Genomic DNA, 72,089 nt, shown 5'->3' with positions numbered 1-72,089 from the left:
TCAAAGCGTGTAGCATTAGACCATGGTTTAGTTCACAGGCAGTCTTCATTTTGTAAAAACCTAAAAAAATAAAAATTCAGAATGGGGGGGGAAGACTAGTTCTTTAGGGTCTGCTAGGGAAAGACCATACGTGTTCCATTTTCGAGAACTACACGAAAACAGACAATCTAACTCTAACAAAAATACATATTATCCTTTAAAGACTTGATTCTCCCCACACTTAGTTAGCTATGGTGTCGAAATTGTGAGTAACTTCGTTGTCGACTTCCATCGGACCATGTATGTAATGTTTAACTCTGTGACCATTAACTTTAAATTCAATCCCATTTGAATTTATTAATTCTATCGTTCCGTATGGGAAAACTCTTTTGACTATGAATGGTCCAGACCATCTTGATTTCAATTTTCCAGGAAATAGCTTGAATCGTGAATTGAAAAGAAGAACTCTGTCTCCTTCTTTAAATTCTTTTGAACTTCTGATTCTTTTATCATGCCATTTCTTCGTTCTTTCTTTATAGATTAACGAATTTTCGTATGCTTCATGTCTTAATTCTTCTAATTCGTTTAGTTGACTTAATCGTAGACGTCCGGCTTCATGTAAATCAAGATTACATGTCTTCAAAGCCCAAAATGCTTTGTGTTCAATTTCTACTGGAAGATGACATGCTTTTCCATAAACAAGTCTAAAAGGTGTGGTTCCAATTGGAGTTTTGTAGGCTGTTCTAAAAGCCCAGAGTGCATCCTCCAATTTAATGGACCATTCCTTTGGATTTGATCCTACGGTTTTCTCTAGAATACGTTTTAAAGCTCGGTTGGTATTTTCAACTTGTCCACTTGTTTGTGGATGATATGCGGTGGAGATTTTATGAGTTACTCCATATCTTTTAAGAACTTTCTCAAGTTGATTATTACAGAAATGAGTACCCCGATCACTTATTAAAGCTTTCGGTGTTCCAAACCTTGCAAAAAGACGTTTTAAAAAGTTGACTACAACTCGTGCATCGTTAGTTGGGAGAGCTTGTGCTTCCGCCCATTTAGATACATAATCAATGGCTACGAGTATATATAGATTATTATGAGATTTTGGAAATGGACCCATAAAGTCAATACCCCAAATGTCAAATACTTCACATACTTGGATGACATTTTGTGGCATTTCATCGCGTTGACTTATTTTTCCGGCCCTTTGACATGCATCACAGGATTTGCAAAGAAGGTGTGAGTCTTTGTAAATTGTAGGCCAATAGAATCCAGCTTCATAAACTTTTCTTGCTGTTAGTTGAGGCCCATAATGCCCTCCTGTTGGTCCTGTGTGACAATGGTTTAAAATTTTACTAGCTTCATCTCCAAATACACATCGGCGTATTATTCCATCGGGACAACTTTTAAACAGATGTGGATCTTCCCAGAAATAGTGTTTTATATCACTGAAGAATTTCTTTCGTCTTTGGTACGATAATCCTTTTTCAAGGAATCCACAAACTAAGTAGTTTGCATAGTCTGCAAACCATGGGATTTCTTTATAATCTATCTTCAATAGATATTCATCAGGAAAGTTGTCTTGTATGGCCGATTCATTTAGAACTTCTAATTCGGGATTTTCAAGACGAGAAAGATGATCAGCGGCGAGATTTTCTGCTCCTCTTTTATCTCGGATTTCAATATCAAACTCTTGTAAGAGTAAGATCCAACGGATTAATCTTGGTTTAGCATCTTGTTTTGAAAATAGGTATCTAAGAGCAGAATGGTCGGTATAGACCACCGTTTTTGCTAGAACGAGATATGATCGAAATTTGTCAAAAGCAAAGACAATAGCAAGGAGTTCTTTTTCAGTAGTTGTATAGTTCGTTTGTGCTCCTTGTAACGTCTTACTAGCATAATATATAGGTTGAAATCGTTTTTCAATCCTTTGTCCTAAAACGGCTCCCATTGCAAAATCACTTGCATCGCACATTAGTTCAAATGGTAGATTCCAATTTGGTGTTATCATGATTGGTGCATTAGTGAGTTTTTCTTTAAGAATATTAAAAGATTTGATACATTCATCTGAAAAGATGAATGGCGCATCCTTTTCTAGGAGTTTATTCATAGGAGTGGCAATTTTAGAAAAATCTTTTATGAAACGTCGGTAAAAACCGGCATGCCCTAGAAAACTCCTAACTCCTCTAACATTGGTGGGATGTGGAAGTTTAGCAATTACATCTACTTTAGCTCTATCCACTTCAATTCCTTCTTTTGAAATTTTATGTCCAAGAACGATGCCTTCTTTAACCATGAAATGGCATTTCTCCCAATTAAGTACTAGATTTGATTTTTCGCATCTAATTAGCATTCGTTCCAGATTAACTAGACATGATTTAAATGTATCACCGAAGACTGAAAAGTCATCCATGAATACTTCCATGCATTCTTCTATCATGTCATGAAAAATCGCCATCATACACCTTTGAAAGGTTGCAGGGGCGTTACAAAGTCCAAATGGCATTCTTTTGTAAGCAAAAGTACCATAAGGGCACGTGAATGTGGTTTTCTCTTGATCTTCGGGTGCTATTGGAATTTGAAAATATCCGGAAAATCCATCTAGAAAACAATAGTAACTATTTCCGGCTAATCTTTCCAACATTTGATCTATGAAAGGTAAGGGAAAGTGATCTTTTCTGGTGGCGTCATTTAATTTTCTATAATCAATACATACACGCCATCCTGTTACAGTCCTAGTAGGAATAAGCTCATTTTTCTCATTTGTGATGACAGTCATGCCACCCTTCTTAGGTACGCATTGAACTGGGCTTACCCATGGACTATCAGAGATTGGATATATCAAACCTGCATCTAGCAGTTTAATAATCTCTTTCTTAACTACATCTTGCATATTAGGATTTAGTCTTCGTTGGCGTTGCACATACGTTTTATGACCTTCTTCCATAAGGATTTTATGTGTGCAATACGAAGGACTTATTCCTTTAATATCATGAATCTTCCATGCAATGGCTGGTTTATGAGATTTCAACACAGAAATGAGTTGTGATTTCTCATTTTCAGTAAGAGAAGACGATATTATTACAGGTAATTCAGATTCACCATGTAAATAAGCGTATTCCAAATGGTTTGGAAGTGGCTTTAACTCTAATTTCGGAGGTTCTTCTATCGATGATTTATATCGATATCTGTCTTCTTCTTTTAGCATTTGAATTTCTTCTGTTGTTGGTTCATATCCATTAGCTATAAGTGTAGCTAACATTTCAGCTTCATCAATTGGTTCATTACCTTCTCCTAAAGAACATTCTCCTGTTCCTTGTAATTCTGGAAATTCTTCTAATAATTCTGCATGTGCATCTATAGTTTGAATATAATAACATGTATCATCTGCAGATTGTGGTTGTTGCATTTCTCTATCAACTGAAAAGGTAACACTCTCATCCTCTATACTTAGGGTCAGTTTCTTACCGAACACGTCTATCATTGCTTTAGCCGTGTTTAAGAATGGTCTTCCTAATATGAGAGGAACTTGAGAATCTTCTTCCATGTCCAAAACAACAAAATCTACTGGAAATACTAAAGTACCAACTTTAACTAGCATGTTCTCCATTATCCCTCTAGGATATTTTATTGATCTATCGGCTAGTTGTATGCTTATTCTGGTTGGTTTCAATTCTCCAAGGTCTAGTTTAGCGTATAGTGAATACGGCATTAGATTTATACTAGCACCTAAATCTGCTAATGCTTCTATTGAACTAAGACTACCCAGAAAACATGGAATTGTGAAACTTCCTGGATCAGATAGTTTTTCTGGTATCTTATTCAACAGCACTGCTGAACAATTTGCATTCATAGTGACAGCCGAGAGTTCTTCCATTTTCTTTCTATTCGTGATTAGATCTTTCAAGAATTTAGCATATCTTGGCATTCCTGAAATCACATCAATGAAAGGAAGATTTACATTTATCTGTTTAAACATATCCAAGAATTTGGATTGCTCGGCTTCAAGTTTTTCCTTCTTCATTTTACTCGGGTAAGGAAGTGGTGGTTGGTATGGTTTAACATAAGGTTTATCCTTAACTGTGTTATCTTCATTAACCTTCTCAACTACCGGTTCTTTTTCCTTATCTTGATCAGGTTGTGGTTCTTGTGGAGTAGGAATAGTTTCATCAGAAGTTACAGGTATTTCAGGTGGTTTAAGTGTTGTACCACTTCTTGTGGTAATAGCTTTAGCTGTTTCATTCCGGGGGTTAGCATTTGTATCGCTAGGTAGACTTCCCGGTTTTCTTTCACCTATTAACCTTGCTAGGTTACTTACTTCTTGTTCCAGATTTTGAATAGAAGCTTGTTGATTTCTAAATGCTTGAGCATTTTGTTCATTGGTTTGTTTCTGAGATGTGAAAAACTGCGTTTGAGTTTCAACTAGCTTCGTCATCATATCTTCTAAATTCGGCTTTTTATCATCGGTTTGTTGCGGTGGTTTGTTTTGAAAATTCGGTCTTTGCTGATTGTAAGTATTGTTGGATACTTGTTGATTGCTAGGACCTTGTTGGTTGTTGTATGGAATATTTCGGTTATAATTCTGGTTTTGATTGTAAATCGGTCTTGGCGGTTGATAATTATTCTGATAATTATTTCCAGGCCTTTGGTTTATGTATGAAATATTCTCTCTTTGTTCCATTGTTAATTCAATACTGAGACAATCTTTTGTCAAATGTGGTCCTCCACACTGCTCACAACTAATTCGTATAGCATGAATATCTTTAGTCATCTTTTCCATTCGTCTCTCGAAAGCATCTATCTTTGCGGAAATGGAATCTAAGTCATGGCTAGAATCGGCTCTAGCTGCTTTAGATGATCTAATGATATCTTTTTCTTGGTGCCACTCATGTGAGTGGGAAGCAGTATTATCAATAATTTTGTAAGCATCAGTTTCGGTTTTCTTCATAATAGAACCACCAGCTGCTATATCTATGTCTTTTCTTGTAGTGATGTCGCATCCTCGGTAAAATATTTGTACTATTTGACAGGTGTCTAAACCATGTTGCGGACATCCTCTTAGTAACTTTCCATATCTTGTCCACGCCTCATATAGAGTTTCATTTGGCTTCTGTGTGAACGTAACAATTTCTGCTTGAAGTCTTACGGCTTTAGATGCAGGAAAGAATTGTTTAAGAAATTTGTCAATTAAAACATCCCATGTATCGATCGCCCCTTCAGGTAACGATTCCAACCAATCTTTGGCTTCTCCCTTTAAAGTCCAGGGAAATAACATGAGATATATCTGTTCATCCTCCACTTCTCGTATTTTAAATAGTGTGCAGATCCTATTAAAGGTACGTAGATGTTCATTTGGATCTTCCTTCGGCGCACCACTAAATTGGCATTGATTAGTCACCATGTGTAGAATTTGTCCTTTGATTTCATAATCTGGCGCATTAATGTCTGGATGAGTAATTGCGTGACCTTGGCCAGTGCGTTTAGCTCTCATTCGGTCTTCCATACTTAAAGGTTCCAGGTTCTCCATAATTGAATTTGTTGAATCGGTATCACTAGATGATTCTGATTTAATAGTTCGTTCCTCAACAATCTCTGTTTGAATGATTGGTGGTTCCGGAGGAAAGTTTAGTGGTTCAGGATCTACGAACCGTTCATGAATATTTTCTGGATTCTCAATTGTGAGGTCGGGTTCAAAAAATGGATTATCGGAAATTTGAACTGAAGTACTTGGTCGACTGGATGACGATTCTAAAGAAAAATCAACGGCGGTTATATTTGTTAAACGATGTCTTGATCGAGTTACAGGTGGTGAACGTACAAAAGGTGATGAACGTCTTGCTCGGTGCATTCACTGAATATCCTATTAGTTTTAAAAAGGAAAGAAAAATTATAATAAGTTATCCAATCAATAGACTTTTCTGATTTTGCCCACGTTTCGAATAGCCAAAAGATGCAGCAGAGGGGCAGGATTCGTTTGGTCTCAATATAATTGAGGACTGTTTGGCTCCAATAACCCGGTCCACGTACAAATCCAACTATTACTACGAACCAGAAAATTTTGATGTCTATTAATTTAACTACTTAAAATAAATTTTCGTAATTTTAAGAAATTTAGATAAGAAGTAGAATAAAAATCTATGTCCTAAAACTAGAATAGCGAGAAATAAGAGAGAAAAAGAGTTCGTCGAAAAAGGTCGAAAAATAAAAAATGGTTGAAAAATAAAAGGTGACGGAAAAATAAAAGAAACTTATAAAAACTTAAAAATACTTAACTAACCTAACCTTATTACTACAACTAACTTAAAATTATAATCGCAAATTGAAATTACTAATTGGAATGATAATTGGTACATAGTAAAAGATCTAAAAATATTAAAGCTTACAGGAAAAACTAAATCCCAAATGGAAATAACTTAAAAAGAAACTAAAACTTAAAAAGGCGTCGCAAAATTCTAAAGCACCTAAATCTTAGTCTAAAGAAAAAGCACTTAAGGAATTTTACGGCAAAGCCTAAAAATCTAGGAGTAAAAATAACTATAGCAAAAACTAAGTTTAAAATTAATTATGAGCTAAAAATATAAATATTACGCTACAACGATTAAAAAGGGACAAAATATAAAAGTTATAAAAAGTTATATAAAAAAAATACAATTTTTATTAAAATATTATTTTTATATTAATTATATTAAAGTATTAAGTTTTAAATATAATAAAACTAATTAAAAGTAATTAATTAAACTAAAAACTTAATTAATAATAATAAAAATCAAATTAGGGTTTAATTATAATAATAATATATTATACTCCGTAATAAATGCGTTATTAGGGTTTGTTTGTGGCCCTGTCAGACCCCTCATGCGAGTCGCATGATTTAAGAGGGTGGGTTATGCGAGTCGCATGACTGAACTGGACCGGTTCAATTGACAGGTTCAATTTGACAGGTCACGTAATATTTAATATTTATTTTCTTTTTTTTTCTGTTTTATATTTAAAATATAAATATATATATAATAAAAATAAAACTTAATTTTAAAAACTAAAAATAAACTTAAAATACTTTATAATTTTGTAAAAATAAAAGAAAAACTTAAAAAAAAATATATTTAAAATACTTTTTTTTTTCGATTTTAAAAGCTTTTTTTTTTATATATTTTTTTATTTTTTAAAAATATAAATTTTACCAAAACTAATTATAACTTAAAAATTAAAAATATGGCGTTTCGCTTCGGCGTTCCCCGGCAGCGGCGCCAAAAATACTTGATGTCAAAGCAGAGGGGTATAAAATACTATTAAATTTTAGCAGAAAATACTATTAAATACGATACAATTTTACACAAGATATTTATTTATTTATAGAATGGATATACTTAAACCTTGCTACAACACTTATAGGCAGTGTACCTAATCGTACAGTAGTGTAGTTTTTAGTAAGTCCGGTTCGTTCCACAGGGAAATCTTTAAACAAAGCTCAACGCTATATTAGTTTACTTTTATAAAAATACAAATATATATATAAGTGATATTATTATTATAAAGGGGGGTTTTTACCGTTTAATGACCGGTTTGTCGATTTTAAAACTTTAGTCGCAGTTAAAACCTAATGTAAAATATAAAATAAATACAAGACTTTAAATTAAAGCGTAAAGTAAATAACGATAATGAAATTGCGAATAATAAAAATGCGATAAAATTAAATTGCGATAATTAAAAGTACGATAATTAAAAGTGCGATTAAATAACAATAAAAGTGCGATAATTAGAAGTGCAATTAAATATAAAATAAAGGAAATAAAATATGAAATAAAAGAATTATGCTTATTTAAACTTCCGTAATCATGATGTTTGACGTGTTGATTTTAGTTTTATGCCCTTGGGTTAATTGTCCTTTGTCCTGGATTATTCAATATGTCCGTCTGGTTTTTGTCCATAACAGTCCATCAGTCATAAATATAAATTGCAAGTGTCCTTGACAAATTATTATTATACCCGAAGTTAAATATTCCAACTAATTGGGGATTCGAATTTGTAACAAGGTTTTAATACTTTGTTTAATGAATACACCAGGTTATCGACTGCGTGTAAACCAAGGTTTTACTACTTTGTTAACAATTACACCAATTACCCTTGAATGTAATTTCACCCCTGTTTTAATTATTCTAGTGGCTATTAATCCATTCCCGTGTCTGGTTAAATGAACGATTATTCGTACATATAAATACCCCGCCCATCGTGTCCGATCGAGTGTATATGGTAATTTACAAACTTACAATACCGCTTATTTTACATAAAGCATGAAATATAGCACACAATAACTTTGATACAATATAGTTGTGAAGACAATTCTAGCTAGTACACAAGTCGTTCAGCAAAGGCAATAAAGACACGTAATTCATACGTCCAGAAACAAGTCATGCATTCTGGTTTTACTAGGACTACTTCCCATCCTTGGTCTTGTGCAACATAACCGTTATGGCCGTTGATAAGACAGCGTGTTGTAACGTCATTGATAATGCTAAAAACGAACATATATTTCATAGCATTATTCCTCAAGAAAGACAAGCTTTTAGTTGCAATTGTTCTATTTACAAGTGATATTCGTTTAAATAATAAAAGGTGAAGACAAAAGACAGATTCGACGATTTGAAGACGCAAACGACCAAAAAGCTCAAAAGTACAAAAGACAATCAAAAAGGTTCCAATTATTGATAAGAAACGTCTCGAAATTACAAAAGTACAAGATTCAAAACGCAAAGTACAAGATATTAAATTGTACGCGAGGACGTTCGAAAATCCGGAACCGGGACCAAAGTCAACTCTTAACGCTCGACGCAACGGACTAAAAATTACAAGTTAACTATGTATATAAATATAATATAATATATAATTAATTATATTAATTATATATATATATTATATATATATATTAAAAACCGTCGGCAGCAAGAAACTCCAAGGGTGTGAGCTGTAAATACATCTCCGCGACTCGCGGAGTTTTAAGGGCATTTTGCCGCGAGTCGCGGAGCCTCAATTTTCAACTCTGGCTATAAAGCCAACCGAATTCTGATCAAATTTCATATCTTTTTCTTCCTCTTCATACGTAAAACTTATATATATATATATATATAATTTATATTTTAATTTTAATTTTAATTCTAATAATAAGGGTATGTTAGCGAATGTTGTAAGGGTGTAAGTCGAAATTCTGTCCGTGTAACGCTACGCTATTTTTAATCATTGTAAGTTATGTTCAACCTTTTTATATTAATGTCTCGTAGCTAAGTTATTATTATGCTTATTTAAAACGAAGTAATCATGATGTTGGGCTAATTACTAAAATTGGGTAATTGGGTTTTGTACCATAATTGGGGTTTGGATAAAAGAACGACACTTGTGGAAATTAGATTATGGGCTATTAATGAGCTTTATATTTGTTTAACTAAATGAAAGTTTGTTAATGTTAATATAAAGATTTACAATTGGGCGTCCCTATAAATTACCATATACACTCGATCGGACACGATGGGAGGGGTATTTATATGTACGAATAATCGTTCATTTAACCGGACACGGGAATGGATTAATAGCCACTAGAATAATTAAAACAGGGGTGAAATTACATTCAAGGGTAATTGGTGTAATTGTTAACAAAGTAGTAAAACCTTGGTTTACACGCAGTCGATAACCTGGTGTATTCATTAAACAAAGTATTAAAACCTTGTTACAATTCGAATCCCCAATTAGTTGGAATATTTAACTTCGGGTATAATAATAATTTGACAAGGACACTTGCAATTTATATTTATGACTGATGGACTGTTATGGACAAAAACCAGACGGACATATTGAATAATCCAGGACAAAGGACAATTAACCCATGGGAATAAAACTAAAATCAACACGTCAAACATCATGATTACGGAAGTTTAAATAAGCATAATTCTTTTATATCATATTTAATTTCCTTTATTTTATATTTAATTGCACTTCTAATTATCGCATTTTATTAATTGTTAATTTATTTTATCGCACTTTTAATTATCGTACTTTTTAATTATCGCAATTTTATTTTATCGCATTTTTATTATTCGCAATTTCATTATCGTTATTTACTTTACGCTTTAATTTAAGTCTTGTATTTATTTTATATTTTACATTAGGTTTTAACTGCGACTAAAGTTTTAAAATCGACAAACCGGTCATTAAACGGTAAAAACCCCCCTTTATAATAATAATATTACTTATATATATATTTGTATTTTTATAAAAGTAAACTAATATAGCGTTGAGCTTTGTTTAAAGATTTCCCTGTGGAACGAACCGGACTTACTAAAAACTACACTACTGTACGATTAGGTACACTGCCTATAAGTGTTGTAGCAAGGTTTAAGTATATCCATTCTATAAATAAATAAATATCTTGTGTAAAATTGTATCGTATTTAATAGTGTTTCCTGCTAAAATTAATAACTATTTTATATACACCTCGCTTCACATCAAGTATTTTTGGCGCCGCTGCCGGGGATCATCTTAAAAGCCGGAAGCGCAACGCTAATATAAAAAAAAAAGATTTTTTGTTTACTCTTATTAAAAGTCGTTTTTGTAAAAATACGTTTTAAATATTCAAAAATATAAAAAGAAAAACAAAAATATAAGTATTTTTAAGATTTTGTTAAATATTTAAGTTTTATAAGTTTCTTTATTTTTATTTTAGTTTATAAAAATATAAGTTTATTTTAAAATCTTTTATTTATTTAAAAAAAAAAAAACAGAAAACAGAAAATAAAAAAAAAAATAAATAAAGAAAAACGCGTAAAAAGATAAATCTGTCAGCTCAAATTCTGAACCCCGCGAGTCGCGGGGTTTTCCTCATTAATCACCGCAACTCGCGGAGCCACTCTGACAGGCGACAAGGAAGCCCTAATCGAGCATTAATTACGGGATATTATTAATTATAATTATTATTTAACCTAATTACTATTATTATTATTATTAGTTTTAGTTTTATTTTTACTTTTTATTAATTTATGTATTTTGTTTAATTAGTTTTATTAAAATTGTAAAATTAATAGTTTTATAAAATAAATAATATAAAAATAATATTTTTATAAAAATTGTACTTTTTACAACTTTTTGTATATTTTTATATTTTGTACCTTTTTAATCGTTGTAGTGATGTCAAAGCAGAGGGGTATAAAATACTATTAAATTTTAGCAGAAAATACTATTAAATACGATACAATTTTACACAAGATATTTATTTATTTATAGAATGGATATACTTAAACCTTGCTACAACACTTATAGGCAGTGTACCTAATCGTACAGTAGTGTAGTTTTTAGTAAGTCCGGTTCGTTCCACAGGGAAATCTTTAAACAAAGCTCAACGCTATATTAGTTTACTTTTATAAAAATACAAATATATATATAAGTGATATTATTATTATAAAGGGGGGTTTTTACCGTTTAATGACCGGTTTGTCGATTTTAAAACTTTAGTCGCAGTTAAAACCTAATGTAAAATATAAAATAAATACAAGACTTTAAATTAAAGCGTAAAGTAAATAACGATAATGAAATTGCGAATAATAAAAATGCGATAAAATTAAATTGCGATAATTAAAAGTACGATAATTAAAAGTGCGATTAAATAACAATAAAAGTGCGATAATTAGAAGTGCAATTAAATATAAAATAAAGGAAATAAAATATGAAATAAAAGAATTATGCTTATTTAAACTTCCGTAATCATGATGTTTGACGTGTTGATTTTAGTTTTATGCCCTTGGGTTAATTGTCCTTTGTCCTGGATTATTCAATATGTCCGTCTGGTTTTTGTCCATAACAGTCCATCAGTCATAAATATAAATTGCAAGTGTCCTTGACAAATTATTATTATACCCGAAGTTAAATATTCCAACTAATTGGGGATTCGAATTTGTAACAAGGTTTTAATACTTTGTTTAATGAATACACCAGGTTATCGACTGCGTGTAAACCAAGGTTTTACTACTTTGTTAACAATTACACCAATTACCCTTGAATGTAATTTCACCCATGTTTTAATTATTCTAGTGGCTATTAATCCATTCCCGTGTCTGGTTAAATGAACGATTATTCGTACATATAAATACCCCGCCCATCGTGTCCGATCGAGTGTATATGGTAATTTATAGGGACGCCCAATTGTAAATCTTTATATTAACATTAACAAACTTTCATTTAGTTAAACAAATATAAAGCCCATTAATAGCCCATAGTCTAGTTTCCACAAGTGTCGTTCTTTTGTCCAAACCCCAATTATGGTACAAAGCCCAATTACCCAATTTTAGTAATTAGCCCAACATCATGATTACTTCGTTTTAAATAAGCATAATAATAACTTAGCTACGAGACATTAATGTAAAAAGGTTGAACATAACTTACAATGATTAAAAATAGCGTAGCGTTACACGGACAGAATTTCGACTTACACCCTTACAACATTCGCTAACATACCCTTATTATTAGAATTATAATTAAAATTAAAATATAAATTATAAATATAAATATATTTACGTATGAAGAGGAAGAGAAAAAGATGATTAAAACTCGGCACAAAACTGGCTTTATATAGGACCTGACCAGCAATCTCACTCCATGCGACTCGCATGGATTTGTGCCTTTGGCCATGCGAGTCGCATGGCCACCCTGGATCCAGCCAAATTGCTTTGTTTTCTTCTTGCCGACGTAATATAATAATAATAATATATATAATATATAATTATATATAATTATATATATATTATATTATATTTTTGTGCATAGTAGACTAGATATTTTTGGTCCGTTGCGTCGGGCGTTTCTTCTTGGCTCAGGTCCCGGTTCCGGATTTTCGGACGTCTTCGCGTATTATTTTATATCGCGTACTTTGCGTCTTGTAACTTGTACTCTTGTCATTTTGAGATGTTCCTCATCAATATTTTGAACCTTTTTAGTTGTATCTTGTACTTTTTAGCTCTTTGGACCTTTTTGTCTTCAATTTGTCGAATCTGCCTTTTGTCTTCACTTTTTAATATTTAAACGAATATTGCTTGTAAATCGAACAATTGCAACTAAAAGCTTGTCTTTCTTGAGGAGTAATGCTATGAAATATATGTTCGTTTTTAGCATTATCATGTAGCGTAATATTTGTATTTTTCTCTCATATTCAATTTTAAACTTAGTTTTTGCTATAGTTATTTTTACTCCTAGATTTTTAGGCTTTGCCGTAGAATTCCTTAAGTGCCTTTTCTTTAGACTAAGATTTAGGTGCTTTAGAATTTTGCGACGTCTTTTTAAGTTTTAGTTTCTTTTTAAATTATTTCCATTTGGGATTTAGTTTTTCCTGTAAGCTTTAATATTTTTAGACCTTTTACTATGTACCAATTATCATTCCAATTAGTAATCTCAATTTGCGATTATAATTTTAAGTTAGTTGTAGTAATAAGGTTAGGTTAGTAAAGTATTTTTAAGTTTTTATAAGTTTCTTTTATTTTTCCGTCACCTTTTATTTTTCAACCATATTTTTTCTTTTTCGACCTTTTGCGACGAACTCTTTTTCTCTCTTATTTCTCGCTATTCTAGTTTTTAGGACTTAGAATTTTTTCTACTTCTTATCTAAATTTCTTAAAATTACGAAAATTTATTTTAAGTGGTCAAATTGATAGACATCAAAATTTTCTGGTTCGTAGTAATAGTTGGATTTGTACGTGGACCGGGTTATTGGAGCCAAACAGTACTCAATTATATTGAGACCAAACGAATCCTGCCCCTCTGCTGCATCTTTTGGCTATTCGAAACGTGGGCAAAATCAGAAAAGTCTATTGATTGGATAACTTTTTATAATTTTTCTTTCCTTTTAAAAACTAATAGGATATTCAGTGAATGCACCGAGCAAGACGTTCATCACCTTTTGTACGTTCACCACCTGTAACTCGATCAAGACATCGTTTAACAAATATAACCGCCGTTGATTTTTCTTTAGAATCGTCATCCAGTCGACCAAGTACTTCAGTTCAAATTACCGATAATCCATTTTTTGAACCCAACCTCACAATTGAGAATCCATAGAATATTCAAGAACGGTTCGTAGATCCTGAACCATTAAACTTTCCTCCGGAACCACCAATCATTCAAACAGAGATTGTTGAGGAACGAACCATTAAATCAGAATCATCTAGTGATACCGAGTCAACAAATTCAATTATGGAGAATCTGGAACCTTTAAGTATGGAAGACCGAATGAGAGCAAAACGCACTGGCCAAGGTCACGCAATTACTCATCCAGACATTAATGCGCCAGATTATGAAATCAAAGGACAAATTTTACACATGGTGACTAATCAATTCCAATTTAGTGGTGCGCCGAAGGAAGATCCAAATGAACATCTACGTACCTTTAATAGGATCTGCACACTATTTAAAATACGAGAAGTGGAGGATGAACAGATATATCTCATGTTATTTCCCTGGACTTTAAAGGGAGAAACCAAAGATTGGTTGGAATCGTTACCTGAAGGGGCGATTGATACATGGGATGTTTTAGTTGACAAATTTCTTAAACAATTCTTTCCTGCATCTAAAGCCGTAAGACTTCAAGCAGAAATTGTTACGTTCACACAAAAGCCAAATGAAACTCTATATGAGGCGTGGACAAGATATGGAAAGTTGTTAAGAGGATGTCCGCAACATGGTTTAGACACCTGTCAAATAGTACAAATATTCTACCGAGGATGCGACATCACTACAAGAAAAGACATAGATATAGCAGCTGGTGGTTCTATTATGAAGAAAACCGAAACTGATGCTTACAAAATTATTGATAATACTGCTTCCCACTCACATGAGTGGCACCAAGAAAAAGATATCATTAGATCATCTAAAGCAGCTAGAGCCGATTCTAGCCATGACTTAGATTCCATTTCCGCAAAGATAGATGCTTTCGAGAGACGAATGGAAAAGATGACTAAGGATATTCACTCTATACGAATTAGTTGTGAGCAGTGTGGAGGACCACATTTGACAAAAGATTGTCTCAGTATTGAATTAACAATGGAACAAAGAGAGAATATTTCATACATAAACCAAAGGCCTGGAAATAATTATCAGAATAATTATCAACCGCCAAGACCGATTTACAATCAAAACCAGAATTATAACCGAAATATTCCATACAACAACCAACAAGGTCCTAGCAATCAACAAGTATCCAATAATACTTACAATCAGCAAAGACCTAATTTTCAAAACAAACCACCACAACAAACCGATGATAAAAAGCCGAATTTAGAAGATATGATGACGAAGCTAGTTGAAACTCAAACGCAGTTTTTCACATCTCAAAAACAAACCAATGAACAAAATGCTCAAGCATTTAGAAATCAACAAGCTTCTATTCAAAATCTGGAACAAGAAGTAAGTAACCTAGCAAGGTTAATAGGTGAAAGAAAACCGGGAAGTCTACCTAGTGATACAAACGCTAACCCCCGGAATGAAACAGCTAAAGCTATTACCACAAGAAGTGGTACAACACTTAAACCACCTGAAATACCTGTAACTTCTGATGAAACTATTCCTACTCCACAAGAACCACAACCTGATCAAGATAAGGAAAAAGAACCGGTAGTTGAAAAGGTTAATGAAAATAACACAGTTAAGGATAAACCTTATGTTAAACCATACCAACCACCACTTCCTTATCCGAGTAAAATGAAGAAAGAAAAACTTGAAGCCGAGCAATCCAAATTCTTGGATATGTTTAAACAGATAAATGTAAATCTTCCTTTCATTGATGTGATTTCAGGAATGCCAAGATATGCTAAATTCTTGAAAGATCTAATCACAAATAGAAAGAAAATGGAAGAACTCTCGGCTGTTACTATGAATGCTAATTGTTCAGCAGTGCTGTTGAATAAGATACCAGAAAAACTATCTGATCCAGGAAGTTTCACAATTCCATGTTTTCTGGGTAGTCTTAGTTCAATAGAAGCATTGGCAGACTTAGGTGCTAGTATAAATCTAATGCCGTATTCACTATACGCTAAACTAGACCTTGGAGAATTGAAACCAACCAGAATAAGCATACAACTAGCCGATAGATCAATAAAATATCCTAGAGGGATAATGGAAAACATGCTAGTTAAAGTTGGTACTTTAGTATTTCCAGTAGATTTTGTTATTTTGGACATGGAAGAAGATTCTCAAGTTCCTCTCATATTAGGAAGACCATTCTTAAACACGGCTAAAGCAATGATAGACGTGTTCGGTAAGAAACTGACCCTAAGTATAGAGGATGAGAGTGTTACCTTTTCAGTTGATAGAGCAATGCAACAACCACAATCTGCAGATGATACATGTTATTATATTCAAACTATAGATGCACATGCAGAATTATTAGAAGAATTTCCAGAATTACAAGGAACAGGAGAATGTTCTTTAGGAGAAGGTAATGAACCAATTGATGAAGCTGAAATGTTAGCTACACTTATAACTAATGGATATGAACCAACAACAGAAGAAATTCAAATGCTAAAAGAAGAAGACAGATATCGATATAAATCATCGATAGAAGAACCTCCGAAATTAGAGTTAAAGCCACTTCCAAACCATTTGGAATACGCTTATTTACATGGTGAATCTGAATTACCTGTAATAATATCGTATTCTCTTACTGAAAATGAGAAATCACAACTCATTTCTGTGTTGAAAGCTCATAAACCAGCCATTGCATGGAAGATTCATGATATTAAAGGAATAAGTCCTTCGTATTGCACACATAAAATCCTTATGGAAGAAGGTCATAAAACGTATGTGCAACGCCAAAGAAGACTAAATCCTAATATGCAAGATGTAGTTAAGAAAGAGATTATTAAACTGCTAGATGCAGGTTTAATTTATCCAATCTCTGATAGTCCATGGGTAAGCCCAGTTCAATGCGTGCCTAAGAAGGGTGGCATGACTGTCATTACAAATGAGAAAAATGAGCTTATTCCTACTAGGACTGTAACAGGATGGCGTGTATGTATTGATTATAGAAAATTAAATGACGCCACCAGAAAAGATCACTTTCCCTTACCTTTCATAGATCAAATGTTGGAAAGATTAGCCGGAAATAGTTACTATTGTTTTCTAGATGGATTTTCCGGATATTTTCAAATTCCAATAGCACCCGAAGATCAAGAGAAAACCACATTCACGTGCCCTTATGGTACTTTTGCTTACAAAAGAATGCCATTTGGACTTTGCAACGCCCCTGCAACCTTTCAAAGGTGTATGATGGCAATTTTTCACGACATGATAGAAGAATGCATGGAAGTATTCATGGATGACTTTTCAGTCTTCGGTGATACATTTAAATCATGTCTAGTTAATCTGGAACGAATGCTAATTAGATGCGAAAAATCAAATCTAGTACTTAATTGGGAGAAATGCCATTTCATGGTTAAAGAAGGCATCGTTCTTGGACATAAAATTTCAAAAGAAGGAATTGAAGTGGATAGAGCTAAAATAGATGTAATTGCTAAACTTCCACATCCCACCAATGTTAGAGGAGTTAGGAGTTTTCTAGGGCATGCCGGTTTTTACCGACGTTTCATAAAAGATTTTTCTAAAATTGCCACTCCTATGAATAAACTCCTAGAAAAGGATGCTCCATTCATCTTTTCAGATGAGTGTATCAAATCTTTTAATATTCTTAAAGAAAAACTCACTAATGCACCGATCATGATAACACCAAATTGGAATCTACCATTTGAACTAATGTGCGATGCAAGTGATTTTGCAATGGGAGCCGTTTTAGGACAAAGGATTGAAAAACGATTTCAACCTATATATTATGCTAGCAAGACATTACAAGGAGCACAAACGAATTATACAACTACTGAAAAAGAACTCCTTGCTATTGTCTTTGCTTTTGACAAATTTCGATCATATCTCGTTCTAGCAAAAACGGTGGTCTATACCGACCATTCTGCTCTTAGATACCTATTTTCAAAACAAGATGCTAAACCAAGATTAATCCGTTGGATCTTACTCTTACAAGAGTTTGATATTGAAATCCGAGATAAAAAAGGAGCAGAAAATCTCGCCGCTGATCATCTTTCTCGTCTTGAAAATCCCGAATTAGAAGTTCTGAATGAATCGGCCATAAAAGACAACTTTCCTGATGAATATCTATTGAAGATAGATTATAAAGAAATCCCATGGTTTGCAGACTATGCAAACTACTTAGTTTGTGGATTCCTTGAAAAAGGATTATCGTACCAAAGACGAAAGAAATTCTTCAGTGATATAAAACACTATTTCTGGGAAGATCCACATTTGTTTAAAAGTTGTCCCGATGGAATAATACGCCGATGTGTATTTGGAGATGAAGCTAGTAAAATTTTAAACCATTGTCACACAGGACCAACAGGAGGGCATTATGGGCCTCAACTAACAGCAAGAAAAGTTTATGAAGCTGGATTCTATTGGCCTACAATTTACAAAGACGCACACCTTCTTTGTAAATCCTGTGATGCATGTCAAAGGGCCGGAAAAATAAGTCAACGTGATGAAATGCCACAAAATGTCATCCAAGTATGTGAAGTATTTGACATTTGGGGTATTGACTTTATGGGTCCATTTCCAAAATCTCATAATAATCTATATATACTCGTAGCCATTGATTATGTATCTAAATGGGCGGAAGCACAAGCTCTCCCAACTAACGATGCACGAGTTGTAGTCAACTTTTTAAAACGTCTTTTTGCAAGGTTTGGAACACCGAAAGCTTTAATAAGTGATCGGGGTACTCATTTCTGTAATAATCAACTTGAGAAAGTTCTTAAAAGATATGGAGTAACTCATAAAATTTCCACCGCATATCATCCACAAACAAGTGGACAAGTTGAAAATACCAACCGAGCCTTAAAACGTATTCTAGAGAAAACCGTAGGATCAAATCCGAAGGAATGGTCCATTAAATTGGAGGATGCACTCTGGGCTTTTAGAACAGCCTACAAAACTCTAATTGGAACCACACCTTTTAGACTTGTTTATGGAAAAGCGTGTCATCTTCCAGTAGAAATTTAACACAAAGCATTTTGGGCTTTGAAGACATGTAATCTTGATTTACATGAAGCCGGACGTCTACGATTAAGTCAACTAAATGAATTAGAAGAATTAAGACATGAAGCATACGAAAATTCGTTAATCTATAAAGAAAGAACGAAGAAATGGCATGATAAAAGAATCAGAAGTTCAAAAGAATTTAAAGAAGGAGACAGAGTTCTTCTTTTCAATTCACGATTCAAACTATTTCCTGGAAAATTGAAATCAAGATGGTCTGGACCATTCATAGTCAAAAGAATTTTCCCATACGGAACGATAGAATTAATAAATTCAAATGGGATTGAATTTAAAGTTAATGGTCACAGAGTTAAACATTACATACATGGTCCGATGGAAGTCGACAACGAAGTTAATCACAATTTCGACACCACAGCTAACTAAGTATGGGGAGAATCAAGTCTTTAAAGGATAATATATATTTCTGTTAGAGTTAGATTGTCTGTTTTCGTGTAGTTCTCGAAAATGGAACACGTATGGTCTTTCCCTAGCAGACCCTAAAGAACTAGTCTTCTCCCCCCATTCTGAATTTTTATTTTTTTTAGGTTTTTACGAAATGAAGACTGCCTGTGAACTAAACCATGGTCTAATGCTACACGCTTTGATCACTAAAAGAAATAATGATATACTACCGAGTGAATTAGTATCAGTAATCAGAGAAAGAATGGACGGAGTTAGAAAAGGATCCAGATGCGAAGATAATAAGTTACAATTTGGTAAAGGAAAATCAAAATCCGCAGCGAAAAGAAGAGCACGACACCTAGAACGATGTCACAAATGCGGAAAATGGTCACATGGAGGTAAATGTTCAAATAATCAAACCTATTCAAATACCGAATTTGTTACTTTATGCAGAGACGGACCGTTCATATGTTTAGAAGAAAAGACACTGAATGCTCGAGGTTACGCCTTTGGAGCCATGGAAAACCAATTAAACCGACTATCTTATGAATGGAATAGATCATATAACTAAGAAATTTATTTCACAGGTATGTCTGTACAGTTTTTATTTCTATTTTTAACCTTTTGATAATAAACGCTAATTTGTTCGCTAAAAAGTATTAAATTGGTATTGAATAAAATTAGGTTTGGCGACCGAAATTATTGATATCATTCAAAAATTTATTACATCACTGCGAAATTTAACGTTTATTCTTAAGGTATAAATATCTTTAATCAATCAACCCAAAATATTTCAAAAATTCGTCATGAGTTAAATTAGGTCTTGGAACCGAAATTACTTTACCGAAAAGAGGGGCGCATATTTTTGATAATATTTGATTGATTAAAGTGGGATAAAAAGACAAAAAAAAAGATTTTTAATTTTATTTTTACCATGTTTTTAAAATTAATATTTAAATCTTAAATTAATATTGTAAACTTTGTAAAAACAATATATTTAAAATTGTAAATATTTGAAAAATTAATATAAGTTTGATATGAATTTATGAATTTTTAAATTAAGTTTGGTGTGAATTTTTAATTTTTAAAATATGAAATTTAAATTTTATGCATTTCAAATTTTAAGTTTGGTGTGAATTTTTAATTTTTAATTTTTAATTTTATATTTAAGTTGTGTGAATTTAAAAACAAAAAAAAATTTACTTTATCTCATTAAGTTAAAAATATGATTTTTAAAAATTCGTCGTAAGTTGAAGACTAGGTCTTTGAACCGAAATTGCTTTACCCGAGGGAGGGACGAGAACTTTTATTATCAATATTTTTTCTTATTGATTTAAAGTATGCCAAAAACATTGAAAAAACCCAAAAATCTTAGCTTTTAAAACAATTGCTACAAAAAGACAAATTTTAAAATTTTGTCGAGGGACGGACTAGGACATCGATCCGAAACGACCTCGTCCTAAATAACAAGGGAAACAAAATTTTAAAATTAATTTCTTAATTGTTTTCAAAAGTTAATGATTATAAAAAAAAAAAAAAAAAAAAAAAATACCAAACTCCGCGACTCGCGGAGTTTGGAGCCTAAATCTCCGCGACTCGCGGAGGGACCAAATTACAGAAAAAAAATATAGAGAGCTGCACGAACTGATCAGCTCCCACACACAAAAACTGCAAAAATACAGCTCGAAAAAACCTCGAAAAAACCCGAAAATCACCCCCAAAAATCTCAATTTTTAACCGTTAATCACCAAATTTTTTGCTAAAATCATGTTGAGAAGGATGATATCTAAGAATTACTCAAGAAAAACGGTAAATTTCTACACCTAAACACCATTTAATTCGAAATTTTGTGTTCTTGAGCTATTTTTCCCCAATTTGATTTTGATGCTTTTTAGTGTAATTAGACTTAAATTGTTTATGTATTATGCTTGTATAACCTAGATTGATGCTGTTTAACATGATTAGAAGCCTTAAACTTCAAATTTTGAATAATCTAGGGTTTGTGTTCTTGAGCAAATTTGGGGCTTTTTGATATAAACAGGTTATGGCCGATTTTTGTCATGAATTGTTGCTAAATTGAGTAGTGTAACATGTCTAGGTAGTTAAATGATCAAAACTTTGAGCCTAAACATGATTTTGAGAATTAAAGTGGACTTTTTCAAGTCTAAAATTCATGAACTTGATTTTTGAAAGATAATGCCATTTGAGACTTGTTTATTTGCTAGTAATGATTATTTTGACATGTTATTTGAGTTGAATGCTTATGAACTTGGCGAACATTTTCGTATATGCTTATTTGAAAAAGTGTAGATTTGATAAAAATGTGAAAATGAGCTTAAGTTTGATATAAATTGATAATGTCATTGTAATTATTTTGATTGATGATTTTGCTGACACTAATGCATATTTGGATGCACAAAATTTGTGTTTGATGTATTTTGCAGAATGAAAGGGGTGAATCTTCATCCCAAGCCCGCCATGCTCCTGCTGAGAATTTGGAACAACAGGAGGTAGATAACTACTACAAGCAGGATGTACCTCATCCAGTCATGACCTTTTCCGATATGCATTTGGAAGAGTTGCACCCGAACCTGAGATTTGACAGACTTTGGATAGATTATCCAAAATATCAACGGGGTTTGCATACTCTTCATTCCAAGGTTGTTGAGGTACCGAGGGTCATAGAATGGGGACCCTTAGAAGCTGTAGAATTGGCCGGGCCAATTAGGGAATTACTTGTACAGAGGTATGGTAATTCTTCTTTTAATGACTGGATATGTTTATTCACCATACGCAGACCTGTATATAAAGTATGGTGTGAAGAGTTGTTATGTAGTATAGAGTTGAATGATCGGGTAGCTAGTTTAACCGATCGTTCTTTTATTAGATTTTTGTTAGGCGGTTCGATACGCCACATGTCTTTACTGGACATGGCTCAGGCTTTACGTATATATACGCCTGAGGAGTTAGCGTCTGCCGATTGTAGAGGATTGATACTAAACGGTAGAAAGATAGATGAAAATTTTGATACACACGGTGTGTGGAGTCAAATGACAAGCCATCACCGTTTCAAAGGGGGAAACTACTCTTATTTGGATATAGATAGAGCCGAATTAAGAGTAATACATAGGTTTTTAGCTAATTCGATTACACAAAGGGGTAAAAACAAAGAAAAGGTAAATGAACAAGATTTGTTTTACCATATGTGTATTCGAGACCCACAGAGCGCTGTAAGTATACCATATTGTGTGGGTTATTATTTATCAGCTATGGTTCGGGGGATGCGTCCACATAGCATAATAGGAGGTGGTATTTTTATTACTTTGATTGGTGAATATCTCGGTGTGGATATAAGTCGGGGGGGATTATTAGTAGAAGAGCCGGAACCCCGCGACACTATAGGTTTAAATGTATACCATGGTGCGAAAGTTTTGAAGCGGCGAAATAACGCCGCAGTACGATACAATGGTAGACATCCACAGGTAGAGAGAAACCAGCAGCAAGGTAATGTAGGAGGGGGGAATGAGATGCAAGAAATGCATAGGTTTATAGCTTCTCAGGAATACGAAAATGCTAGACAGAGAGCATTTGAAGATTGGCAAGTTCATCAGAACCAGATCATAGCGCATTGCCAACATATAGGTAGAAACTATATTCCTACACCGAAACCCGTCTTCCCTCCTTGGTCGATAGAGATGCAGCCACCATATCCTACGTATGACCCTGCCGAAGCATTCTATAGCACTTATGGTTATGCGTGGAACCCCTATTGGTACCAATATCATCCTTAGTTACTTATTTTTTTTTATTTTGTAATTTGTAATTATTGATATGTTTAATACTTTTGTTAATATTGTAATCATTTTTATAATTATCTAACTTTTATTCTTAGATTTTAATAATTTTTGAATGTGGGGTAATAAACCAAACTTCAAAAATATGTATATATGTTTGCAGTTTATCTTATGTACACAACAGGGTAAAACAACGCATTTTCAAAGACTGGCATTAAGTTCAGCAAAAGCAACTAATTTTGACGACAAGATGCAAAATATATGTGAAATAACAACAAGACGGAATGAACAAATGATGTGCACCATTTATCATTCAGCAAATAAACGCCAATATATTTGGAAACTTTGGTAAAAATTTAATCATTTTCACACAAATCACCCTCAATAATTTAAATTGTTACTGATTTCTTGCAAATGAGGGCATTGCAAGATCTTAAGTGTGGGAAGAGGTTAAATTCTTTCGGATTTTAAAAATTTTTACTTTATACACTTGGTTACCATTAAAAATACTAGTAAAGCAGTAGTTGTATTAGAATCTAGTGCTCTCTGATAAAAAAGAACAGCCCTAGTCTTATATACTGACTACCCAATTCTAGTAAAAATTTTCAATTAAATGAATTCAAATCATGTTTATACATATTTATGAACGATAAAACTAGGTTTTAACACCGAAATTATTGTTACCTCGGAAAGGACATAAATTGAGAAACAAACTAAAATGTTAAAATTCATTTAAAATGGAATAGAGGACGATAAAAAGAAAAATAAAAAGCCAAGTGTGGGAAAATTTACCAAGTTATTTTAAACATATGCCACATATATTTGTAACAAATAACTGAAAATACTTTTGCTTTGGACTAAACTAAATTGTTTTACCCAATGAAAGAAAAGAAGAGATGGATCTACACGATGAATCAATTCCATCATTAAAAGGAAGTAAAGTCTTCCGAAAAAGACACGCGCTTCTTGATTTAGGTCATGAAGTTGTCGTCCAGACCAGCTGTAGGTTGACGAAAAATCTAGAAAAGTCATCACTAAAATCAGCAGGAAATCCACGGACCTCAGCATTAAACAGGGTCGCCAAGTGGTCAGATTTATCCTAACCATGAGAAGGATTTATCTCGTACAATGGGGGGGCACCATGCAAATTAGCTGGATAAGACTAATGAATCAGATCCCCAGAAAGGATAATCTCCTTAAAGATTAAAAATCAGCTTTTAAGACTGATATTACTCAATCCTAGAGATTGACCTTAAAGATTGAGAATTCAAACTCATGGAATTCAATGATATCTAAACTCGAGCTTAAACGAGAAAATATTTTGATCAAAAATTACAAACCGATTTGTTTTCTGAAAACCCTATTTTCAATGCGTTCATTACCATTGAACGTAAAATCCTAGGAATTCACCTGGAATTCATTAGGTCACCTGAACTAAATCGGGTGTCAACCGTAAGAACGGTGGTTGCATAACATGGTCAAAGACAGGACTTTGTGCCAAACCGACAAATTATAAGGGTGAGCTTTACTATTGCTCCTACCAAGGATAGTAATTGCGCCCGACACGTTATAGACCATAATCAAAAGCATGTCACGGGACATTGCCTTAACAGTTGCTTGTTCAACGCTTTCCTTTACAACCGGACGGTAGTTTGCCGAAAGGTAATATACGAAACAAGTAAACTGGACGTGTTGCTTTCCAAATACAAGGTTAGCAAGTGGGTGACACAAAACCGCAAGTTTTGAGCTAAAATTTTCAAATCTGAAACCCACCAAATCCACAAAAATATTTTGCAAACACCGGTAAAGGGTTATCCCGGAAAACTTATCTAGGGTAAAAACTAGATTTAATTTTCAAAAGATCAAATGCTTTCATAAAGATCCAATTTCCTTAATGGATCTAAATTTTTATAGTCATGTGGGACTGTAAACCATATAGTTACTACCATTGTTTATACCGCCGTATAGAAATCACTGATGTACAAAGTGTGAAGAATAAAGAAGTGATTCTAGTATTTCAAGACAATATTGCTTGAGGACAAGCAACGCTCAAGTGTGGGAATATTTGATAATGCTAAAAACGAACATATATTTCATAGCATTATTCCTCAAGAAAGACAAGCTTTTAGTTGCAATTGTTCTATTTACAAGTGATATTTGTTTAAATAATAAAAGGTGAAGACAAAAGACAGATTCGACGATTTGAAGACGCAAACGACCAAAAAGCTCAAAAGTACAAAAGACAATCAAAAAGGTTCCAATTATTGATAAGAAACGTCTCGAAATTACAAAAGTACAAGATTCAAAACGCAAAGTACAAGATATTAAATTGTACGCGAGGACGTTCGAAAATCCGGAACCGGGACCAAAGTCAACTCTTAACGCTCGACGCAACGGACTAAAAATTACAAGTTAACTATGTATATAAATATAATATAATATATAATTAATTATATTAATTATATATATATATTATATATATATATTAAAAACCGTCGGCAGCAAGAAACTCCAAGGGTGTGAGCTGTAAATACATCTCCGCGACTCGCGGAGTTTTAAGGGCATTTTGCCGCGAGTCGCGGAGCCCCAATTTTCAACTCTGGCTATAAAGCCAACCGAATTCTGATCAAATTTCATATCTTTTTCTTCCTCTTCATACGTAAAACTTATATATATATATATAATTTATATTTTAATTTTAATTTTAATTCTAATAATAAGGGTATGTTAGCGAATGTTGTAAGGGTGTAAGTCGAAATTCTGTCCGTGTAACGCTACGCTATTTTTAATCATTGTAAGTTATGTTCAACCTTTTTATATTAATGTCTCGTAGCTAAGTTATTATTATGCTTATTTAAAACGAAGTAATCATGATGTTGGGCTAATTACTAAAATTGGGTAATTGGGTTTTGTACCATAATTGGGGTTTGGATAAAAGAACGACACTTGTGGAAATTAGATTATGGGCTATTAATGGGCTTTATATTTGTTTAACTAAATGAAAGTTTGTTAATGTTAATATAAAGATTTACAATTGGGCGTCCCTATAAATTACCATATACACTCGATCGGACACGATGGGCGGGGTATTTATATGTACGAATAATCGTTCATTTAACCGGACACGGGAATGGATTAATAGCCACTAGAATAATTAAAACAGGGGTGAAATTACATTCAAGGGTAATTGGTGTAATTGTTAACAAAGTAGTAAAACCTTGGTTTACACGCAGTCGATAACCTGGTGTATTCATTAAACAAAGTATTAAAACCTTGTTACAATTCGAATCCCCAATTAGTTGGAATATTTAACTTCGGGTATAATAATAATTTGACAAGGACACTTGCAATTTATATTTATGACTGATGGACTGTTATGGACAAAAACCAGACGGACATATTGAATAATCCAGGACAAAGGACAATTAACCCATGGGAATAAAACTAAAATCAACACGTCAAACATCATGATTACGGAAGTTTAAATAAGCATAATTCTTTTATATCATATTTAATTTCCTTTATTTTATATTTAATTGCACTTCTAATTATCGCATTTTATTAATTGTTAATTTATTTTATCGCACTTTTAATTATCGTACTTTTTAATTATCGCAATTTTATTTTATCGCATTTTTATTATTCGCAATTTCATTATCGTTATTTACTTTACGCTTTAATTTAAGTCTTGTATTTATTTTATATTTTACATTAGGTTTTAACTGCGACTAAAGTTTTAAAATCGACAAACCGGTCATTAAACGGTAAAAACCCCCCTTTATAATAATAATATTACTTATATATATATTTGTATTTTTATAAAAGTAAACTAATATAGCGTTGAGCTTTGTTTAAAGATTTCCCTGTGGAACGAACCAGACTTACTAAAAACTACACTACTGTACGATTAGGTACACTGCCTATAAGTGTTGTAGCAAGGTTTAAGTATATCCATTCTATAAATAAATAAATATCTTGTGTAAAATTGTATCGTATTTAATAGTGTTTCCTGCTAAAATTAATAACTATTTTATATACACCTCGCTTCACATCAGTCATCAAAGGGACGAGGGTTACGTAATGTCCAACAGTCCCGTAATAATCTAAAAACCTCATTTCTTACCCCAATTACCGACTCCGTCACTTGTGGAAACGTTTTGTTTAATAGTTGTAGCCCGATGTTCTTGTTCTCACTTTGGTGAGAAGCGAACATTACTAATCCGTAAGCATAACATGCTTCTTTATGTTGCATGTTAGCCGCTTTTTCTAAATCACGAAGTCCAATATTCGGATATATTGAGTCAAAATAATTTCTTAACCCGTTGCGTAAAATAGCATTTGGGTTCCCCGCAATATATGCGTCAAAGTAAACACATCGTAACTTATGGGTTTCCCAATGTGATATCCCCCATCTTTCAAACGAAAGTCTCTTATAAACCAAGACATTCTTGGAACGTTCTTCGAATGTCTTACAAACTGATCTCGCCTTAAATAGTTGTGCCGAAGAATTCTGGCCGACTCTAGACAAGATTTCATCAATCATGTCTCCGGGTAGGTCTCTTAAAATATTGGGTTGTCTATCCATTTTATGTTTTTAAACTGTAAAATAGACAAGAGTTAGATTCATAAAAAAAATACTTATTAATACAAGCAATTTTTACATATATCATAAAGCATAAGAACACTATATTACATATATTACACCACACGAATACAACTATCTTATTCCGACTCGCTCGTTTCTTCTTCTTCGGTTTTGGTTCGTTTTGCCAAGTTTCTAGGGATATATGATGTTCCCCTAATACGAGCCTTCGTTGTCCACATTGGTTTAGAAAAACCTGGTGGTTTAGAGGTTCCCGGGTCATTGTTACAACTTAAGGACTTCGGGGGTTGACGATACATATAAAGTTCATCGGGGTTGGAATTAGATTTCTCTATTTTTATGCCCTTTCCCTTATTATTTTCTTTTGCCTTTTTAAATTCAGTTGGGGTAATTTCTATAACATCATCGGAATTCTCGTCGGAATCCGATTCATCGGAGAATTGGTAATCCTCCCAATATTTTGCTTCCTTGGCGGAAACACCATTGACCATAATTAACTTTGGTCGGTTGGTTGAGGATTTTCTTTTACTTAACCGTTTTATTATTTCCCCCACCGGTTCTATTTCTTCATCCGGTTCCGATTCTTCTTCCGGTTCCGATTCTTCTTCCGGTTCCGACTCTTCTTCCGGTTCCTCTTCGGGAACTTGTGAATCAGTCCACAAATCATTCCAATTTACATTTGACTCTTCATTATTATTAGGTGAGTCAATGGGACTTGTTCTAGAGGTAGACATCTATCACATAATATCAAACACGTTAAGAGATTAATATATCACATAATATTCATATGTTAAAAATATATAGTTTCCAACAAAAATGTTAAGCAATCATTTTTAAAGAAAACACGGTCGAAGTCCAGACTCACTAATGCATCCTAACAAACTCGATAAGACACACTAATGCAAATTTTCTGGTTCTCTAAGACCAACGCTCGGATACCAACTGAAATGTCCCGTTCTTATTGATTAAAAACGTTCCATATTAATTGATTTCGTTGCGAGGTTTTGACCTCTATATGAGACGTTTTTCAAAGACTGCATTCATTTTTAAAACAAACCATAACCTTTATTTCATAAATAAAGGTTTAAAATGCTTTACGTAGATTATCAAATAATGATAATCTAAAATATCCTGTTTACACACGACCATTACATAATGGTTTACAATACAAATATGTTACATCGAAATCAGTTTCTTGAATGCAGTTTTTACACAATATCATACAAACATGGACTCCAAATCTTGTCCTTATGTTAGTATGCAACAGCGGAAGCTCTTAATATTCACCTGAGAATAAACATGCTTTAAACGTCAACAAAAATGTTGGTGAGTTAGAGGTTTAACCTATATATATCAAATCGTAACAATAGACCACAAGATTTCATATTTCAATACACATCCCATACATAGAGATAAAAATCATTCATATGGTGAACACCTGGTAACCGACAATAACAAGATGCATATATAAGAATATCCCCATCATTCCGGGACACCCTTCGGATATGATATAAATTTCGAAGTACTAAAGCATCCGGTACTTTGGATGGGGTTTGTTAGGCCCAATAGATCTATCTTTAGGATTCGCGTCAATTAGGGTGTCTGTTCCCTAATTCTTAGATTACCAGACTTAATAAAAAGGGGCATATTCGATTTCGATAATTCAACCATAGAATGTAGTTTCACGTACTTGTGTCTATTTTGTAAATCATTTATAAAACCTGCATGTATTCTCATCCCAAAAATATTAGATTTTAAAAGTGGGACTATAACTCACTTTCACAGATTTTTACTTCGTCGGGAAGTAAGACTTGGCCACTGTTGATTCACGAACCTATAATAATATATACATATATATTAAAGTATGTTCAAAATATATTTACAACACTTTTAATATATTTTGATGTTTTAAGTTTATTAAGTCAGCTGTCCTCGTTAGTAACCTATAACTAGTTGTCCACAGTTAGATGTACAAAAAATAAATCGATAAATATTATCTTGAATCAATCCACGACCCAGTGTATACGTATCTCAGTATTGATCACAACTCAAACTATATATATTTTGAAATCAACCTCAACCCTGTATAGCTAACTCCAACATTCACATATAGAGTGTCTATGGTTGTTCCGAAATATATATAGATGTGTCGACATGATAGGTCGAAACATTGTATACGTGTCTATGGTATCTCAAGATTACATAATATACAATACAAGTTGATTAAGTTATGGTTGGAATAGATTTGTTACCAATTTTCACGTAGCTAAAATGAGAAAAATTATCCAATCTTGTTTTACCCATAACTTCTTCATTTTAAATCCGTTTTGAGTGAATCAAATTGCTATGGTTTCATATTGAACTCTATTTTATGAATCTAAACAGAAAAAGTATAGGTTTATAGTCGGAAAAATAAGTTACAAGTCGTTTTTGTAAAGGTAGTCATTTCAGTCGAAAGAACGACGTCTAGATGACCATTTTAGAAAACATACTTCCACTTTGAGTTTAACCATAATTTTTGGATATAGTTTCATGTTCATAATAAAAATCATTTTCTCAGAATAACAACTTTTAAATCAAAGTTTATCATAGTTTTTAATTAACTAACCCAAAACAGCCCGCGGTGTTACTACGACGGCGTAAATCCGATTTTACGGTGTTTTTCGTGTTTCCAGGTTTTAAATCATTAAGTTAGCATATCATATAGATATAGAACATGTTTTTAGTTGATTTTAAAAGTCAAGTTAGAAGGATTAACTTTTGTTTGCGAACAAGTTTAGAATTAACTAAACTATGTTCTAGTGATTACAAGTTTAAACCTTCGAATAAGATAGCTTTATATGTATGAATCGAATGATGTTATGAACATCATTACTACCTTAATTTCCTTGGATAAACCTACTGGAAAAGAGAAAAATGGATCTAGCTTCAATGGATCCTTGGATGGCTCGAAGTTCTTGAAGCAGAATCATGACACGAAAACAAGTTCAAGTAAGATCATCACTTGAAATAAGATTGTTATAGTTATAGAAATTGAACCAAAATTTGAATATGATTATTACCTTGTATTAGAATGATAACCTACTGTAAGAAACAAAGATTTCTTGAGGTTGGATGATCACCTTACAAGATTGGAAGTGAGCTAGCAAACTTGAAAGTATTCTTGATTTTATGAAACTAGAACTTTTGGAATTTATGAAGAACACTTAGAACTTGAAGATAGAACTTGAGAGAGATCAATTAGATGAAGAAAATTGAAGAATGAAAGTGTTTGTAGGTGTTTTTGGTCATTGGTGTATGGATTAGATATAAAGGATATGTTATTTTATTTTCATGTAAATAAGTCATGAATGATTACTCATATTTTTGTAATTTTATGAGATATTTCATGCTAGTTGCCAAATGATGGTTCCCACATGTGTTAGGTGACTCACATGGGCTGCTAAGAGCTGATCATTGGAGTGTATATACCAATAGTACATACATCTAAAAGCTGTGTATTGTACGAGTACGAATACGGGTGCATACGAGTAGAATTGTTGATGAAACTGAACGAGGATGTAATTGTAAGCATTTTTGTTAAGTAGAAGTATTTTGATAAGTGTCTTGAAGTCTTTCAAAAGTGTATGAATACATATTAAAACACTACATGTATATACATTTTAACCGAGTCGTTAAGTCATCGTTAGTCGTTACATGTAAATGTTGTTTTGAAACCTTTAGGTTAACGATCTTGTTAAATGTTGTTAACCCAATGTTTATAATATCAAAAGAGATTTTAAATTATTATATTATCATGATATTATGATGTACGAATATCTCTTAATATGATATATATACATTAAATGTCGTTACAACGATAATCGTTACATATATGTCTCGTTTCAAAATCATTAAGTTAGTAGTCTTGTTTTTACATATGTAGTTCATTGTTAATATACTTAATGATATGTTTACTTATCATAATATCATGTTAACTATATATATAACCATATATATGTCATCATATAGTTTTTACAAGTTTTAACGTTCGTGAATCACCGGTCAACTTGGGTGGTCAATTGTCTATATGAAACCTATTTCAATTAATCAAGTCTTAACAAGTTTGATTGCTTAACATTTTGGAAACATTTAATCATGTAAATATCAATCTCAATTAATATATATAAACATGGAAAAGTTCGGGTCACTACATCCACGACACTGACAGTACAAGGTGTCATAGGGTAAACTTGTTTAGTAGCGATATTACAAACTGCAGCAACACTTTTAGATTGATATTTCTATATCAATCAACTTTAAACTAAATTTTGTGATCTATCATTATTATCAAAATCATTGTTTATGATAAACCTATGAACTCACCAACCTTTTGGTTGACACTTTTAAGCATGTTTTGTCTCAGGTACTTATATATTATGCTTCCGCTGTAGAACTTTGATGTACTTAGAAGTCAAGCCATGCACTGGGACCAGAGTTAACATCTGCGTCAATGTCGATTTTGACGGGGTGTTACAAGTATCAGGGTATTTTCGTCTTTTCACCTTTTTTTTCTCTTTCTTTTCCCTTATTTTTTTCAAGTAACAACACACAAGCCCCCACACTTTGTTCAAAAATTAAAATCAACCCCCAACACAGGGGTTAAAGCATCAAATCAAAAGTTTCATAAAATATCTTAAATAAACTCCACTCAAATATTCAACAGGTCATATCTTCTCGCTCGCAACGAGTTAAATTTTTTCGACACCATCCTTAAACTCGAAATAATTTTATGAACACAATGTCACTAACTATACGCAAAACGGACACTTTTAAAAAAACGCTAAATATTTAGGGTACTATTCATATATGTTGATTTTTCACTCGCAGACTACGTAACTAAATACAATAAAATACATTAAAAATCGAACCCCCGGCGCGAAGCGAGGGTTTGAAAACTAGTTATTACCATATACTAATATAATGTTCCAATCCATGGACCATTATTTCACCATCATATTATATATTTTTTCTGAAAGACCGTTGTCGGCATCAATAAGGAGTAATTAACCATTTTCACGATCATTTACTATGTATGTATGCACGTATTTTTGGACGGAAATCCAAGTCGCACTTCAGGGACCAAATACATCAATCCATACGAGCATGTGAATCATATTATATATATATATATATATATATATATATATATATATATATATATATATATATATATATATATATATGTATATATATTTTTATTTTTTTTATTTTTTTTATTTTTTTTTGGAACAGCGATTGGGATCACCCGAGGGGGACTAAACCACCTGTTGCGATCATCTCTCGTTTCGACTATGCCGATGCAACGATAATAGCCCCACCCCCATCGCTGCCCGGGAGGAAACCTTAAAACCGATCCAAGGGCACGGCCAAGTAAAACCGATAATAGACAAATTGAACAGTAATTTTAAAGTTTTCAATTAATATATATGTTAATACAAATTAGAACGCAATAATATTACTCCATAAAATATTGTATTATAACTATAATATATAATCTATCTATCTATAACTTTTATTAAATCTCTAAAATAATGATGTCATCATTTCACAATTTAACTCTTCATATTGCTAAAACTCGCCATTTATAAAAATATGGATGATGTCGTTAATCTTAATAAGAATTAAAATATAATTATTTACTAAAATTCTATCTTTAGTATCTAATAAATTTCTATAATGATAATGTTATAACTAAAGATTATTCAAGCTTAAACAAAATTCAAAAATAAAGAAAAAATTCTAAGACTCACATGATGATGTTATTAAAATAATTAATTGTATTTAATAATAATATTAACAGGTCAATTATATAATACATGAAGCATTATGTACAACCTTATGATAAAACACCTCCATAATCATATGTACAATATTTGAAGCATTATGTACACTCTTACAATAAAATATTTCATGACCACATGTACAATATTTGAAATATTATGTACAGCCTTATGATAATACACTTTTATGATCATATGTACAAACTTTGTAATAATTTGGACAATCTTTTACAAAACACCTAACATATGTACAAACTTTGAAGCATATTGTACAACCTTTTTATAATAATTGTATTATAATTTTTTAAATAATTTCAAAACGCATTTGTTATTACTAATAATTATTATTAAAAATATAAATACTTCATTTTTAAGTAAACTTTATTATTATAATTATAACTATAACTATTATATTATTATTCAATTACAGGTTCTCTCTATGAGATTAATTACGTTGCATATTTATGCGAAATACATGTCTCAATAAAAGATTTTAATGTAGCTTTTATGACAAAGAAAATAATAATTGTAATAAAAATTGGAAGAGAATTGTGGAAGAATAAATGTAGTTCATTTATCCTGACTAAATTAAGTATATTAATATGTTTGTAAAAACAACGAGAAGTTTCTTAGTCGGAATACGTGGTTCCACGGGTCATTAAAGTAAATACCTTTAACATCTACATTCAATTAATACCTAAAACATATCATTAAACTGTTTCGTCTAAACAACCCCGTGATTCCACGGGTCATTTCACTAGTATAATATGAATTTTGCTACAATGTGCCACCATGACACATGATAAGATGCATTGATGATGGTGATTGTTTCCTTAAATAAATTAAATTGTATTCAATGATGTTGAAAGATGCCAAAATAAAATGTGTATTTAATATTATTTTGTCTTTAGAAAGAAAGTTTTGACTTAATAAATGTCTTTTAACATGTACCATATGGCACATGTTACCATAATAAATTTAATGTTATAATTTTTCCTTTAAAAATAATATTATAATAAATTTAGTGTTTAATATATACTACTAGTGAAATGACCCGTTGAACCACATGTTTGTTTAAACGAAACAGTTTAATGATATGTTTTAGGTATTAAGTGAACGTAAATGCTAAAGTTATTTAGTTTAATGACCCGTGGAACCACAGAGTCTGACTAAGAAACTCGTCAGCCGAACATTTCATCAAACACATAAAATGCATATTAAACAATCCACATCCAATCATAAGAGATAATATTGGTTGTCATTTTATTTTAAAAGTGTAAACTAAAATATAAATTTAGAATTGGTTTCCTTCTGTTTAGCTTTTATACATTATCGTACTCAATTCAAAATAACTAATTAAAATAATTCAAAATTATTTAATTTGTATAATTAAAATAATTAGTAATAAGATTTAATAATAATAATTAATTAATAAAATTTATTTTAATTCAAAATTATTTAGATTAATGACATCACCCACCATGCTTAGATTTTTTTCTTTTTCTTTTTGATTTTTTCTTAACAAAGAAATTAGCCTAATAATGACATCATCATTATAGCATTTTTATATTAACTATAGAAGATTATACTACTAATATTGAACTAAAATTAGAATTGGCTACAAAACTTATTTACTAAATCCATGACACATGATATTATATATTCTAATGTTAAGTGTGAGATATATCCTAATTTACTAAATCCATAACATATATCCTAATTTTAAGTGTGAGATATATCAAAAGTTATATCTATACTCTTGCCCTTAATGTCATTTTAATATGAGTTTAATGGCTTTTATATATTCGATCTGAAAGCTTTTTTTTACTATAATAATATTAATATTAATATTATATTAATTATTAATTATAACTATTGAATTATTAATTATTAATTCCACAAAGTCGAGGGAGTATACTAGTAGTTTCTGTAAAACAAAACCTAAATTTTGAGCAGTTAACTTCATCTGTATTTCGAACCTCAGAACCCATTAGCGGCATTGTGTAATGTTGTTGAACCTTTGAGCCTCATGGAACCCTCTCGCTTTATATGCAGTACACAAACTCTTACTAGTATTAGCAAGTAATAATTATTTATGGGCTTGATTTAGTTGTTACGACGTGTACTCTATTTTGGCGACGACAACAACAACAGACCCAATCCCACATGTGTGAGGTATGGGCAGATGAGACGTAGACAATCATACCTATATCCTAGAATAAAGAGAAATCATTTCTCCACCCCGAGTGATATTGTAAATTGTAATTGTCATTGTATGACCCATCCATTTTACTACTCATTATTGACATGTTATTCTACGACCCATCCATTTTACGACCTCTGAGCAAGAACAAAAAGAGACGAAACAAGCTAAAATCATTAAACATTTAGTAAAAAACCCCTCAAAAATGACTTTATTTTGCAATCATTAGTTCATCATACAGCACAAAATTCATTCATAAAATCCCAAGTACATGTTGCTCAAGAATTGAGACCTGTTTTCCTTTTTAACTTTCTTTGTTATGTTAAAAGTACTATGTATATCCACACAAAATGGACAATGAACAAAAACCAACTTCATTTTGGCCTATCACATCTTTTTTAAATCTGCATTATATTAACAAAACTCAATTACCAGATCTTTTTAAAATGGCTAATACGCCTATTCCAGCTACCAAGGCAGCTCCAGCCGCGGCAGCACTATATGCAGAAGCCCATGCATCAGCCTGGCCTACCTCCGCACCCACTGTTGATGATTTTGAGCCTATTTGGCGAGTAGGTGCACCAGAATAATCGAGATGCAACTTTAGTCCCTGTTAATATTTTATAATCAAAACATGCATCAAATTTTACACATTTGTAAAAAGCATGTTACTACAGCCCACAGTAACTCCATTATTTCTTTTGTTAATGGATACTACTTCATAAATATATATTTCGACAAGTTTATAATCCCTTTCAAAAAAATATCAGTTTCATACGTAGTATATAGTATAAAACATTTTAAAAAAAAAGCAGATAGTAGATAAAATAGCTTTGATCTATTGGAATATTGTCGTTGATAGTATATTACAGTAGTATTAATACTAATATCTTTTCAAACGTGTAACTTAATCACATAGCTTTGAACTCTTACCCAATGCACCTGACCCGCCCAAGTTTCCACATTTACCCAACCCACCTTTTGCCACCTCCAGCCGACCCACCCAGATTTCTACCTCTAGGTTCAACTATAGTCGTATATTCATAATGAAGAGGATTACTACATGAAGCCCATGTAACTTCGGATTTTTACTAATGTAAACAACTTTCATTTTTATTTATTATTATCTTTTTTGAAAAGCACTGATGAAAACACTAGTTTCTCATTTGGCAAAAAGGTTGAACATCCACAAAACTAAAAATTGTCATTATAAGGATATTTATAATAACAGGCCAATATTCGAACACGTTACCAAACTACAATCACTGTTAATATTTGAATTTTTGCGATGGATGTAATAATTAAAATATGAAATTTTTGAAAGACAAAAATAAGTACCTTCCAACCGGCTAAACGTGCATGTTCCACAGCTGCACTAAGATCATTGTCTGAAGAAATTACAACTTTGTCCCCGTCTTCATCTTCATACTACAATATACATGAGCACAATTATATTAGAGTGACTATGTAATATTTGGCATCAAATGAATGAGGTCAGCCGTACCAGAATTTGTGGGAGGTGGTTGCGGTCGATCTCACCACCTACTCTTTGAAGTATTGCAGTTATAAGATCTGTCAAACTTCGAGAATCTGGCAAAATAAAAACACAAAATGTATTAGGTATTTGTATGTCATAATTATTATTCCTTAAACAGTGATGTAATATTGAATAGCCAGAAAAGGATAATCAAAATCATATAATCAGTTTTGAGATAAAGGAACTGCTAAAATTGTGCTAGGACAGGCTTATGTTTTTATTTATTTATTTTTTTTTTTTTTAATTCTTGTGAAATAAGTAGATATGGTTTGTAAAATGAAGATTGATGTGATGGCTTTTATGAACACAATAGAAAGCATACCACAAATAAATCTATGCATTCGACCCATCTTATCTTGAATTTTGAAAGCAAATGAATTCGGATGAGTGGATGAAGGATATGCAGGAGATTTTCCAGTTTCTCCATTTTCAGAAGCCAATTTTACAGAACTTTCACTGCATTTAACAAGCTTTATTCAGTAAACGAACAATAATAAAGAATTATTATTTTTATTAAATGTGCCGCTTGTAACCTTCTTGTTTCATCATCATCGGCTATAGGAGTTAATGCCATTGCAGAGTCCCAAAACTTTTGCATCATTGAGCTTCCTCCCTCATTATTATTAACACCAGTAGCATTTCCCACCTAGTTTGTAATGAACAACACTTTCGTATCACCAAAGTGAAATTTTAAGTATATCAGTCAATTCGGGTTATACTTTGTATCTAACGGCTCAAATGAGCTAATTGAAAACTATTCATCTAAACTGACTGGTCGAATGGGTCGAAACTCACCCAAAGTGCATTCAAAATGCATAAAACCTCCTAGGATTAGCATTAATATAGTTTCTCCAGTCATATGTAACCTGTTAGTATTTATAAAACTCTAGAAATAAAAAGGGAAGTTGTCTGACCCGGACTGGCCCATATTGACCAACAGTCCAACACCCTAAGTCTAATCAATATGTATAAAAACTCAAAGGTTCCAAAATATATATTTCATTGCAATAATATGGATTTTTAATCCAAAATATGTAACACATTCAATATTACAATTAATTATAATTATAATTATAATTATAATTATAATTATAATTATAATTATAATTATAATTATAGTACTCATGAAACTAAAGGGAAAAATGTTTGCAGATTGGCCCGACCCTCCTGATTCATTTCAACCCGTACTTAAGAGCACCCATTTTGACCCGTTAACCGACCCACTCATTACCCAAACATAATTATCAAGCTTAAAAATGAAAAGTATTGCATATTTATGAGAGAAACAAACCTGCAGATCATATACAATTTTTTCATATTAGGTACATATATTACATATTTACATTCTATCTACAATGAAAGGTAGATCTAATACTAAAATCATAATAATGTGATAAACTTCTAGAATGTAGTTCACTTACTGTTGCTATTGCAGCATGGGTGATGTGGAGTACATCAACAATGGAAACAACAAATCCATCTGCATTAAACCATCTACTACTTAAATATACGTTATGCATTTATTGAATGTATTAGTCGAAGCATACAACGTCGTATTTACCTCTATCAACAACAGGTAGATGTAAAAACTTCCCATCGTGCATGGTATGCAACGCATCGACAATAGGTGTATCAATAGTACTACATTCAGGATTTGGAGTCATTACCTACATGATTAATCAACAGCTAAAATGTAAGTTAAAAACGTATTGTGATGCATCGATAGTATGTGTAGAAAGAAAGGGTTTCACACAACCGATACCTTTTCCACCAAGGTTGATTCAGCGGGAATATCTTGCGCTATCACCCGAGTTAAAATATCATTTGAGCTAATATTGTACACAACATGTGTTAGCATACAATTTGTTTAAAAAAAGCTTTCCAATACATAACTCACAGGTGTCACAAACTCAAAATACTTGAGTTTGTTTTAAAAAAAGGGCTTTCCAATACGTCTACTTTTCAGTGCCAGTAAGATTGGGTTGACCTGAGAATCTTTTTGTCCAAATATGTTTCACTTTCTGAATATGATTCGTTTGTAAGATATGATCACAAAAAAATCTATATATTAAAACTAATTTAGAGGGTCCATTTAATGAAAGACATTCTTAGGAAGACATTCGACTTGTTTCCATTTTAGCTTTATTTTATAGTAAGTATTTGACTTGTAAGATCAATAAGGTACCCCAAGTTAACCCATTTATAGGTATATGGGTCGAAACGGCCACTTTAATGAAATATTTTTTAAAGAATCTCACGTTAAAATCCCTCGCGGCTTGTTATCAACTGTTACAATGGCAGAGCTACTACGAAACTCGAGCATCTTTTTTGTTGCCATCACAACTGTGTCGAATGGCGAAACAGTCACAATACTGTATAATAAACAATAAAACTTGAATTATATTTTGGAATCTGCAACACATGTAAATGTATAAGGTGGTACAACCAACAAATTATTATGTAAAGGTATTACCTACTTTGAATTCTCAGAGATAATGGTAGACAAGGTAGGCTTAAACATCCGCTCTCGAAGTGTTTCTATAAATGTATTGGGACCTGTGTTATAACAACCAGTAGGTATTGAATACGATTAAAAAAGTCCACATCTTTACCACAATGTAATATTTCTATAACAATCTATATTACAATCTAACCAGGAAAAGTCCTTTACTCATATATTTAATTTATGTTTTTTCTCAAAAAAAAAAATAATAATAATAATAACAACAATAAAAAAAAAATCTAACCAGGAAAAGAAGATCCCCAATGCTTCTCAACACCTTCAACAGCAGCTGCAATCGCTTTACCCTTTTCAGCGGCCCTTTCCATACGTGCAATAGCATCATATAAGCATTTTGCTATATCGAGCAAAGCAATAACTTCACCATTCTCTACAACAGGCAAATGCCTAAATTTTCCTGCATGCATAATTTATTTTTCAAGATTAGAAACTCATTTAAAGACCATCATGTTCTTTATAATTATATTACAAACCTTGCACCATCTTTTGCAGGGCATCAACAGCAAGAGTATCAGACAACACATAAATTGGATTCTTTGTCATCACCTTTGATACAGGTGTGTTCATGAAATCAATCTCGCGAGCAATCACTTTTGTTGCCACGTCCTTCAATCATCAAAAAAGCTAATGAGTCAATCTTTTTTCAAACAGTCAACATTCTATTCCATGCTAGACAATAAGACAAACCTTATCAGTCAATATACCACTAAGTAGTGCATTCGAGTCGGTGAGCAAAAGAGCACTAACTCTTCGAGCAGCCATCCGACAGCAAGCTTCATAAACAGTCGTAGTTTCAGGTACTGTCAAGGCCCTCGATAGTCTCAATCTCTTGACTGTACGCTCTCCTGTTACGCTCCTGTTCAAAAGCATCTCAACCGATAAACTTCTATTTTTAGGATCACGCTGTATCAAATTCCATAAATCGGAACTTTTATATCAATCACTTCCTTAATGTGAGCCAACACACAACCTACAGGGCTACACGTTGTATTAAATTCCATAAATCTGCATGTTATATATCATTATCGTAGTCTTCGTCATCATTTTAAACTAGTATTTACGTGGTTTTAATTACACAGCGTTGTAATGACGCTAATTCGCCTAATCAATCTAACATGCAAATTCATTAAATGGATGAATATAAGATATATACATACTCGGATGAATGAGAATTCGGTACGGATTTACGGCTAGAATCGGACGGATGTCCATTTTCATTAGTTTTCTTCTTCCGAGAAGATGATATCGACATGCTTCTTCTAGAAGAATAGCTTCCATGACGCGACGTCATCTTCACCTGAAATCGATTAATCAAATCATTCATAAATGAGTATTGTGATTATGATTATAATTATAATTACTTGTACCAGATATCATCGAATGTTTATTTGAATTTCTGATCGGAAGAAAATATAATCCAGGAAAATCAAATGTGAATTTTCCAGGATATTGAAATCCGATCAGCGAAACAACGGATGAATTGGGAGATTTTATAAGTGATGAATAATATTGGGGAAGAATTTGGTTTCAGTTTCATGAAAAGGATGATATATTGATATTAGAGGCGTTTTATGTTTCAAATTAATTCTTTGAAACTAACTAATTAATTTAATTTTATACCGTCTGTTTTTAATTGTTCATTGACTTTTTTTTATTAAATACAATTCGTTTACTTTTTATTATACTTATTCACTATTTAATGTCTTAGGGAGCCGGGGCCGTTTGAACATCATAAAGATTAAGTATTTGTTTATGACTTTCAAAATTTAAAAAATTGTAACATTACATTTTGAATAATTACACAATTTTTTAAAATAAATACCTTATAACTAACAATGTAACATTTTTTTTGCCTATAATAATATTGTGCAAATTACACATATTATTAATTGCAATATCGGTTCCTATTTATACGTTTTTGAAAAAAAGTTTGAAGATTTATTTGGCGTTATATGATAAAAAGGTGACTTTCGTCTTTTAAGTTCATTTACGTTCATATTTATTGATATTTTAAGAAACTTTTACGGAAGAAATTTGATTTAGATTTCGTTACGTGAGTTTTGGTTAAGTTTCAACGCATTTAAAGAAGCAAATATCACATTTCAGCAGATGGTGTGGAGCACGAGTCAATTGATGTGACGCACCAAGCCCCATAATTGATTCGAGCATTTAATTTGCGGCACACCTATGTACAGCAACTGTTGGTGGGCGCACCACTTAAGGTGGTGCGGCACACCTTAGTCGGACTGAAAAGTTGCATTTTTTGGGGTTTTAGCAAGGATTTTTAGGATAACTTTAACCTAGCCGATTTTAGAGTTTGTGTAGCCGTTATTGAGTGTTCTAAAGGCGATTTCTATTGTTTCCAAGCTAGTCGTTCATCAAACTTGAAGATTTATCGATTCCAGTGATTATTATCACTGGTACTCTTTATTTCATCATTAAACTTATGAATTCTTTTACTTCTATTGTTAATTGTGGTCAATCTTCAATCACAATTGACTAAGTTCTTAGTGTGTTTGCTTAGATGTAAAACTTATTGATGATGGATTGTTCTTATTATATGGATTTAGTGTTTGATTGATTATAGTTAATTGTGCTTGATTATATATCTATTATTGTGTTTGATTTTAGCTTTAATTCAATTACATAATTTGTTAGAACTGTTAATGTGATTTATTGGTGATGCAAATTATGCTTCAACACTTAGGTGATATAGACAATTAAATAAGTGATTTCAAGTGATTGAGTTAATTGTTAAATAGATAACTGAATGGTTTTAATTGACACATAACTATTGTGAGTGATCATTATAGTTAGAATTTTACGTGAGTTTTATCCAAATCGAGTCTCATTAATTTAATCGAATATGGTTTAATCTTTTGAAGGAAGTATACGTGAGTTAATTGACTTTAATTGATTAAGATTTTGTGAATATCGACGGGTAGTCATACTGTAATCGACTTTAATTGTAAAAGGACATTCCACATCGTTAGTGAGTCATTCGAGTGAACACTATTTTCTCCTACTGTTTAATTTGTTAATTTAATTTCACGTTAGTTAGTTTGAAATACAAATATCAAATCAAGTTTTCCCCTTTTAATTAGAATAATTAATAATAAATTGTTTAAAGTTCTTAATACATCAACTTTCAGTGGATAAACTGATCATTTTTATTTGTTAATTACTGCATGATCGAGTTTAGTTGAATGCATTATGTGTTAGTTTTTAAGCAAAATTGTAGAGTAATTTCATGTCACGTTTTAACACATCAAGTAATTTTCTTAAGAATATTGTTATTTGAAAACTCTACATTTATAACATCATTCTAAAGTTGAATAAAGTAAATAAATACTACATGATATCAGCACTCCATGAAACAAGAAAAATGGATTTAAAAATATGTATTGTTTTTTATACTGCAACAACAACAAAACCCAATATCGCATGAGTGGTGTATGAGTAGGTGAAATGTAGACAATCATTCTCCTATAATAAAAACAAATCATTTCTCCGCCCAGACTGAAACACTCTCAAAAGTAGAGAAAAGTCATCCCTCTTTCTGTTTAAACGGATACAGAGATTGCTTCCGAGTGGACCTCTGGCCAATAAATAGGAAATTTTTTTAAAAAAAATAGTAAAAAAAAATTAAAAATAAATTTGAGATATCATGGAAATGGTATAATCAAATTTCCATAGGTTTTAAATCCTGCTTATAATTTAATTTAGGCTCTAAACGTCAGTCAAGATGCTAATAAATTAACGCTTGGTTGTCACACCCCCTAAATGGGACCGGGGGTAACTGTGACTTACCAATACCATAATATAAGTGTATAAGCGAGAACGACTCTAAATGAAACGTTTTTTTATTAAAAACTAAATGTATTAAAGCAGCAGAAATAAATTGCCATTACAAATGAAAATCCAAAATGTAAATTGTAATTATTTAAAATCAATAATGTAAATATACATGCGACTCCATAGCAGCATAGCATCAAGTAGCAAGTAGAGCTTAGAAATCATCACATGAATTGAATAAAACAGTAGCATAGCAGTTGTTAACAAGAAACGTACCCGTTATAACTTCATCATCATCATGGGCTTCCTCGGCAGTCATCACAAAAGCACGGCTCTTGGCATTACTAATGTTACCCTTTTTCTTCGGACACTGGATGCGGTAATGCCCCACTTCACCACAATTATAGCAGGTAGGGGTGGTTGTGTTAGCCTTAGTTGCAGGATTAGTGGTGGTTTGAAAAATAGACCTGCAGTACTTAGCTATGTGACCCACCTTCTTGCACTTAGTGCACTCAGCCTGACACTTTCCAAAGTGGTGCTTATCACAACGAGCACATTGAAGTTTTGTTCCAGCATAGCCACTTCTTGAACTATCAGCAACCTTCTTATTTGAACCCTGACTTGAACCCTGAGATGGCTCAAACTTTCTCTTTCCCTCATTAGCCTTTACCGCGGCTTGTTTATTGGCAGCAGTCCTCCTCCTCTTTGCCATCATTAAGTTTTGAGCCTTTAGAATTACCCCATCTATAGTCTCTTTACCTGCAGCTATCACATTTCCCTGAATTTCTTCAGGAAGACCCTCTATATACCTTTCTTTTTTTTGCTCGATAGGTATCATGTCCGGGCATAAGGTACCCAACTCTAAAAATCGGTTGCTATAAGCTTCAGTATCAGTGCCTTTGACTTTTAATTCCCAAAATTTAACTTTCAGCTTTTGGATCTGGTTCCTTTGGCAGAATTTATCAGTTATCATCCTCTTCTAGACAGGCCAGTGGATGGCATTGGCAACATCAATTCCCACAGTTTAGGCAAAAGCATTCCACCAGGTCAAGGCAAGACCAGCTAGAGTGTTGATGGCATACTTAACCTGTAGTGACCCAAACTTTTCCATGTTTATATATATTAATTGAGATTGATATTTACATGATTAAATGTTTCCAACATGTTAAGCAATCAAACTTGTTAAGACTTGATTAATTGAAATATGTTTCATATAGACAATTGACCACCCAAGTTGACCGGTGATTCACGAACGTTAAAACTTGTAAAAACTATATGATGACATATATATGGATATATATATAGTTAACATGATACTATGATAAGTAAACATATCATTAAGTATATTAACAACGAACTACATATGTAAAAACAAGACTACTAACTTAATGATTTTTAAACGAGACATATATGTAACGATTATCGTTGTAAAGACATTTAATGTATATATATCATATTAAGAGATATTCATACATGATAATATCATGATAATATAATAATTTAAAATCTCATTTGATATTATAAACATTGGGTTAACAACATTTAACAAGATCGTTAACCTAAAGGTTTCAAAACAACACTTACATGTAACGACTAACGATGACTTAACGACTCAGTTAAAATGTATATACATGTAGTGCTTTAATATGTATTTATACACTTTTGGAAGACTTTAATACACTTATCAAAATACTTCTACTTAACAAAAATGCTTACAATTACATCCTCGTTCAGTTTCGTCAACAATTCTACTCATATGCACCCGTATTCGTACTCGTACAATACACAGCTTTTAGATGTATGTACTATTGGTATATACTCTCCAATGATCAGCTCTTAGCAGCCCATGTGAGTCACCTAACAAATGTGGGAACCATCATTTGGCAACTAGCATGAAATATCTCATAAAATTACAAAAATATGAGTAATCATTCATGACTTATTTACATGAAAACAAAATTACATATCCTTTATATCTAATCCATACACCAACGACCAAAAACACCTACAAACACTTTCATTCTTCAATTTTCTTCATCTAATTGATCTCTCTCAAGTTCTATCTTCAAGTTCTAAGTGTTCTTCATAAATTCCAAAAGTTCTAGTTTCATAAAATCAAGAATACTTTCAAGTTTGCTAGCTCACTTCCAATCTTGTAAGGTGATCATCCAACCTCAAGAAATCTTTGTTTCTTACAGTAGGTTATCATTCTTATACAAGGTAATAATCATATTAAAACTTTGGTTCAATTTCTATAACTATAACAATCTTATTTCAAGTGATGATCTTACTTGAACTTGTTTTCGTGTCATGATTCTGCTTCAAGAACTTCGAGCCATCCAAAGATCCGTTGAAGCTAGATCTATTTTTCTCTTTTCCAGTAGGTTTATCCAAGGAACTTAAGGTAGTAATGATGTTCATAACATTATTCGATTCATACATATAAAGCTATCTTATTCGAAGGTTTAAACTTGTAATCACTAGAACATAGTTTAGTTAATTCTAAACTTGTTCGCAAACAAAAGTTAATCCTTCTAACTTGACTTTTAAAATCAACTAAAAACATGTTCTATATCTATATGATATGCTAACTTAATGATTTAAAACCTGGAAACACGAAAAACACCGTAAAACCGGATTTACGCCGTCGTAGTAACACCGCGGGCTGTTTTGGGTTAGTTAATTAAAAACTATGATAAACTTTGATTTAAAAGTTGTTATTCTGAGAAAATGATTTTTACTATGAACATGAAACTATATCCAAAAATTATGGTTAAACTCAAAGTGGAAGTATGTTTTCTAAAATGGTCATCTAGACGTCGTTCTTTCGACTGAAATGACTACCTTTACAAAAACAACTTGTAACTTATTTTTCCGACTATAAACCTATACTTTTTCTGTTTAGATTCATAAAATAGAGTTCAATATGAAACCATAGCAATTTGATTCACTCAAAACGGATTTAAAATGAAGAAGTTATGGGTAAAACAAGATTGGATAATTTTTCTCATTTTAGCTACGTGAAAATTGGTAACAAATCTATTCCAACCATAACTTAATCAACTTGTATTGTATATTATGTAATCTTGAGATACCATAGACACGTATACAATGTTTCGACCTATCATGTCGACACATCTATATATATTTCGGAACAACCATAGACACTCTATATGTGAATGTTGGAGTTAGCTATACAGGGTTGAGGTTGATTCCAAAATATATATAGTTTGAGTTGTGATCAATACTGAGATACGTATACACTGGGTCGTGGATTGATTCAAGATAATATTTATCGATTTATTTCTGTACATCTAACTGTGGACAACTAGTTGTAGGTTACTAACGAGGACAGCTGACTTAATAAACTTAAAACATCAAAATATATTAAAAGTGTTGTAAATATATTTTGAACATACTTTGATATATATGTATATATTGTTATAGGTTCGTGAATCAACCAGTGGCCAAGTCTTACTTCCCGACGAAGTAAAAATCTGTGAAAGTGAGTTATAGTACCACTTTTAAAATCTAATATTTTTGGGATGAGAATACATGCAGGTTTTATAAATGATTTACAAAATAGACACAAGTACGTGAAACTACATTCTATGGTTGAATTATCGAAATCGAATATGCCCCTTTTTTTTAAGTCTGGTAATCTAAGAATTAGGGAACAGACACCCTAATTGACGCGAATCCTAAAGATAGATCTATTGGGCTTAACAAACCCCATCCAAAGTACCGGATGCTTTAGTATTTCGAAATTTATATCATATCCGAAGGGTGTCCCAGAATGATGGGGATATTCTTATATATGCATCTTGTTAATGTCGGTTACCAGGTGTTCACCATATGAATGATTTTTATCTCTATGTATGGGATGTGTATCGAAATATGAAATCTTGTGGTCTATTGTTACGATTTGATATATATAGGTTAAACCTATAACTCACCAACATTTTTGTTGACGTTTTAAGCATGTTTATTCTCAGGTGATTATTAAGAGCTTCCGCTGTCGCATACTTAAATAAGGACGAGATTTGGAGTCCATGCTTGTATGATATTGTGTAAAAACTGCATTCAAGAAACTTATTTTGTTGTAACATATTTGTATTGTAAACCATTATGTAATGGTCGTGTGTAAACAGAATATTTTAGATTATCATTATTTGATAATCTACGTAAAAGCTTTTTAAACCTTTATTGATGAAATAAAGGTTATGGTTTGTTTTAAAATGAATGCAGTCTTTGAAAAACGTCTCATATAGAGGTCAAAACCTCGCAACGAAATCAATTAATATGGAACGTTTTTAATCAATAAGAACGGGACATTTCAGTTGGTATCTGAGCGTTGGTCTTAGAGAACCAGAATTTTGCATTAGTGTGTCTTATCGAGTTTGTTAGGATGCATTAGTGAGTCTGGACTTCGACAGTGTTTACTTGAAAAATGATTGCTTAACAAATTTTGTTGGAAACTATATATTTTTAACATGTGAATATTATGTGATATATTAATCTCTTAACGCGTTTGATATTATGTGATAGATGTCTACCTCTAGAACAAGTCCCATTGACTCACCTAATAATAATGAAGAGTCAAATGTAAATTGGAATGATTCGTGGACTGATTCACAAATTCCCGAAGAGGAACCGGAAGAAGAGTCGGAACCGGAAGAAGAATCAGAACCGGAAGAGGAGGAACCGGATGACGAAATAGAACCGGTGGGGGAAATAATAAAACGGTTAAGTAAAAGAAAATCCTCAACCAACCGACCAAGGTTAATTATGGTCAATGGTGTTTCCGCCAAGGAAGCAAAATATTGGGAGGATTACCAATTCTCCGATGAATCGGATTCCGACGAGAATTCCAATGATGTTATAGAAATTACCCCAACTGAATTTAAAAAGGCAAAAGAAAATAATAAGGGAAAGGGCATAAAAATAGAGAAATCTAATTCCAACCCCGATGAACTTTATATGTATCGTCAACCCCCGAAGTCCTTAAGTTGTAACAATGACTCGGGAACCTCTAAACCACCCGGTTTTTCTAAACCAATGTGGATAACGACGGCTCGTATTAGGGAAACATCATATATCCCTAGAAACTTGGCAAAACGAACCAAAACCGAAGAAGAAGAAACGAGCGAGTCGGAATAAGATAGTTGTATTCGTGTGGTGTAATATATGTAATTGATGATGTAGCGTGAGGGTACGAAATAGTATTATTTTTACTAGGAAATACTACAAAATATGACACAAGTTTTATTAATTTACGGATGGGATATACCTAAACCTTGCTACAACACTATAGGCAGTGTACCTAATCGTAGAGTAGTGTAGTTTTTAGTAAGTCCGGTTCGTTCCACAGGGAGCTGGTGATACTTACTATATTTTTAAAAACTATATTTATACAAAATATATATAATTATATAAGTAGTAATATTATTATAAAAGGGGGGTTTTACCGTTTAATGACCGGTTTGTCGATTTTAAGCGTAAAAATAAATGACAAAAATTAAAGTGCGTAAAATAAATTGCGATAAATAAAATGACAGAAAATAAAATTGCGAGTAATAAAATGACAGTAAATAAAGATACGATGAGAAATATAATAAAAGAATTATGCTTATTTAAACTTCCGTAATCATGATGTTTGACGTGTTGATTTTAATTTATTACCATGGGTTAATTGTCCTTTGTCCTGGTTTATTTGATACATCTATCTGGTTTTTGTCCATAATAGTCCATCGGTCATAAATATAAAGTACGAGTATCCTCGTCAAATTACCCTTATACCCGAAGTCAAATATTCCAACTAATTAAGGATTTAAACTGTGACGCAGTTATCACTTCTGTCAACAATTACACCAGTTATCACTGTATGTAATCTACCCCTGTTTTGATTAGATATGAATATTAATTTACCCACTTGATCAGTTTGAATAATCAATTACCCAACCCGAATAATTAATTAAATGATTATAATAGATTCCATATGAACGTCACTAAATAGGACAACCATAATCATTATTAATTATTAGGATAATTAATTTGAAGATAGGTTCGACAGACTCCAATGAGTTGTCACTCAATTAGACAATACCCCCCATCTATTAATTGTCCATGGTCCAATTTCTACAAGTGTCGGTCTTTTGCCCAAACCTTAATTATGGTACAAAGTTCAATAACCCCGTCTTAATATTTTAGCCCAACATCACGAGTACTTCATTTTAAATAAGCATAATAATAACTTAGTTACGAGACATTAAATTAAAAAGGAAAGACATAGCTTACAGTGGTGATTTATAGCGTAGCGTTACCCGGACAGAGTTCTGACTTAAAACTCGTAAATCATTTGTTACAATAACAAAATTATTATTATTAAACTTAAAATTATAATTAATATTATAAATATAAATATATTACATTGAGAATCAGAGAAAGAAAAGAGAAAAAGGTGTGTCCCTAAATTGATCGAATGATCTTCATTTTATAGGCGAAATATGAAATGAAATTTTCATTTACGACCCCTGAACTATGCTCAATTAACAACTTTTTATTATTTAATATTATTCTTATTATGAATTATTTAAATATTATATTTTATTCTTGTGCATAGTTGACTTGTAATTTTTACACCGTTGAGTCGAGCGCTGAAAGTTGGTTCATGCCTCGGTTCCGGATTTTCGAACGTCCTTTCGTACAATTTTATATCTTGTACTTTGCGTTTTGTAACTTGTACTCTTGTCATTTTTAGACGTTCTTCATCAATAAATTGAACCTTTTGAATTGTATCTTATACATTTGAGCATTTTGGACGTTTTGGTCTTTCAAATCTTCGTTTTTGTCTTTAAATCTTCATTTTCGAGCGATTTGCGTCTTTCGTCTTCGCACTTATTTATTTAACTATTACAACTAAAAATAAGGAAATTACATTTAAAAACTTTACATATTGGAACGATATTGCTACTAAATATATGTTCATTTGGAGCACTATCAAATATCCCCACACTTGAGCGTTGCTTGTCCTCAAGCAATACAGAACTTGAAATAAAAACATACATGAATCATTTTTTTATTCATCACATTTTGTACATAAGTGATTTTGATATAGCGGTATAAACAATGACAGTAATGATGGTTAAAGGTGGGTGTGTCATCCACAGTTGCCTCGGGTTTAGGTCAACGACACTTGCAATCAAATAGCCGATTTACTTTCGGTTTCCAAAGCAAAGTGCACATTTGAAAGGCGGTTTACAGTCCCACATGACTATAAAAATTTAGATCCTTTAAGGAAATTGGATCTTTATGAAAACATTTGATCTTTTGAAAATTCAAGCTAGATTTTACCCTAGACAAGTTTTCTGATTTGATCCATCATCGGTGTTGCAAAATATATTTGTGGATCAATATTTTGGCTAAAACTTTTAGGCTCGTGTAATCCACTGCTATCCCGGTATCGGAAAGCACACATCCAGTTTACTTGTTCCGTATATTACCTTTCGGTAAACTACCGTCCGGTTGTAAAGGAAAGCGATGAACAAGAAACTGTTAAGGCAATGTCTAATGACATGCATTTGTTCATGGTCTAATTACGTGTCGGATGCTAGTACTATCCTTGATAGGAGCAATAGTAAAGATCATCCTATGATTTTTCGGTCTGGCACAAGGTCCTGTCTCCGACCATGCTATGCAACCACCGTTCTTACGGTTGACACCCGATTTGGTTCAGGTGACCTAATGAATTCTGATGAATTCTCAGGATTTTACGTTCAATGGTAATGAACGTATTGAAAATGGGTTTTCAGAAAACAAATCGGTTTGTATTTTTGATCAAAATATTTTCTCGTTCAAGCTCGAGTTTAGATATCATTGAATTCCATGAGTTTGAATTCTCAATCTTTAAGGTCAATCTCTAGGATTGAGTAATATCAGTCTTAAAAGCTGATTTTTAATCTTTAAGGAGATTATCCTTTCTGGGGATCTGATTCATTAGTCTTATCAAGCTAATTTGCACGGTGCCCTCCCCATTTTACAAGACAGACCCTCTCATGGTTAGGATAAGTCTGACCACTTGGCGACCCTGTTTGATGCTGAGGTCCGTGGATTTCCTGCTGATTTTAGTGATGACTTTTCTAGATTTTTCGTCAACCTACAGCTGGTCTGGACGACAACTTCATGACCTAAATCAAGAAGCGCGTGTCTTTTTCGGAAGACTTTACTTCCTTCAAATGATGGAATTGATTCATCGTGTAGATCCATCTTTCTTTCAAAAGTATTATAGTAAATCGGGTAAAACTGATTAGTATTATCCAAAACAAAAGTACCTGCAATAATCTTGTACAAAAATATGTGATATATGTTTTAAATTGAATAACTTGGTACATTATTCCCACACTTAGTTTCTTTCTTTGCCTTTTTATTTTCTTTTATTTCATTTTAAATGAATTCAAGCGTTTTAGGGTGTTTCTCAATTTATGTCCTTTTCGAGGTAACGATAATTTCGGTATTATCACCTAGTTTTCACCGTTCATAAATATGTATAAACATGATTTTAAATTCATTTAGTTGAAAATTTTTCAAATTTTCACAAAATTTGACAAATAAACTAAGTGCAAACCCGAGAGAATTTATAACCCTTCCCCACACTTGAGATCATGCAATGCCCTCATTTGCATGAAATCAGACTATAATTATAAATTCATGAGGGTGATTAGTGTAGAAAAGTGATTAAAAATACCCAGTTTGTAAGCATATTATTTTACATCACATTTGATATTTTGCTTCTTGTCGTCAAAATCAGTAGCTATTGCTGAACTTAATGTTAGTCTTTGAAAGTGCGTTGTTCTACCCTGTTTTGTACATAATATAAAATACAAACATATATATACATATTTTTGAAGTTGGGTATATTACCCCACGTTCAAAAATTTATAAAGTCTAATATCTTTTTGGCATACTTTAGATCAATAAAATTAAAAATAATGATAACAAAATTTGCCGTCCCACCCTCGGGTAAAGCAATTTCGGCTTAATGACCTAGTCTTCAACTCACGACGAATTTTAGAAATCATTTTTTCAACTTAATGAATTAAAGTAAATTTTGTTTTTAAATATCACACAAAACTTAAAAGCATATTAATTTCATATAAAACCTAAAAAAAAAACAAAAATTCAGAATGGGGGGAGAAAACTAGTTCTTTAGTGTCTGCTAGCGGAAAAGACCAATCGGATTCCATTCTCGGAACTACACGAGAACAGAACAACTAACTCGAGATAGCATTTTTTTTTTAGAACATTTGAATCTCCCCACACTTAGGTAGCCGTGGTGTCAAAATTGTGATTAACTTCATCGTTAATTTCTCTTGGTCCATAATCAACTTGCATATCCGTGACTTTTTCTTTAAGCCAGTGCCCGGCTTCTTCCGTAATATCCCAAAATTCAACTAGTTTCGCCTTTTCTTTAGGCGACAGATTGGATACTAACCGGTTACATAACTTAAAGTTCCCCTTACTTCTAGCATCGATAGCCCGTTTAAAAAGTTTCTTCATTGAACTGTTAATAACGGGGTCATTTAATTTCGTATCAACAACGGGGTTCTTTATTATCAAGTCATCATTAGGTTTTACTTCATTTTCCCCACACTTAGGCGTTTTATTATTGCTAAGTACTACCGTTGGAGTTGGTAAAACAACATGGTTATTACCAATCGTTTTTACTGGTTCAACGGTTTTAGTTGGTGGAGATTTAGACTTTCGAATCATAAAGGTGATTGATTTGTTACCACTTTTAAGTGTCATTCTTCCATTTCCTACATCAAATAACGCCCCGGTGGACGCAAAGAATGGTCGACCTAAAATTAGAGGAATGTTTGGGTCCTCTTCTATGTCAATGACAATGAATTCGACTAGAAAGGTTAAATTACCTACTTGAATGGGTAGGTTGTCAGCAATTCCAACTGGGTGCTTAATGGTTTGATCAAAGAGTCGAACACTCATATCCGTTGGAGTTAACTCACCTACACCTAATCTCTTATATAAGGAAAGAGGCATAACACTTACACTCGCACCTAAATCTGCTAGTGCATCATACATGACACAATCACTAAGTAGACAAGGAACAATAAATTCACCCGGATCACCTACCCTAGGTGGAGGTTTTGGTGGAACTGTCTTCACCGGGTTTATATTTACGGCTTTTGTTTGTTGCACTTTCTTATTCTTTTTCTTCTTCTTCTTTCCAGAGGTATCACAATCTTTATTACCTATCACTTGCTCATACTCAGCTCCTTTTCTTGGAAACGGGATGGGTGGTTTGTATGGTGTCACCACTGGCTTTACATACTCGGATGGTGGTGGTGGTGTAACTTCTTCATTGTTACTCACATCTAAAACCTTCCCATCTTCTGGAGCTGGTTTTTCAGAATTCGTTGAAACCATATTAACATTCTCATTCCGAGGATTTACTTCAGTATTACTCGGTAGCTTTCCTTGTTCCCTCTCACTCATCATGCTAGCAAGAGTACCTACGTGTTTTTCTAGATTCAAAATGGAAGCTTGTTGAGTTCTTAATGACTGATCAAACCTCTCGTTCGTTTGGGTTTGAGTTTCAATAAATTGTGTTTGAGATTCAACTAGCTTGAATACCACTTCTTCCAGATTTGACTTTTTCTCTTCGGTTTGTTGTGGTGGTTTATACAAGCCAGGTCTTTGTTGATTGAAAGTGTTGTTTTGAGTTGGTTGGTTATTCGGACCTTGTTGGTTATACCAGTTATTTTCGGGTCCTTTTGGATTGTAAAGAATGTTTTGATTTCGATTGAAGTTTAGCTTTGGCGGTTGATAATTATTTTGATAATTATTTCCCGGCCTTTGGTTCATATAGGAAACATTCTCTCGTTGTTCCATCGTTGGTTCAATGTGACAATCTTTCAATAAGTGTGGTCCACCGCATTGCTCACAACTGATTCGTATTGCGTGAATATCTTTATTCATCTTTTCCATTCGTCTTTCGAAAGCATCTATTTTTGCGGAAACGGAATCAAAGTCATGGCTAGAATCGGCTCTAGCCGCTTTAGATGATCTAACGATATCTTTTTCTTGGTGCCACTCATGAGAGTGGGAGGCTGTGTTATCAATAATTTTGTAAGCTTCAGTTGCGGTTTTCTTCATAATGGAACCACCAGCGGTTATGTCGATGTCTTTTCGTGTGGCGATATCTACGCCTTTATAGAAGATTTGTACTATTTGAAAAGTATCTAATCCGTGTTGAGGACATCCTCTCAACATCCTTCCGAATCTTGTCCACGCCTCATATAATGTTTCATTTGGCTTTTGCGTGAACGTAACAATTTCTCCTTGAAGTCTCACGGCTTTGGATGCCGGAAAGAATCTTTTAAGAAATTTCTCAACTAAAACATCCCATGTGTCAATCGCCCCTTCAGGTAACGATTCTAACCAATCTTTGGCTTCTCCCTTTAAAGTCCAGGGAAACAACATGAGATAGATCTGCTCATCTTCCACTTCTCGGATTTTGAATAGTGTACAAATTCTATTAAACGTACGAAGATGTTCGTTTGGGTCTTCATTCGGTGCACCACTGAATTGGCATTGGTTAGTTACCATGTGTAGGATTTGTCCTTTAATTTCATAATCTGGAGCATTAACTTCTGGTTTAATAATGGCGTGACCTTGGCCCGTGCGTGTAACTCTCATTCGGTCTTCCATACTTAGAGGTTCTAGATTTTCCATGATTGGAAGTGTTGTATCTGAATCACTAGAGGTTTCTGATTTAATGGTTTCTTCCTCAGGAGGAATAATTAGTGGTTCAAGATCTTGGAATTGTCCTTGAATATGCTCCGGGTTCTTAATTGTGAAGTCGGGTTCAAAAGATGGATTATCGGAAATTTGAGTTGGAGTTCTTGTTCGACTAGATGACGATTCTAAAGAAAAATCAACGGCGACAATATTTGCTAGATGTCTTGATCGAGTTACAGGTGGTGAACGTATGAAAGGCGGCGAACGTCTTGCTCGGTGCATTCACTGAATATCCTATTAGTTTTTAAAAAGGAAAGAAAAATTATAATAAGTTATCCAATTAATAGACTTTTCTGATTTTGCCCACGTTTCGAATAGCCAAAAGATGCAGCAGAGGGGCAGGATTCGTTTGGTCTCAATATAATTGAGTACTGTTTGGCTCCAATAACCCGGTCCACGTACAAATCCAACTATTACTACGAACCAGAAAATTTTGATGTCTATCAATTTAACCACTTAAAATAAATTTTCGTAATTTTAAGAAATTTAGAGAAGAAGTAGAAAAAAATTCTAAGTCCTAAAAACTAGAATGGCGAGAAATAAGAAAGAAATAGATTGCGCGTCGAAAAATGTCGAAAAATAAAAGGTCGAAAAATAGGCGTTGAAAAATAAAAATAAGAAAGTAGTGCGAAATACGGCGTCGTAAAATTCTAAAGCACCTAAAACTTAGTCTAAGGAATAAGCACTTAAGGGATTTTACGGCAAAGCCTAAAAATTCTAGAAGTAAAAATAACTATGGCAAAACTAAACTTAATACTAAAAGTTGCGACTATAGTCTAAAAATCTAAAGGTAATAAAACTAAAAAAAAAACATTTTTTTTATAGACAAAATTTTAAAAATAAATATATTTTTTTTTTAATAATTTTTTTTTTTTTTTTTTTTTACGTTTTTTTTTTTTTTTTTTTTTTTTTTTCGTTTTTTTTTTTTTAAATTTTTTAAAAAAAAAACGATTTTTTTTTTTTACAAATTTTTTTTTTAAAACGAATTTTTTTTTTTTTTTTTTAAAAAAAACGATTTTTTTTTTACACAAATTTTTTTTTTTTTTTTTTTTTTTTTTTAAATTAATAATTTTTTTATAATTATAAATTTTTTTTTTTCAAAACTTTTTTTTTTTTTTTTAATTCATTTACTATTCATGAATAGTAAATGAAAATAAATTAATTAATTTACTATTCACATGAAAGCGACATGATAGCAATTATTAATTATAAGTTACATAATATACCCCTGAAGTATTTAATAAATACTACTTTTTTAAAATTTAAAGATCTAAATGAGCTTAAATATTCAATGGATATAGATTCATACGTCGACAGAGGCTCACAAGGCAACAGGAGGTTTGAAGAAAAAAAATAAAAGGACAAACATTGATATCCATAAATTACGCTTGATGGTTATATTATATAATTTTTTTTTTTTTTATAATTAATAATTAATAATAATAATAATAATGATAATTCTTAAATATTATTATATTATTATATTCTATTTCAATATTATTATAATTAAAAATATAGCGTTTTAGCACTCCCCGGCAGCGGCGCCAAAAACTTGATGATGTAGCGTGAGGGTACGAAATAGTATTATTTTTACTAGGAAATACTACAAAATATGACACAAGTTTTATTAATTTACGGATGGGATATACCTAAACCTTGCTACAACACTATAGGCAGTGTACCTAATCGTAGAGTAGTGTAGTTTTTAGTAAGTCCGGTTCGTTCCACAGGGAGCTGGTGATACTTACTATATTTTTAAAAACTATATTTATACAAAATATATATAATTATATAAGTAGTAATATTATTATAAAAGGGGGGTTTTACCGTTTAATGACCGGTTTGTCGATTTTAAGCGTAAAAATAAATGACAAAAATTAAAGTGCGCAAAATAAATTGCGATAAATAAAATGACAGAAAATAAAATTGCGAGTAATAAAATGACAGTAAATAAAGATACGATGAGAAATATAATAAAAGAATTATGCTTATTTAAACTTCCGTAATCATGATGTTTGACGTGTTGATTTTAATTTATTACCATGGGTTAATTGTCCTTTGTCCTGGTTTATTTGATACATCTATCTGGTTTTTGTCCATAATAGTCCATCGGTCATAAATATAAAGTACGAGTATCCTCGTCAAATTACCCTTATACCCGAAGTCAAATATTCCAACTAATTAAGGATTTAAACTGTGACGCAGTTATCACTTCTGTCAACAATTACACCAGTTATCACTGTATGTAATCTACCCCTGTTTTGATTAGATATGAATATTAATTTACCCACTTGATCAGTTTGAATAATCAATTACCCAACCCGAATAATTAATTAAATGATTATAATAGATTCCATATGAACGTCACTAAATAGGACAACCATAATCATTATTAATTATTAGGATAATTAATTTGAAGATAGGTTCGACAGACTCCAATGAGTTGTCACTCAATTAGACAATACCCCCCATCTATTAATTGTCCATGGTCCAATTTCTACAAGTGTCGGTCTTTTGCCCAAACCTTAATTATGGTACAAAGTTCAATAACCCCGTCTTAATATTTTAGCCCAACATCACGAGTACTTCATTTTAAATAAGCATAATAATAACTTAGTTACGAGACATTAAATTAAAAAGGAAAGACATAGCTTACAGTGGTGATTTATAGCGTAGCGTTACCCGGACAGAGTTCTGACTTAAAACTCGTAAATCATTTGTTACAATAACAAAATTATTATTATTAAACTTAAAATTATAATTAATATTATAAATATAAATATATTACATTGAGAATCAGAGAAAGAAAAGAGAAAAAGGTGTGTCCCTAAATTGATCGAATGATCTTCATTTTATAGGCGAAATATGAAATGAAATTTTCATTTACGACCCCTGAACTATGCTCAATTAACAACTTTTTATTATTTAATATTATTCTTATTATGAATTATTTAAATATTATATTTTATTCTTGTGCATAGTTGACTTGTAATTTTTACACCGTTGCGTCGAGCGCTGAAAGTTGGTTCATGCCTCGGTTCCGGATTTTCGAACGTCCTTTCGTACAATTTTATATCTTGTACTTTGCGTTTTGTAACTTGTACTCTTGTCATTTTTAGACGTTCTTCATCAATAAATTGAACCTTTTGAATTGTATCTTATACATTTGAGCATTTTGGACGTTTTGGTCTTTCAAATCTTCGTTTTTGTCTTTAAATCTTCATTTTCGAGCGATTTGCGTCTTTCGTCTTCGCACTTATTTATTTAACTATTACAACTAAAAATAAGGAAATTACATTTAAAAACTTTACATATTGGAACGATATTGCTACTAAATATATGTTCATTTGGAGCACTATCAGTAATATAGTGTGCTTATGCTTTATGATATATGTAAAAATTGCTTGTATTAATAAGTATTTTTTTTATGAATCTAACTCTTGTCTATTTTACAGTTTAAAAACACAAAATGGATAGACAACCCAATATTTTAAGAGACCTACCCGGAGACATGATTGATGAAATATTGTCTAGAGTCGGTCAGAATTCCTCGGCACAACTATTTAAGGCGAGATCAGTTTGTAAGACATTCGAAGAACGTTCCAAGAATGTCTTGGTTTATAAGAGACTTTCGTTCGAAAGATGGGGGATATCACATTGGGAAATCCATAAGTTACGATGTGTTTACTTTGACGCATATATTACGGGGAACCCAAATGCTATTTTACGCAATGGGTTAAGAAATTATTTTGACTCAAAATATCCGAATATTGGACTTCGTGATTTAGAAAAAGTGGCTAACATGCAACATAAAGAAGCATGTTATGCTTATGGATTAGTAATGTTCGCTTCTTACCAAAGTGAGAACAAGAACATCGGGCTACAACTATTAAACAAAACGTTCCCACAAGTGACGGAGTCGGTAATTGGGGTAAGAAATGAGGTTTTTAGATTGTTACGGGACTGTTGGACATTACGTAACCCTCGTCCCTTTGACGACGTTACAACACGCTGTCTTATCAATGGCCATAACGGTTATGTTCCACAAGACCAAGGATGGGAAGTAATCCTAGTAAAACCAGAATGCATGACTTGTTTCTGGACGTATGAATTACGTGTCTTTATTGCCTTTGCTGAACGACTTGTTTACTAGCTAGAATTATCTTCACAACTATCTTGTATCAAAGTTATTGTGTGCTATATTTCATGCTTTATGTAAAATAAGCGGTATTGTAAGTTTGTAAAATATTGTATAAAAGTTTGAACGCGAAATATTATTACAATCAGTTTTTCATATAGAATTGTAGTAGTAGAATTGTATATTAGCTACTAAGTATGAACTTAACGGGTAGGTACTACCCGAATTTAAACTTATAAAACGATAATATGAAGAAAAAGCTTTTATAAATGAGTTCATATTATGCTACGAAATACTATTAACTACTCTTAATATTCTGTATGATTAACTTGTTCCATTTGACTATTTTGAAGGAAATGGCACCGACTACTCGACACACCGTGAATATGAATGAAGAGGAATTCCGTACTTTTTTAGCTTCAAACATAGCCGCAGTACAGGCTGCGCTACATACCAACAATAACCTTGGATCTGGCAGTACAGGAAATCGTGTAGGATGCACCTACAAAGAATTCACTGCCTGCAAACCTTTGGAATTTGATGGAACCGAAGGACCGATCGGATTGAAACGGTGGACCGAGAAGGTCGAATCGGTGTTTGCCATAAGTAAGTGTACTGAAGAGGACAAAGTGAAGTACGCTACGCATACCTTCACAGGTTCTGCGTTAACATGGTGGAATACCTATCTAGAGCAAGTGGGACAAGACGATGCGTACGCACTACCGTGGTCAGCATTCAAGCACTTGATGAACGAGAAGTACCGTCCCAGAACCGAGGTCAATAAGCTCAAGACAGAACTTAGAGGGTTACGAACCCAAGGATTTGATATTACCACGTACGAAAGACGATTCACATAATTGTGCCTATTGTGTCCGGGAGCATTCGAAGATGAGGAAGAGAAGATCGACGCATTTGTGAAAGGATTACCGGAAAGAATCCAAGAAGATATAAGTTCACACGAGCCCGCCTCCATACAACAGGCATGTAGAATGGCTCACAAACTAGTGAACCAGATTGAAGAAAGAATTAAAGAACAGACTGCTGAAGAGGCCAATGTGAAGCAAGTCAAAAGAAAGTGGGAGGAAAACGGTGATAAGAATCACCAATACAACAACAACAGCAATTACAATAATAATCGCAACAATTATCCCAACAATCGCAACATCAATCGCAACTACAACAAACGGCCCAACAACAACAACAACAACAACAACAACTACAACAATCATCCCACCAACAATAATAACCGCAACAACAACAACAATCAGAAGCAGCTATGCCAAAGGTGTGAAAAGTATCACTCGGGGTTCTGCACCAAATTTTGCAACAAGTGTAAAAGAAATGGTCATAGCGCGGCGAAGTGTGAGGTCTACGGACCAGGGGTTAATAGAACGAAAGGAACAAATGGTGTCGGAACGAGTAATGGCGGAGCAAGTAGTGTCGGAGCAAGTTATGCCAATGTAGTTTGTTATAAATGTGGAAAACCGGGCCACATTATTAGAAATTGCCCGAACCAGGAGAACACGAATGGACCAGGCCGCGGAAGAGTTTTCAATATTAATGCGGCAGAGGTACAGGAAGACCCGGAGCTTATTACGGGTACGTTTCTTATTGACAATAAATCTGCTTACGTTTTATTTGATTCGGGTGCGGATAGAAGCTATATGAGTAGAGATTTTTGTGCTAAATTAAGTTGTCCATTGACGCCTTTGGATAGTAAATTTTTACTCGAATTAGCAAATGGTAAATTAATTTCAGCAGATAATATATTTCGAAATCGAGAAATTAAATTGGTTAGCGAAACATTTAAGATTGATTTGATACCAGTAGAGTTAGGGAGTTTTGATGTGATAATAGGTATGGACTGGTTGAAAGAAGTGAAAGCAGAGATCGTTTGTTACAAAAATGCAATTTGCATTATACGAGAAAAAGGAAAACCCTTAATGGTGTACGGAGAAAAGGGCAACACGAAGCTACATCTTATTAGTAATTTGAAGGCACAAAAACTAATAAGAAAAGGTTGCTATACTGTTCTAGCACACGTCGAGAAAGTACAAACTGAAGAAAAGAGCATCAATGATGTTCCCATTGCAAAAGAATTTCCCGATGTATTTCCGAAAGAATTATCGGGATTACCCCCACATCGATCCGTTGAATTTCAAATAGTTCTTGTACCAGGAGCTGCACCAATAGCTCGTACACCTTACAGACTCGCACCCAACGAGATGAAAGAACTGCAAAGCCAATTACAAGAACTTTTAGAGCGTGGTTTCATTCGACCAAGCACATCACCGTGGGGAGCTCCTGTTTTGTTTGTCAAGAAGAAAGATGGTACATTCAGGTTATGTATCGACTACCGAGAGTTGAACAAACTTACCATCAAGAACCGCTACCCACTACCGAGAATCGACGACTTATTTGATCAACTACAAGGCTCGTCTGTTTATTCAAAGATTGACTTACGTTCCGGGTATCATCAAATGCGGGTGAAAGAAGATGATATTCCAAAGACTGCTTTCAGAACACGTTACGGTCATTACGAGTTTATGGTCATGCCGTTTGGTTTAACTAATGCACCAGCTGTGTTCATGGACCTTATGAACCGAGTGTGTGGACCATACCTTGACAAGTTTGTCATTGTTTTCATTGATGACATACTTATTTACTCAAAGAATGACCAAGAACACGGTGAACATTTGAGAAAGGTGTTAGAAGTATTGAGGAAGGAAGAATTGTACGCTAAGTTTTCAAAGTGTGCATTTTGGTTGGAAGAAGTTCAATTCCTCGGTCACATAGTGAACAAAGAAGGTATTAAGGTGGATCCGGCAAAGATAGAAACTGTTGAAAAGTGGGAAACCCCGAAAACTCCGAAACACATACGCCAGTTTTTAGGACTAGCTGGTTACTACAGAAGGTTCATCCAAGACTTTTCCAGAATAGCAAAACCCTTGACTGCATTAACGCATAGAGGGAAGAAATTTGAATGGAATGATGAACAAGAGAAAGCGTTTCAGTTATTGAAGAAAAAGCTAACTACGGCACCTATATTGTCATTGCCTGAAGGGAATGATGATTTTGTGATTTATTGTGACGCATCAAAGCAAGGTCTCGGTTGTGTATTAATGCAACGAACGAAGGTGATTGCTTATGCGTCTAGACAATTGAAGATTCACGAACAAAATTATACGATGCATGATTTGGAATTAGGCGCGGTTGTTTTTGCATTAAAGACTTGGAGGCACTACTTATATGGGGTCAAAAGTATTATATATACCGACCACAAAAGTCTTCAACACATATTTAATCAGAAACAACTGAATATGAGGCAGCGTAGGTGGATTGAATTATTGAATGATTACGACTTTGAGATTCGTTACCACCCGGGGAAGGCAAATGTGGTAGCCGATGCCTTGAGCAGGAAGGACAGAGAACCCATTCGAGTAAAATCTATGAATATAATGATTCATAATAACCTTACTACTCAAATAAAGGAGGCGCAACAAGGAGTTTTAAAAAAGGGAAATTTAAAGGATGAAATACCCAAAGGATCGGAGAAGCATCTTAATATTCGGGAAGACGGAACCCGGTATAGGGCTGAAAGGATTTGGGTACCAAAATTTGGAGATATGAGAGAAATGGTACTTAGAGAAGCTCATAAAACTAGATACTCAATACATCATGGAATGGGGAAGATGTACAAGGATCTCAAGAAACATTTTTGGTGGCCGGGTATGAAAGCCGATGTTGCTAAATACGTAGGAGAATGTTTGATGTGTTCTAAGGTCAAAGCTGAGCATCAGAAACCATCAGGTCTACTTCAACAACCCAAAATCCCGGAATGGAAATGGGAAAACATTACCATGGATTTCATCACTAAATTGCCAAGGACTGCAAGTGGTTTTGATACTATTTGGGTAATAGTTGATCGTCTCACCAAATCAGCACACTTCCTGCCAATAAGAGAAGATGACAAGATGGAGAAGTTAGCACGACTATATTTGAAGGAAGTCGTCTCCAGACATGGAATACCAATCTCTATTATCTCTGATAGGGATGGCAGATTTATTTCAAGATTCTGGCAGACGTTACAACAAGCATTAGGAACTCGTCTAGACATGAGTACTGCCTATCATCCACAAACTGATGGGCAGAGCGAAAGGACGATACAAATGCTTGAAGACATGCTACGAGCATGTGTTATTGATTTCGGAAACAGTTGGGATCGACATCTACCGTTAGCAGAATTTTCCTACAACAACAGCTACCATTCAAGCATTGAGATGGCGCCGTTTGAAGCACTTTATGGTAGAAAGTGCAGGTCTCCGATTTGTTGGAGTGAAGTGGGGGATAGACAGATTACGGGTCCGGAGATTATACAAGAAACTACCGAGAAGATCATCCAAATTCAACAACGGTTGAAAACCGCCCAAAGTCGACAAAAGAGCTACGCTGACATTAAAAGAAAATATATAGAATTTGAAATTGGAGAGATGGTCATGCTTAAAGTTGCACCTTGGAAAGGCGTTGTTCGATTTGGTAAACGAGGGAAATTAAATCCAAGGTATATTGGACCATTCAAGATTATTGATCGTGTCGGACCAGTAGCTTACCGACTTGAGTTACCTCAACAACTCGCAGCTGTACATAACACTTTCCACGTCTCGAATTTGAAGAAATATTTTGCTAAAGAAGATCTCACTATTCCGTTAGATGAAATCCAAATCAACGAAAAACTCCAATTCATCGAAGAACCCGTTGAAATAATGGATCGTGAGGTTAAAAGACTTAAGCAAAACAAGATACCAATTGTTAAGGTTCGATGGAATGCTCGTAGAGGACCCGAGTTCACCTGGGAGTGTGAAGATCAGATGAAGAAGAAATACCCGCATCTATTTCTAGAAGATTCGTCAACACTTTCAACAGCTTAAAATTTCGGGACGAAATTTATTTAACGGGTAGGTACTGTAGTGACCCAAAATTTTCCATGTTTATATATATTAATTGAGATTGATATTTACATGATTAAATGTTTCCAACATGTTAAGCAATCAAACTTGTTAAGACTTGATTAATTGAAATATGTTTCATATAGACAATTGACCACCCAAGTTGACCGGTGATTCACGAACGTTAAAACTTGTAAAAACTATATGATGACATATATATGGATATATATATAGTTAACATGATACTATGATAAGTAAACATATCATTAAGTATATTAACAACGAACTACATATGTAAAAACAAGACTACTAACTTAATGATTTTTAAACGAGACATATATGTAACGATTATCGTTGTAAAGACATTTAATGTATATATATCATATTAAGAGATATTCATACATGATAATATCATGATAATATAATAATTTAAAATCTCATTTGATATTATAAACATTGGGTTAACAACATTTAACAAGATCGTTAACCTAAAGGTTTCAAAACAACACTTACATGTAACGACTAACGATGACTTAACGACTCAGTTAAAATGTATATACATGTAGTGCTTTAATATGTATTTATACACTTTTGGAAGACTTTAATACACTTATCAAAATACTTCTACTTAACAAAAATGCTTACAATTACATCCTCGTTCAGTTTCATCAACAATTCTACTCGTATGCACCCGTATTCGTACTCGTACAATACACAGCTTTTAGATGTATGTACTATTGGTATATACACTCCAATGATCAGCTCTTAGCAGCCCATGTGAGTCACCTAACAAATGTGGGAACCATCATTTGGCAACTAGCATGAAATATCTCATAAAATTACAAAAATATGAGTAATCATTCATGACTTATTTACATGAAAACAAAATTACATATCCTTTATATCTAATCCATACACCAACGAACAAAAACACCTACAAACATTTTCATTCTTCAATTTTCTTCATCTAATTGATCTCTCTCAAGTTCTATCTTCAAGTTCTAAGTGTTCTTCATAAATTCCAAAAGTTCTAGTTTCATAAAATCAAGAATACTTTCAAGTTTGCTAGCTCACTTCCAATCTTGTAAGGTGATCATCCAACCTCAAGAAATCTTTGTTTCTTACAGTAGGTTATCATTCTTATACAAGGTAATAATCATATTAAAACTTTGGTTCAATTTCTATAACTATAACAATCTTATTTCAAGTGATGATCTTACTTGAACTTGTTTTCGTGTCATGATTCTGCTTCAAGAACTTCGAGCCATCCAAGGATCCGTTGAAGCTAGATCTATTTTTCTCTTTTCCAGTAGGTTTATCCAAGGAACTTAAGGTAGTAATGATGTTCATAACATCATTCGATTCATACATATAAAGCTATCTTATTCGAAGGTTTAAACTTGTAATCACTAGAACATAGTTTAGTTAATTCTAAACTTGTTCGCAAACAAAAGTTAATCCTTCTAACTTGACTTTTAAAATCAACTAAAAACATGTTCTATATCTATATGATATGCTAACTTAATGATTTAAAACCTGGAAACACGAAAAACACCGTAAAACCGGATTTACGCCGTCGTAGTAACACCGCGGGCTGTTTTGGGTTAGTTAATTAAAAACTATGATAAACTTTGATTTAAAAGTTGTTATTCTGAGAAAATGATTTTTACTATGAACATGAAACTATATCCAAAAATTATGGTTAAACTCAAAGTGGAAGTATGTTTTCTAAAATGGTCATCTAGACGTCGTTCTTTCGACTGAAATGACTACCTTTACAAAAACAACTTGTAACTTATTTTTACGACTATAAACCTATACTTTTTCTATTTAGATTCATAAAATAGAGTTCAATATAAAACCATAGCAATTTGATTCACTCAAAACGGATTTAAAATGAAGAAGTTATGGGTAAAACAAGATTGGATAATTTTTCTCATTTTAGCTACGTGAAAATTGGTAACAAATCTATTCCAACCATAACTTAATCAACTTGTATTGTATATTATGTAATCTTGAGATACCATAGACACGTATACAATGTTTCGACCTATCATGTCGACACATCTATATATATTTCGGAACAACCATAGACACTCTATATGTGAATGTTGGAGTTAGCTATACAGGGTTGAGGTTGATTCCAAAATATATATAGTTTGAGTTGTGATCAATACTGAGATACGTATACACTGGGTCGTGGATTGATTCAAGATAATATTTATCGATTTATTTCTGTACATCTAACTGTGGACAACTAGTTGTAGGTTACTAACGAGGACAGCTGACTTAATAAACTTAAAACATCAAAATATATTAAAAGTGTTGTAAATATATTTTGAACATACTTTGATATATATGTATATATTGTTATAGGTACGTGAATCAACCAGTGGCCAAGTCTTACTTCCCGACGAAGTAAAAATCTGTGAAAGTGAGTTATAGTACCACTTTTAAAATCTAATATTTTTGGGATGAGAATACATGCAGGTTTTATAAATGATTTACAAAATAGACACAAGTACGTGAAACTACATTCTATGGTTGAATTATCGAAATCGAATATGCCCCTTTTTATTAAGTCTGGTAATCTAAGAATTAGGGAACAGACACCCTAATTGACGCGAATCCTAAAGATAGATCTATTGGGCTTAACAAACCCCATCCAAAGTACCGGATGCTTTAGTACTTCGAAATTTATATCATATCCGAAGGGTGTCCCGGAATGATGGGGATATTCTTATATATGCATCTTGTTAATGTCGGTTACCAGGTGTTCACCATATGAATGATTTTTATCTCTATGTATGGGATGTGTATCGAAATATGAAATCTTGTGGTCTATTGTTACGATTTGATATATATAGGTTAAACCTATAACTCACCAACATTTTTGTTGACGTTTTAAGCATGTTTATTCTCAGGTGATTATTAAGAGCTTCCGCTGTAGCATACTTAAATAAGGACGAGATTTGGAGTCCATGCTTGTATGATATTGTGTAAAAACTGCATTCAAGAAACTTATTTTGTTGTAACATATTTGTATTGTAAACCATTATGTAATGGTTGTGTGTAAACAGAATATTTTAGATTATCATTATTTGATAATCTACGTAAAAGCTTTTTAAACCTTTATTGATGAAATAAAGGTTATGGTTTGTTTTAAAATGAATGCAGTCTTTGAAAAACGTCTCATATAGAGGTCAAAACCTCGCAACGAAATCAATTAATATGGAACGTTTTTAATCAATAAGAACGGGACATTTCATAACCCGGTCAACATCCCTACAATTACAGATTCGGAATATAGATTTGAGTTTCTCGAACCATCGGGTTAACTCAACAGCTTCTTCATTTCCCTTGAAGGATGGGGGCTTGCAGTTCATGAACTCCTTGTAAGTGCATGAGATAGGGGGATTTTGGTTTCCCTGATTGTTGTTTCTTTGGTTGTTGTTGTTGTTGCCTTGAGTGGCAGCGAGGAGTTGTTGAAACTGTGCAGGAGTAAGAGTAACATTTGGAATGTTGTTTGTAGTACCGCGAGCTAAGTTTGCACCACCACGAGCCATTGTTCTTCAATACATAAATACAGTATTAGTTGAAGAGTTTATGGTGCTAATAAGTTCAAGTTTGCACAAGATTCACACAACATATAATAAGATAGATAATGGAAACAACAAGATATAACAAAACACCTAAATTCATTAAAATTTCACGAAGATAACTAATATCTTTAATTACACGGGGAACAAGAAAAGTAATTTAGGCAAAAGCCTTTACAATGAATATGAAAACAAAATGCATTAACTATAAGGAAAAGATCCTATTGCTGATGTCGTTTTAAACAAGTCCACGAAGTCTTCAAAGTCCTTATACTTCTTTTTCTTGGAGTGCCTTCATGTATGCCATGAGTTTACTCAACCGGACTTGACTCTCCTCAACTCTAGCCAATCGGACATGAACAGATACTTGCTCCTTATCCTAAAGTAAATCTTGGACATACTTCATAAATCCTTCTACCACTTTATTCTTCTCACTTTGATCCTTAAGAATAACTGACAAGGTATCAAACATACTCTTTTGATCATTTTCCAACTTGTCTTTTCATTCTACTATCATAGCCAAGTCGATTTTGTTAGGCTTCTTGGAGGGACTAGGGATATCAAAGTGGGTTTCTCAGGTTCTTTCCTCTTTAGAGAGGGAGCTAAGACAACGAGGACCAGACTTAGGCTCAGGCTCAGATTCTTCCTCGGGTTCTTCCTCGAAAGGTTCCTCTTCTTCTTCAACCATCTATCCTACAAATACCTTAACCTTTTCTTCTTACTCTTCCACAATTATTTCCTCCACAAATTCTTCTTCCTCATCATCCCCATCATAGTCAACATCAGGTTGGGGTTCTTCAGCAAGTGGGGAATGTGGTGGAGTAGCGGGCTCATAGACTGGTGATGCAGGCGGTGTAGCAGGAACGTAGACCGATGATGCAGGTGGAGTAGCAGGTGTGTAGGTTGGTGAGTTGACTGATCCTTCGGATTCGGAGTCAGAGATGATGATCGGATTACGGTTAGACATCTTAAAAGAAAGAAAGAAAGAAAGAAAGAGGATTAGATAGATTCTAAGAAAGACGTAAAAGCACGGAATAAGATGTAAAGGAAAAGTACTTAAAAACTAAGACAGAAAAGGTTATAGACCTAAAGATCGCTAAGGCACCCTCACTAACACATAAGGCACACACAATATGCAATCTTGGTTCTCTATAACAACCTGGCTCTGATACCAATCTATGAGCCCGCTACTCCACCACATTCACCACTTGCTGAAGAACCTCAACATGATGCTGACTATGATGGGGATTATGAAGAAGAAGAATTTGTGAAGGACATAATTGAGGAAGAGGAAGAATAAAAGGTTGAGGTATTTGTAGGAGAGATGGTTGAAGAAGAAGAGGAACTTTTCGAGGAAGAACCCGAGGAAAAATCTGAGCCTGAGCCTAAGTCTGAGCCTCCTGTTGTCTGAGCTCCCTCTCTAAAGTGGAAAGAACCTGAGACACCCATTCTTGATACCCCTAGTCCCTCCAAGAAGCCTAACACAACCGACTTAGCTATGATAGTAGAATGACAAGACACATTGGAAAATGATCAAAAGAGTCTGTTTGATACCTTGTGAGTTATTCTTAAGGATCAAAGTGAGAAAAATAAAGTGGTAGAAGGGTTTATGATGTATGTCCAAGATTTACTTTGGGATAAGAAGCAAGTATATGTTCATGCCTGATTGGCTAGAGTTGAGGAGAGTCAAGGCCGGTTAAGCAAACTCATGGCAGACATGAAGGCACTCCAAGAAAAGAAGTATAAGGACTTTGGAGACTTCATGGACTTGTTTAATTAGAAAGCAGCAATAGGATCTTGTCCTTTTAGTTAATGCATTTTGTTTTCATATTCATTATAAAGGCTTTTGCCTAAATTACTTTTCTTGTTCCCCGTGTAATAAAAGATATTAGTTATCTTCGTGAAGTTTTAATGAATTTTAGTGTTTTATTATATCTTGTTGTTTTTGTTATCTATCTTATTATATGTTGTGTGAATCTTGTGCAAACTTCAACTTATTAGCACCATAAACTCTTCAACTAATACTGTATTTATGTATTGAAGAACAATGGCTCGTGGTGGTGCAAACTCAGCTCGCGGTACTACAACAACATTCCAAATGTTACTCTTACTCCTGCATAGTTTCAACAACTCCTCGCTGCCGCTCAAGACAACAACAACAACCAAAGAAACAACAATCAGGGAAACCAAAATCCCCCTATCTCATGTACTTACAAGAAGTTCATGAACTGCAAGCCCCCGTCCTTCAAGGGAAATGAAGAAACTGTTGAGTTAACCCGATGGTTCGAGAAACTCGAATCTATATTCTGAATCTGTAATTGTGGGGATGCTGATCGGGTTAAGTTTGCCACCAACACTCTAGCTGGTCTTGCCTTGACCTGGTGGAATGCTTATGCTCAAACTCTGGGAATTGATGCTGCCAATGCCATCCCCTGGCCCGTCTTAAAGAGGATGATGACTGATAAATTCTGCCCAAGGAACCAGATCCAAAAGTCGGAAGTTGAATTTTGGGAATTAAAAGTCAAGGGCACTGATATTGAAGCTTATACCAACCGATTTTTAGAGTTAACTACCTTATGCCTGGACATGATACCTACCGAGCAAAAGAAAATAGAAAGGTATATGGAGGGTCTTCCTGAAGAAATTCAGGGACATGTGATAGCTGCAGGTAAAGAGACTATAGATGGGGTAATTCTAAAAGCTCAAAACTTAATGATGGCAAAGAGGAGGAGGACTGCTGCCAATAAACAAGCCGCGGTAAAGGCTAATGAGGGAAAGAGAAAGTTTGAGCCATCTCAGGGTTCAAGTCATGGTTCAAATAAGAAGGTTGTTGATAGTTCAAGAAGTGGCTATGCTGGAACAAAACCTCAATGTGCTCGTTGTGATAAGCACCACTTTGGAAAGTGCCAAGCTGAGTGCACTAAGTGCAAGAAGGTGGGTCACATAGCTAAGTACTGCAGGTCTACTTTTCAAACCACCACTAATCCTGCAACTAAGGCTAACACAACCACCCCTACCTGCAATAATTGTGGTGAAGTGGGGCATTACCGCAACCAGTGTCCGAAGAACAAGGGTAACATTAGTAATGTCAAGAGCCGTGCTTTTGTGATGACTGCCGAGGAAGCCCGTGATGATGAAGCTATAACGTGTACGTTTCTTGTTAACAACTGCTATGCTACTGTTTTATTCGATTCAGGTGATGATTGCTAAGCTCTACTTGCTACTTGGTGCTATGCTGCTATGGAGTCGCATTTGTATTTACATTATTGCTTTTAAACAATTACAATTTACATTTTGGATTTTAATTTGTAATGACAATTTGTTTCCGTTGCTTTAATACATTTGGTTTTTAATAAAAAGCTTCTCATTTAGAGTCGTTCTCGCTTATACACTTGTGTTATGGTATTGGTTAGTTACAGTTACCCCTGGTCCCATTTAGGGGGTGTGACAGATTGATACCGAGGGTAACTGTGACTAACCAATACCAAAACACAAGTGTAATAGCGAGAACGACTCTAAATGAGACATTTTTATTAAAAACCAGATATATTAAAGCATCGGAATTAAATTGTCATTACATTGATATTCAAAATGAAAATAGTAAATCGTTCATTTGAAAAAATGTAAATAATAATGTGGACTCCATAGCAGCATTTAAGAGCACCAAGTACCAAATACAGCTTTGCAATCATCACATGAGACAAATCATGCTTAAAGTGTCAACCAAAAATGGTTGGTGAATTCATAGGTTTATATTGGTAAACCACCAAAGTTTTTAGACCACAAGATTTAGTATAAATAGTTGATA

The 72,089-nt window shown here is 33.2% G+C and overlaps 1 protein-coding gene across 1 annotated transcript; it reads right to left on the bottom strand.

Annotated features, from left to right (window-relative positions):
• Positions 1–36,130: 36,130 nt before the first annotated feature.
• Positions 36,131–41,518, bottom strand: LOC139846714 (CBS domain-containing protein CBSCBSPB5-like). The gene is made up of 15 exons (XM_071836202.1): positions 41,354–41,518; positions 41,144–41,283; positions 40,674–40,842; positions 40,460–40,592; positions 40,213–40,383; positions 39,943–40,021; positions 39,724–39,837; positions 39,228–39,294; positions 39,027–39,132; positions 38,887–38,945; positions 37,999–38,111; positions 37,788–37,921; positions 37,433–37,518; positions 37,267–37,356; positions 36,131–36,538 (listed from the first exon to the last, which is right to left on the bottom strand). Exons 2-15 carry the CDS (start codon positions 41,275–41,277, stop codon positions 36,353–36,355), a joined length of 1,641 nt encoding a protein of 546 aa, XP_071692303.1. The 5' UTR covers positions 41,278–41,283; positions 41,354–41,518; the 3' UTR covers positions 36,131–36,352.
• Between the last annotated feature and the right edge of the window lie 30,571 nt (positions 41,519–72,089).

The sequence above is a fragment of the Rutidosis leptorrhynchoides genome, chromosome 5, assembly GCF_046630445.1.
Source record: "Rutidosis leptorrhynchoides isolate AG116_Rl617_1_P2 chromosome 5, CSIRO_AGI_Rlap_v1, whole genome shotgun sequence".
Taxonomy (NCBI): Eukaryota; Viridiplantae; Streptophyta; class Magnoliopsida; order Asterales; family Asteraceae; genus Rutidosis; species Rutidosis leptorrhynchoides.
The sequence above is the reverse complement of the archived record's forward strand: the minus strand, read 5'-3'. Positions and strand labels throughout refer to the sequence as shown.

Excerpts from the sequence above, each read along its gene's own strand:
- LOC139846714 (XM_071836202.1), bottom strand. The coding sequence starts at position 41,277 with ATGACGTCGCGTCATGGAAGCTATTCTTCTAGAAGAAGCATGTCGATA. Across the intron at positions 39,295-39,723 it reads AAGCCGCGAGGGATTTTAAC|CTCAAATGATATTTTAACTC; the intron begins GTGAGATTCTTT and ends GTACAATATTAG. Across the intron at positions 37,922-37,998 it reads GATGATGATGAAACAAGAAG|TGAAAGTTCTGTAAAATTGG; the intron begins GTTACAAGCGGC and ends TGTTAAATGCAG.